Source organism: Elephas maximus, chromosome 6 (assembly GCF_024166365.1).
Source record: "Elephas maximus indicus isolate mEleMax1 chromosome 6, mEleMax1 primary haplotype, whole genome shotgun sequence".
In the NCBI taxonomy this organism is placed as follows: domain Eukaryota; kingdom Metazoa; phylum Chordata; class Mammalia; order Proboscidea; family Elephantidae; genus Elephas; species Elephas maximus.
In genome coordinates, this window is record NC_064824.1 from 126,371,480 (window position 1) to 126,443,568 (window position 72,089).

At 37.7% G+C, this 72,089-nt stretch overlaps 1 protein-coding gene across 1 annotated transcript; it reads right to left on the bottom strand.

Moving 5' to 3' along the window:
• Window positions 1-4,258: 4,258 nt before the first annotated feature.
• LOC126078360 (putative serine protease K12H4.7) lies at window positions 4,259-60,537 on the bottom strand. Its single transcript, XM_049888847.1, has 9 exons — window positions 60,361-60,537; window positions 54,677-54,861; window positions 49,471-49,703; window positions 38,726-38,861; window positions 24,263-24,377; window positions 16,416-16,614; window positions 15,136-15,226; window positions 12,945-13,153; window positions 4,259-4,368 (listed from the first exon to the last, which is right to left on the bottom strand). The coding sequence occupies exons 1-9, from the start codon at window positions 60,535-60,537 to the stop codon at window positions 4,259-4,261; spliced, it is 1,455 nt and encodes a 484-aa protein (XP_049744804.1).
• Window positions 60,538-72,089: the final 11,552 nt, after the last annotated feature.

The window sequence follows — 72,089 nt, forward strand, 5'->3', positions numbered from 1 at the left end:
GACCTTTGTTTTCCTTATGTAGAGGTGCATTCCATACTGAAGGCTGTGGTCTTTGATCTTCATTAGTAAGTGCTTGATGGCTTCTTCCCTTTCAGCAAGCAAGCTTGCGTTATCTGAATAACTTCAGTTTTTAATGAGTTTTCCTCCTATCCTGATGTCCCATTTTTCTTCGTATAGTCCAGCTTCTTGGGTTATTTGCTGAGCATGCAGATTGAATAGGTATTGTGAAAGAATACAACCCTGACGCATACCTTTTCTGACTTTAAACCACTCACTATCCCCTTGCAATACTCGAAAAACTCCCTCTTGATCTATGTAGAGTTTTCTCATGAGCATTATTAAGTGTTCTGGAATTCCGATTCTTTGCAATGTTATCCATAATTTGTTATCATCCACAAAGTGGAACGTCTTTGCATAGCGAATAAAACACAGGTAAACATCCTTCTGGTATTCTCTGCTTTCAGCCAGGATCCATCTGACATCAGCAATGATATCCTTGGTTCCACGTTCTCTTCTGAATATGGCCTGAACTTTTGGGATTTTCCTCAAGATATGTTGCTACAGCCACTTTTGAATGATATTCAGCAAAATTTTACTTTCGTGTGAGATTAATGGTGTTTGATAATTTCCACATTTAGTTGGATCACCTTTCTTGGGAATAGGTATAAAAACAGATCTCTTCTTGTTGGTTGGTCAGGTAGCTGTCCTCCAAATTTCTTTTCATGGTGCAGCTTGGACTTCTTTATTCAGTACCATTGATTCCCAATCATATGGTGCCCGTTGAAATGGCTGACCATTGATTAATTCTTTTTGACATAATGACTCTGTCTATTTCTTCCATTTTCTTTTAATTCTTCCTGTGTTGTTTGCTATTTTCCCCATAGAATCCTTCACTATTGCAACTCCAGGGTTGATTTTTTTCCACAGTTCTTTCAGATTGAGAAATTACCCATGTGTTCTTCCCTTTTGGTTTTCTATCTCCAGCTCTTTGCACCTGTTATTGTGATACTGTATTTTTTCTTCTCGACCCAACTTTTGAAATCTTCTGTTCAGTTATTTTATTTCATCATTTCTTCCTTTTGCTTTAGCTGCTTTGAGACATTTGAGAGCAAGTTTTAGAATCTCCTCTGACATTCTTCTTGGTCTTCTCTTTCTTTCCTGCCTTTTCAATGACTTCTTGCTTTCTTCATGTATGATGCCTTTGATAACATTCCACAACTCGTCTGGTGTTTTGTCACCAGTGTTCAATGCACCAAATCTATTCTTGAGGTGGTCTCTAAATTCAGGTTGGATATACTCAAGGTCATGTTTTGGCTCTTGTATACTTATTCAGATTTTCTTCAGTTTCAACTTGAACATGCATGTGAGCAATTGATGCTCTCTTCCATACTCGGCCCCTAGCCTTGTTTTGACTGACGCTATTGAGCTTTTCCATTGTCTATTTCCATAGATGTAGCTGATTTGACTTTTGTGTATGCCATCTGGTGAGTTCCATGTATATAGTCACCGTTTATGTTGATTAAAAAAGGTATTTGCAATGAAGAAGTCATTGGTCTTAAAAAATTCTGTCATTCAATTGCTGGCATTGTTTCCATGACAAAGACCATATTCTCCAACTACCAATCCTCCCTCTTTGTTTCAAACTTTTGCATTCCAATCACCAGTAAATATCAATGCATTCTGGTTGCATGTTCGATCAATTTCAGACTGCAGAAGTTGGTAGAAATCTTCAGTTTCTTCATATTTGTCCTTAGTGGTTAGTACATAAATTTGAACTATAGTCCCATTAACTGGCCTTCCTGGTATGCATATGGATATTATCCTATCACTGACATCATTGTCCTTCAGGATAGATGTTGAAATGTTCTTTTTGATGATGAATGCAACACCGTCTTCAAGTTATCTTTCCCGACGTAGTAGACTCTATAATAGTCCGATTCAAATTGGCCAATACCAGTCCATTTCAGTTCACTAATGCCTAGAATATTGATGTTTATGCGTTCCAATTTATTTTGACAATTTCCAACCTTCCTAGATTCATACATTTTTACATTCCATGTTCTGATTTTTAATGGATGTTTGCAGCTTTTTCTTCTCATTTTTAGTCTTGCCACATCAGCAAACGAAGGTCTCTAAAGCTTTACTCCATCCACATCATTACGGTCGACTCTACTTTGAGGAGGCAGCTCTTCCCCAGTGGTCTTTTGAGTGCCTTCCAACCTGGGGAGGGGGTTCATCCTTCAGTATTGTATTAGACAATGTTCAACTGATATTCATATGGCTTTCCCTGGCTAATTCTTTTCAGAAGTAAACTGCTGGGTCCTTCGTCCTAGCCTGTCTTAGCTGAAATCTGTCCTCCATTGGTCACCCTGCTGGTATCCAAATACCAGTGGCATAGCTTACAGCATCACAGAAACATGCAAGCCTCCACAGAAGGAGAAACTGATAGACATGCGGGACACTCCTCACATAGTTTGCCCTAATATTAATAACTGATGATACATTCACCAAACTAGGAAACCAACATTAGCACATTAATATTACTAATAACTAAACTTCAATTGTACAGAGTAACTAAAGTGTTACCCAAATAATGAGATCAATAACATCTCACTAAATAGACAATAGAAAAGTGGTAACTTTGGTGAAGTGTAAGACAATACACAATACTGGGGAAGCCAGAACAACTTGAGGAACACAAGGTCTTGGAATCTTCATAAACACATCCAAACTTCCTGAGGGACTGAATTACTGGGCTGAGGGTTGGGGATTATGGTCTTAGGGAACATCTAGCTCAATTGGCATAACATAGTTTATAAAGAAATTATTCTACATTCTACATTGCTGAGTAGCATGTGGGGTCTTAAAAGCCTGTGAGCGGCCATCTAAGATACTCCACAGGTCTCACCCCATTTGGAGCAAAGGAGAATGAAGAAAATCAATGGAATAAGGCAAAGATTAGTCCAAAGGATTAGTGGACCACAGGTACCACAGCCTCCACCAGGCTGGGTCCAGCAGAACTAGGTGGAGCCCGGCTACCACCTGGGATCACAACAGAGGATCTTGAATGGAGCTGGAGATAAATGTAGAATAAACTTCTAACTCACACACACACACACACACACATACAAACGGACTTACTAGTGTGTTAGAGACTGGAGAAAACTCAAGACTATGGCCCCTGGACACCCTTTTAACTGGGTTGAAGTCATTCCTGAGGTTCATCATTCAGTCAAAGATTAGACAGACCCATAAAACAAAATGAGACTACATGGGCACACCACCCCAGCGGCAAAGACTTGAAGGCAGGAGGGGACAAGAAAACTGGTAATGGGGAACCCAAGTCTAAGAAGGAGAGTGTGTTGACCATTCAAAGAGTTCACAACTAATGTTACAAAACAATACGTATATAATTTGTTTAATGAGAAACTAATTTGCTCTGTAAACCTCCATCTAAAGCACAATAAAAAATAGTATTAAAAAAAAGAACATCTCATGTTCTTTTTCAAGGAAAATAAAAGATACCATCTTGACTAAATAGTAATACATTTGACATAAGTTTTAGACACATATCGCTATATTGAGTTCTCTTCAGATAAATTGAAAAGAAGCTAATTTGGACAGAAGTTATAATAAAATCTCAGATGACAGTTATAGTAATTTCCATGTTGAGATTAACTTTAATTTATATTAGGCAGAGCAGAACCATTTTTTAAGTGCTAGGGGACTTCAGGAAAGTTTGGTTGGTGAAGCCAGTTTTTCCGAAGAGATTTTCTTCTGCCACAGGAATTTTTTTTTTTCCCAAATTCACTCAAGTTGTGCCTATCCCTAAATTTTCTTAACATAGAATTCTTTATTTGGCAAAGTATTTTGTCTTATTTATGTATTCATAGTATCTAAAATTAGTCAAAACATTTATATTTGCATGTTATAAATAGCCTTTTTTAAAAAGAATAAGAGTTGATGAAACAGAGACTGTTCTGGAAAACACAGATTGTATAGCTTCCATCCTCATGGCAACCAACTGAATGTTTGCACCTGGTACTGCAGGGTAATTATTTCTTGTGTGCTGGATAATCTGCTCCTTCTCAAGGTCATCAAGAAAGGAGGAACAAGATGACCTTCCATGAAATCAAAATCAACTTAAATCCTGCAGAGAGGAACTGCTCTAATTTCACCCTTGCAGGACATTTTACATTTGAGCAATAAAATGGGAGTCCAGAGTTCAGGTTCTGTTGCATTTATTTTTCAGAGAGATCTATTGCTTTAGCCATTTTTGTAGAATCCGGAAGATTTTTTCTCGTGCTTGAATTAGTTCAGCTGAATCAGTATTCTTTTGTTCGTACATATCTGCACAATGTACTGCACCTAAAAAGAGAAAGATAAATGTCAGAATACTTACATACCAAGAATCCAAAGACCAAATGTCCCTAACCCCCAGCTACACGTTAGAACCACTTTGAAATCAAACCAATACCTGACCCCCATCCTTCAGAGGTTCTAACTTAATTAGTCTGGGGTGGGGATGGGTATAAGTAACTCTTAAAAGCTGGTTACAAGGTGATAAAAATGTGCAGCCATAATTAAAAAAAAATTAGTTTATTCATATAATGGGCTTTGAATCAAAGAAATAAGCTTCCTTGTCGATTGGTTAATATATGATGTTTACCCTACTTTGCAGTTCTACTCTGTCCTATAGGGTCGCTATGAGTCAGAATCGACTCGACAGCATTGGTTTTTTTTATTCAAGTGAGTTACTGTTGAAGCCTATGTAATCCTCTTGTGCTACAAATTAATGAAAGTGTCTGGGAATGATTAAGGTAGTAGATTTAAAGAATAATGTTTTTACTTTCCTTTTTGTTCAATCCAAGTGTGATATAACTTAAGTTCCATCTGAGGAAGTTACACTGTGTGAATCTCAGTGAGTTTCATTTTAGAAAGTTTTCCCAGCAGTCTACTGGAATTGCAGTGTACCAGGTCCAAGAGCCTATTGTTGAATTTTCAGATATTCTGAAGCTGGCTGTTACACAGTGAGCTTGAAATTGGTCTTGATGGGGGTATTTACACCATGAAAATCAGCAGTGCTAAAAAATCAGTGCTTTTTTTTTTTTTTTTTGTCCTTAAGAAGAATGGATTGATAAACATATAACACGTAAGTATAAGATCAGACAAAATTTGATGGGGGCTTAAATATTTGTCAAACCCTTCCTTTTGCAGATGTGGAACCTAGGCCTCAGAGAGTTTGTGACTTGTCAGTAAAATTGCTAAGGGTTGAACTCAGATCACAGAAGGTCTGTCTCACCCTGGATTATGTAGCAAATGCTGTCAAATACGAGCTCAGGGTTTTACAAATAAGCATCCAACCAAAGCAAAAACATAACAGAATGGAACAAAACATTTGGCTTAGAGTACAACTTATTGTGACACCATATGTTTTAGAGTAGAACTGTGTTACATAAGATTTTCAATGGCATGATGTTCAGAAAGCAGATAACCAGGTCTTTCTTCTGAGGCACCACCAACCTGTCAGTTAGTAGCCAAACACTTAACCATGTGCACTGCTCAGGGATTCCAAGCATCCATCCATTCGGAATTATCTATTTTAGGAGCAAGATGTATTTACTACTACCCACAAATTTCCTTGCTGTTAAGTCAATTCCGATAATTGTAATCCTTTTGGAAAGGGTAGAGCTGCCCCATGGGATTTCCATGGCTATAATTTTTAAGGAAATAGAAAACCACGTCTTCCCCTGCAGAACAACTGGTAGGTTTGAATGCCAGCCTTTTGGTTAGCAGCTGAGTGTTTAACAATTGCACCGCTGGAACTCCTTATTTTCCTTTAAGAAGCTGAAATTATGTCATAACCATGGCACATCTGGACAGTTTAGTACTATTCTCCTATTGAAAAAACAATAAGAAAGACTTCTATGTACTTAGATGGAAAGATCTCCAGTGTATATTGGTAAGAGAAACAAGGAAGGTGTCGGACAGTGTATATATTAAAAAAAAATATGCTGCCTTTTTTCACAAATGGATGAGAATATATATGATAGTATTTGCCAAAAGCAGAAACCCTGGTGGCACCTTGGTTAAAGCACTTGGCTGCTAACCAAATGTGGGAAGATCGAAACCACCAGCCATTCTGCTGGAAAATGATGTGGCAGTCAGCTTCCATAAAGATTTATAGACTTGAAAACATTTCAAGGAAATCCTACTCTGTCCTAAAGGTCATTACGAATTGGATTCAAATTGCTGGCAGTGAGTTTTTATTTTTTAATTTTGATTTGCAAAAAAAGAAATACCAGAAAGATGAACAAGAAACTAATAAAGATGGCTCCCTAACAGGTTAGGAGGGGAACAGAATAGGGAAGGTAAGACTTCTGTCTGTAGAGAAATAAGCAAAGCCCCTCACAACTGTCAGATCATTACAAACTACAGAGTTTCCCATAAACATAAATAATTTCACAGAATTTCAAGTTCAGATGAGGTGACACCATGACTATGATGAGATCAGGTAGAAATAAGACACACTGTAATCATGTGTGAGCATAGACAAAAGCAATGACACCCTGCAACCATAAGGAGTCCTAGGTGATGCAAACCTTTAAGTACTGGGCTATTAACTGAAAGACTGGCAGTTCAAATCCACCCAGAAATGCCTTGGAGGGAAGAAATGGCAATCTACTTCCAGATGATCACAGCCATTGAAAACCCTAAGGAGCACAGTAGTGCTCTGAAAAACATGGGGTCAACCTGATTGGAAGACAGAACTGGTTATTATTATACAAAGAAAGTAATGACCTATCCTTTTCTCCTGGCTGACATGCGTAGCTACTATTTTCTACCATGACATCTCTAGCCCCACTTTGTTCTTCCTGCCTCCTGAATAAAAATTATAAAGACTATTGATCATTGAATTCCTCAACTGACTTACAGCATTTAATTTTGACCAATGGCCAAATTTGAACATGACAAGATATGAAATGGTAGTTCTGATGCATACAGAAATTATGAATATCCAAGAATACATAATGAAATTTTTTTAAAAAGTACGTTATTATACCAACTTGATTTTATTATCTAATATAAGGAATCATAAAACTGTATTTTCAATGAGCACAAAACACTGTGAATACAAGACCAATTAGAAGTGGGATAATAAGAGATGTAGAAATGGAAGTGAAGTGGAAAAGGCATATTTATAAAATTTGACTCAGTACTTCAAATTCTTCTCTAATTATACATAAGTGGTCTTTTTTTTTTTTTTTTTTTGGTTGATGTGAAGAACCTGAAGATAAGACATTGACCTTCTTGCTGAGTTCTCTTAACTTCATTTTCATAATTTTATAATTCTTCAATCAGTACGTAATCTCTGAACATCAGCCATATAGTAGGCACCATGGATTCAAAAATGAGTAAGATCCGGTCACAGCAATCAGGGCGATTGCTTCCTAGAAGGTGAATCCTAAACTTCCTCTTCCGTTTCTCAATTCTGTCTAGACATCTGTGACCCAGGAAAGTTTCCTGTGTAATTTGATCAATGTCCGTCTTCATGTATGATGAGTTGCTCGAGCAGTGACTATGTGCACCCTTATCCCCCTAGGGTCCAGCACAGCATCTGACACAAGTAGACCCCCCATAAATACTTTTAAATGAATAAATTTGAGCACTCCATCTTACTAAGTTCCATGAAAAATAAGGATTTGCAATGGTTTTTCAGGTTTTCGAGGTCTTTTTGAAATCATAAGAACTTATACCTGTAAAAAACCTGGAAGGCAGGTGGCACAATGGTTAAAGAACAAGACTTCTAGTGAGACTTCTTTGCTTTGAATACTGGACCTACTACTTATTACACTGAGAGTCTTAGTTTGGTTTTCTCAACCTGTGTATGAGTCCTTGGGTGGTAACAACAGAAAAGTTTGAGGTTCAAATTTACCCAGAGGTTCCTCAGAAGATAGGCTTGACTATCCCTTTGAAATAAATCAGTGATTTAAAACTCTGTGGAGCATAGTTCTACTCTGACACACAAGAGGTGATAAGGAGTTGGGGCCAACTAGACGGAAACAGCTTTATTAGTTTGTGGTCCATTTTCTCATCTACAAAATTTTGAAATTTGTTAACAATTACCCTTGATTGTTAGGAAGATTTGCCCAATGCAACGCACCTTTTGATTTCTTGACTTCTGCTACCATGGGTGCTGATAGTGGATCCAAGCATAATGAAATTCTTCACAACTTCAATCTTTACTCCACTTCTCAGGATGTTGCTTACTGATCCAATTGTGAGTTTTCTTGTTTTCTTTATGTTGAGGTATAGTGCATATGGAAGGCTGTGGTCTTTGATCTTCATCAGTAAGTGCTTCAAGTTCTCTTCATTTTCAGCAAGCAAGGTTGTATTATCTGCATATCGCATTTTGTTAAGGAGCCTTTCTCCAATTCTTATGCACCATTCTTCATATAGTCCATGTGTGGGTATAGATCACTTGAAATATAGCTCATCGAAATTGACATGTGCCTTAAGTAAAATACACTCGATTTTGAGTGCTTAGTGCAAAACTGTAAAAACCGTGTTAACTATCTTCTTATATTAATTATATGCTGAAATGAAAATATTTTGTATCTATTGTGTTAAATAAAATATATACTCAAAGTTAACTCCATTTGTGTGTGTGTTTGTATTTACTTGAAAATTTTGTATGTTCTTCAAATGTATAGCTCAAATTATACTTTTATTAATTACCACCACCCACTGCCGTCCAGTCGTAATTAGCACTGGAAAATATGGTGGCTAGCCCTGGTGGTGCATTGATTAAATCACTTGGCTTTTAAGCAAATGGTCAGAGGTTTGAACTACAAGTGACACCATGGATGAAAGGTGGGAGTCTGGTTCCATAAGGATTTACAACCTTGAAAACTCTCTAGGCCAGTTTTACTCTGACCTGTATGGTTGCTATGAGTCAGAATCGACTTGATAGCAATGGGTTTGTTTTGGTTTTTGGTAGGTATAAACAAAATTAGATGCATTTAAAAATAAGTAGAATCATTGTAAAAGTGTTAGGCATTAATTCAGAAGTAGAATACAAAAGATTTGTGTCCATATGGTAAAATAATTCTATGCATAAGATAGGTTGTCTAATGCCCTTGGTACACTATGGTTGCCTATTCCAAGTTATTTAAATATTCTTCCTCAGAGTTACCAATCAGTGAGGAATTTTTACATGTCAGGCTCTATAATAAATATTTTATTGTTGTTGTTAGCTGCTGTCCAGTCGGTTACAACTCACAGCGACCCTATGCACAACAGAATGAAACACTGCCCGGTCCTGCGCCATCCTTACAATCGTTGTTATGCTTGAGCTCATTGTTGCAGCCACTGTGTCAATCCACTTCGTTGAGGGTCTTCCTCTTTTCCGCTGACCCTGTACTCTGTCAAGGATGATGTCCTTCTCCAGGGACTCATCCCTCCTGACAACATGTCCAAATTATGTAAGTCGCAATCTCACCATCCTTGCTTCTAAGGAGCATTCTGGTTGTACTTCTTCCAAGACAGATTTGTTTGTTCTTTTGGCAGTCCATGGTATATTCAATATTCTTCACCAACACCACAATTCAAAGGCATCAACTCTTCTTTGGTCTTCCTTATTCATTGTCCAGTTTTCACACGTATATGATGTGACTGAAAATACCATAGCTTGGGTCAGGTGCACCTTAGTCTTCAAGGTGACATCTTTGCTCTTCAACGCTTTAAAGAGGTTCTTTGCAGCAGATTTGCCCAACGCAACGCGTCTTTTGATTTCTTGACTGCTGTTTCCATGGCTGTTGATTGTGGATCCAAGTAAAATGAAATCCTTGACAACTTCAATCTTTTCTCCGTTTATCGTGATGTTGCTTATTGGTCCAGTTGTGAGGATTTTTGTTTTCTTTATGTTGAGATGCAATCCATACTGAAGGATGTGGTCTTTGATCTTCATTAGTAAGTGCTTCAAGTCCTCTTCACTTTCAGCAAGCAAGGTTGTGTCATCTGCATAACGCAGGTTGTTAATGAGTCTTCTTCCAATCCTGATGCCCTGTTCTTCTTCATATAGTCCAGCTTCTCATATTACTTGTTCAGCATACAGATTAAATAGGTACGGTGAATGAATACAACCCTGACGCACACCTTTCCTGACTTTAAACCAATCAGTATCCCCTTACCATCTTATTGAATAATATAGCCCTCTAATTTGTGAATCCAGCACCCATCAGTCAGTTTGTCATAGAGTGGTGGCTTACATGTTATTAAGTTATGCTGGAAGTTATGCTACAGATATTTAAAATACTAACAGGGTCACCCACGCAGGACAGGTTTCAATGGAGCTTCCAGCATATGACTAGAAAGAAAGGCCTGATGATCTAGTTCTAAAATGTAGCCATGAAATCTCTACGGATCACAATAGTTATTGTCTGATATAGTACTGGGAGATGAGCCCCTAGATTGAAGGCAACACTAGAATCAAGCGTGCCAGGATCATAATGATTCTTTTGCACATGGCATTGGTATCAATTGAAGCCTACTCAATGGAACTAGCCATAAAATTTGTGATTAACATATACAATTTGTAATACATAATATATTTTATTTCAAGGCCAACTTCATGGTTTCTATTATGGCATAATGCATCACCCACTCTTGAATATGAGAGAAATGGCAGTCAAAACAAGTATGCAAGAATTGTATGTTCCCATGTCACAGCTACCTATAGTGAGGACCTCCTGTCTAGTTGTATCCATGGGATTGTAACTCAGATCTGAACATTATCTGATATGTCTTGGTGTGGAAAGGGAAAGGATCCCTTCAGGGAGAAATCAGAAAACTAGAAAACGTTCTAAAGTCTAATGTTCATAGAAGCAACACTGACTCTTTAAACCTTAAAACTCCCTGATGAAATAGGAACTTGCTTTAATCATGTTTCTTCTCATTTGTCTTCATTAAGGTGTTGAAAATATCCTCCCAGTTATCTCCCTGAAATTTTAATTAATTTCTAAAAGAATTGTAATTTTCCACTGAGATGTGATCTCATCCTTGATATCTATGCAGAAGCAAGAAAAGGGCAAGAACAGAGTATCAGTCTTTTCCTTGTTGGAATCACATTTATGGTGTGTCCTCTTTACAATAACAAGAAGGGCTATGAGACTGTCTAGGTACTGAAATTGTAGTCACCAAGCCAAAAGAAGCAAAACTATTAGGAGCTTTGGATAAGGCATTACCCTTCCAATGAAGAAATTATGTTAGGGTCTCATCTCTGGGAGTTTCCATAGCGACAGCGCCTTCTGTTTTCATTAGAAAAACAAAATGACCTCGTCCACCTTCTTATAAGATAGACTTTTGGGCAAAAAATGATTACTACCATCATACCCACTATCACATACACTCATGCACACACACACAATGTGAATGAGAGAAATTTGGGTTAGCTGGTGTGAGAGTAGATGAAGGATAGTGCTTCGATGTCTTTTGAACTATTTCAGGAGAAGATACAGAGAAGTTTAAGAGCCAGGTAGCAGAAATTTCCCAGTGTTCTTTATTTGGGTTGGATAATTGTAAGACTGGTAACTCCAACCCAGGAACTTTCTCAAATTCCTGCCATGAAGACTATAAACCTACTGTGTTTTCCCTCATACTTATTTCCTCCATTTACAGTAGAGCCACCAGTGTATGCAGGTACTCCATGTGTTGCCGAACGCTTTCCTTTCCTGACTTCTCTTTAGTGTGACATCTTTCTCCTTAGGCCTTTCCATTCAACAGCAGCTTTTTTTCTTTTTTTTTTTTTTCTTTTCCATTCCTCACATTCAGGGTGTTTAATCTCGTTGTTTCTGTTTCTTCACCTCCTCTATTTCAATGTACTTTATCCTGACTTCTACTGCTCATCCAAAATAACACTCAATGAGAGAGATCAAGGTCAGTAAATACAATGACAGCCTTGACATTCTCATACTAAATTTTGAGGGTTTTTAAGCTGAAAATGATGCTGAAGACTTCTGTAAATGTCATATTAGCATATTAAACAGTGGATTTTATTTTGCCATGAAAATACACATTTTATCCAGTACGATATTTAGATTATTGAGATTATTTTAAAGCTAATTTCAGTAACATCAACAGGTAAAGTGGATCACATGGAAAGACAGTGTGATCTAAGTAAGGTTACTACTCTAAGAACCATGCTCTTGTGTTGGCGGACACTGATTAATCTAGTGTTCAGAGCCATTAGACAAAACAACTTCATTTAATGAGCAACTATGTCCACAAAAGAAAATAGACTTATATCACTTGATTACATGAAACCGCATATACTTCTTATTAAAAAAAAAAAAAAGGATAATAGTACTCAAATGCTCAAACGGTTAATTTTATAGGCACATTTGATGTCTATGCTAATTAGTACTTAAGTAATTGTTATATTTTAGATGCCAGCCAGAATTTGAAATACTATTGAAGACTAAATAACCCACTTATCACCTGCTTAGAAGTATTTTGAGCTTTTTGTCAATAACAACATCAAGAACAATTTATTAAAGTTATTGATATCTGTAGTCAAGTCTATCCCAAACTCTTGGAGACCCCATACACAACAGAACTAAATGCTTCCTGGTCCTGTGCCATTCCTGTGACAGGTTGCAGATCAAACCATTGTGATTCCTAGGGCATTCATTGGCTGATTTCTATAAATATGTATTTTTAATCTGGAAGCTCCATCGAAGCGTGTACATCATAATACACACAAGCTTCTAATGACAGACTGGTAGTGGCTGTACATAATGTGTATTGTCAGGGAATCCAAACCTGTTTCCCCACAATGAAGGCAAGAATTCAACCAATGAACCACATTAGCCTCCTTCATTTATTATGATATGCTGACATATTTCATCCTATTTAGAGGTCTTTGGCTATTCACAATGTGTTACCTTTAATGAAGACAGCAGGCAAATCTTTACTGATACCCTTTGTGATTCCCAGAGGGTGCCAAGGATCAAAGGAACCATTGGGAAAGATGATTTTGCTTCCTGTCACGTTGAGGCCACCATAGTACGCATTGGTGGATATAACACCCGTGTTCAGGGAATCATGATTGAACTTAGGGCCAAAGAAATCAGAACATTGTTGAACAAAATAACTGCAAAGAAAATGAGACACAATTTTAGGTGCTGGAGATCAGGGTTGAGGAATGTAGGAAAGACATCTATGGCAAGAGTGTGGTGTTAATTATTTAGATGTTTTGTTTTTCCCTGAGAATCTGAGTTACTAAAAATAGCTAAAGAGGGATTTCTTAAGAAAGAATTGTATCTATTTATGTAGCTAGCTAGCTAGCTATCTGTCCGAGTCCAGACTTTCCTCCTATGAGGTCCTCTATTCAGTAAACACAGAGGAATGTAGCCAACAAAGTGCTTGTCTACCAGACCCTTGGTCAACTCAATGTACCACCTTAGCGAGGAGGCTATAGATACCACAGGCTGCCTTTTTCTGGACGCCACCAAGGGCTTCAAAACAAAAAGGCAGAAAACACTGTTCTTTGCCTTCTCAAGTCCATACTTCGACTTGAATTAGCAACCACTGTGGAAGGAAGAAGACTGAATGCATAGCCTGCCAGCCTGATAAAGAAGAAGAGAATACAGATGTAGTGAAAGTGAGAGACTACCTCCAGTGCAGAGAGGCAGGCCCCAGAGCTACCTGAACCCACCCTGTTCTAGTTGTTCTAGCCTGAGGGTTTACAACATCAAAGAGAGACTGAAGAAGGGAACCAATCAAAAGGGAGATTTCTCCTCCTGTGTCCTAGGAGCAAAAGTGATATGCAAAGGAACAAAGGGTTGAAACTGTAGGTGACCCTCTCTCCACAATGGTGTAATAGGCACCGAAAGAAGTGAGGCTACAGTAAGCCTTTGCCCCAGTACATGTACCTTCACCATAGACATCGCTTTTAAAAACTGTGGTGCAATTAATACACTTGACATAGACTAAGTCTTAGCTCCTTTCCTCATTAGGGAATTTCAGCCTTCGTACTTTGATAGGAGAAAATATAGGCTCCATGTCAAGAATCATGCCTTGCTCTACAAACCCAGTAAATATAAACAAAGGATCACAAAACAATGAGAATAAATTTTACTAAGGGTTCTCTGTCTTGCTTCATACAACTAGCAAAACTTCACTAACTAAAATTCAAAAGAGATGGAGAACTTGCTTTCTTTAGTTGCAAATTTGCTGTCACCCATGATCCTTAATTGGATTTTTCAATGAATGCACAAAGTACATTCTTGGTTAGAGTATTAGATAAAATGACCTTGTAATGCCAGCGAGTAAGACTGAGGCTACTAGTTTGTTTATTTTTATTCATACTCCAATGTTTATAGAGTATTTCCTGGCAGCTACAAGTTAAGTTAGATTTGGAAATTTGAGATTTGGTTCTACATATCTTATTGGAATTAATTTGGATTTCTCAAACTTCCATCCAAAATATTTCTGCCTTAGATTTTATCAATCTGAAATTGGCCAATTTGATCAATTTACATGTGGGAAAAAAAAAAGACAGAAAGAAAGGAAGGAAGGAAGGAACAAGGAAGGAAGGAAGAAAGAAAAGAAGAAAGGGAGGAAGGAAGGAAGAGAGAGAGAAAGAAAGAAAAAGAGAAAGAGAGAAAGAAAGAGAGAGAGAAAGAAAAAGAGAGAGAGGAAGGAAGGAAGGAAGGAAGGAAGGAAGGAAGGAAGGAAGGAAGGAAGGAAGGAAGGAAGGAAGGAAGGAAGGAAGGAAGGAAGGAAGGAAGGAAGGAAGGAAGGAAGGAAGGAAGGAAGGAAGGAAGGAGAGAGAGGGAAAGAAAGAAAGAAGAGAAAGAGAGAGAGAAAGAGAGAGAAAGAGAGAGAGAAAGAGAGAAAGAGAGAAAGAGAGAAGAAAGAGAGAAAGAGAGAAAGAGAGAAAGAGAGAAAGAGAGAAAGAGAGAAAGAGAGAAAGAGAGAAAGAAAGAAAGAGAGAAGAGAGAGAGAAAGAAAGAAAGAGAGAAAGAGAGAAAGAGAGAAAGAGAGAGAGAAAGAGAGAAAGAAACAAAGAAAGAAAAAACATCTCCATTCATGGTTTCTAGTGACAAACAGAACTCAAAACAGAACCTTTACCTGAGAGGCAACCCAGTGAAGGTCTGTTTCTTTGAATCCGTGGTCTGAAAGAACCCAAATTCAGTGCAAGACTGGTAGAAGAGTTGCCTGTCTAGAAAGCAAAACATCAATTCATTTAACCAGAAATGATATTTTTGTCAATTACCAAATAAAAAGCTTAAAAGATTTCAGTACACAGTTTTACATGATGCTTGTGACATTGTAAAGCACATTTGATCTCATCATTATCAATATTTTTAGTCATGTCCAACATTACCAGAGCAAGAAACTACATCCAATGAGAAGGAGATTTTGGCAAGGTCCCCTCATGCTCCTAAAGGAATCCTATCTTTTTTCCTCAGGACTAGCTCTTTGAGCACCTCGATTCTGCCCTTCTTTCCACCCTCTATTTCTAGCTTCTACTGGAATACGCTCCATTCTATCTGCATCTGCCTCTAGTTAACTCCTGTTCAGGATGTCACAGGCTCTTCTCCACAAAGTTTCTTGATGGAGGGATGCACACTCATTGCCCTTGTGCCTCACCATTTCCACGTCTTCAGTCATGCTATGACTGCAACTTCTCCCCCAGAAAGGTCACCAATATTGGTGGGATGATATAGATCAACTCATCATTCTGTGGATAATAACTGAGATGTTCAGTTCATTTAAAGTCTAGCAGATATGTAAAGAATTCACAGATCTCTGATCAATTTACTTCAACATATTAAGAACTATTCATACTACAAATAGCTTGCAGTTGCAGTTACATTAGATGTCAGACAGGCTAATGATAGAAAGAGGGACCCTGGGTGGTGCAAATGATTTTTACTCGACTACTAACTAACTTAAAGGTTGGCAATTTGAACACCCCCGGGAATTCCACGCAAGAAAGGCCTGGTGATATTGCCCTATAAAGATTATAGCCAAGAAAACCTATGGTATGTTTCTGTCCTGTAACAATTAGGGTTGCCATGAATCAAAATCAACTGGACAGCAACAGATTAGGTCTTTTCAGAGTGCAAACACATTTGGAGAACTATTCTATATAGAATTTGAAGTGGAGTGAAGTATTTCATTGGCACCGGTGATGCTAGATTAGTGTTGAAAAGTACTAAGGGTCACCTTTCTGTGTTCTGCTTCTTGCAATCCTAAGCATTTGGTATTTCTGAATCTTTTACTAACGTGGTTTAATCTGTTTATGTCCAGCTCCTTGACTCATTCACTCTCTGTTCCCATCTTTCAGAAAACCCCTTAGCTGTGGCTATTTTGTTACTTCTCATTTTCACCAGATAATACTTTACCAGTTGTAGGATTGTGGTGGTCGATGGAAGAGTCCAATAAGACTTCCAGTTTCTCTCTGTAATGGGCAGGGAAGCAACGCGAATATTCATGCTTGAACAGTAAATGTGTAATTCTAATGTATCTATAGTATGGTGAACCCAGTGAGATGTCAGCCATCATGACACAAAGTTCATCCATGCTGAATGAAAGCTGTTCTCCCTGCAAAAATCAAGATTCCAATTATCCTTAAGACAATATACATGGCATGACTTTCAGCTCCAAACAGAATTGAGCTCCAAAATTATTTTCAATGCTTTAAGTGATTCCTTTCAGTTCAAATAAGTTACAAATAATCTTTGGTGACCTGGCCTGAGGATCAATTTCTGAAAACTGTCAGCTCACTTGTATGGGTTGCAGAGTCTATTAAAAGTGAGTCAACCTCCCTTGTGCAAGACACATAGCTCATAAAAGCACTTGATTTAACGAAGACTTTTGGTCTTCAGGTCAGTATTTGGTTTGGAAGAGTTAACCAATAAGTAAGCTTTGATTAGCATGCAGTATCTTGCCAGATCAGTGCTAGAACTTATGGGAGGTGTAAAAGGTGAGTGCCAAGGATCTAGTCTAAGAAGACAAGGTACATAAAATACGAAAAAGTAGTGAGCGACTCTGGGAATTCTAAGTGAGTTTTGTGAGGACTAGAATCGTGAGAAAAGCTTCCTGATGAGGTAGGAATTCAGGTGGACCTGGAAGATGGTGTAAGGTTTAAATAGAAATAGAGTGCATTTGTATGATTTTATTAATATGAAGTATCTAGAATAGACAAAGGTATAGAGATTAGTGTTTAAAAGCAAAGAGGGAAAGAAAAAGGGGAGAATCACTTTTTAGGTAATGTAGAGTTCTTGTTTATGGGGCTGGAAAATTTGGCAAAATGGATATTGGTGATGGTTGCACAACATGGCTAATGTTTTCTATTGAATTGTACATGTGAGAAATGCTGAGAGGCAAATGTTAGGTTTTTTAAATTTTTACAATAATAAAAATTAAAAAACTAGAGTGCATTTTAAGCAAGGGGAACAAACGACTGAAGAAGTGGTGGCAAGGACATGCAATGTCTATGAGGATGATCAGTAAGGCTGGATGTGTGGCACTGAATTAGCTACTTAACTCTCTGAGTCTTAGTTTGCTCATATGTTCTGTGTGGACAATAAGAATAAGCTACTCAGAATAACTGAAAAGGTTGCTGTGAGGATTAAATGAAAAGAGTCCTTAGGATAATGCATAGAACAAAAGTCTTTCAATAGGAAGTAGCATTGTTTTCATTATAATTATTATATTTCTTCTTCCATTTTTTTTTTTTAATCATTGTAACGGTATAGGAATTAGAGTATTTGACATTTCTATCATCTACACGTACATATAATTAATAGTTGTTAATTATAATTATGTTGTTCAATAAACACTTTTTTAAATTTTAGTCAAGAATACTAAAAAAATAAAACTGGAAATATCTATTAATTGTAGAATGCGGTCAGATATGGAATTCTTACATTTTTGTTGATTTTCACTTTCAGAGCGTTAAAGGCCTGTGTAGAAAAGTTTTTAAAGGAACAATAATATTTTTCTATTTCAAATATGCCACCTATTAAGAAACACAACAGTTTTAATGTGGATGAAGGGCAAATCTGTTGGCAGAATTATACTTCCTGATTTACACTTAGTGAATTCTCTATGGATATAGGAATCTCTAATGCCGCACTTGGAGTTCCTGGGTAGTGCAAATGGTTAATGAGCTCAACTGCTAGTTAAAAGGCTAGAGATTCAAGTCCACCCGAAGGTGTCTCAGAAAAAGTGTTTGGCAATGTACTTCCAAACAATCATCTAATGGAAATTCTGTGGGTAGAAGCTTACTGTGACACACAAGAAGACACTATGAGTTGGATTGACATGACAGCAGCTAGTTGATTAAACCCTACATTTGAACAGGAAATCTGAAGCTGAATACCAACACAGAAGGGGTTGCTAAAGAAAATGAGTGTGGGAAAGGAAACACACTTACCCTTTATTAACTCCTTTTTTCTCACATTTCATAGGACTTTCCTATCGTGGGATTATGGAGAGAGGTAAGGAGAGCCCTGGTGGTGCAGTGGTTAAGAGCTCTGCAGCCAACCAAAAGGTTCGCATTTCAAATTCACCAGCCATTCTTTGGAAACGCTTTTGGGCATTCTACTCTGTCCTATAGGATCGCCATGAGTTGGAGCTGATTCAGTGTCAGCGGGTTTGACTTTTTGTCTTTTTTTTAAAAGGATGGACATGTGCAGTTAGAATAGAAGACAGAGACTTAAATTCCATAAGAATCACCTGAGGACCTGATGCCTGGTTCCCACTCTAGAGGCTTGGCAGTGAGAACAAGGAATCTGCATTTTTATCGTGCCTTTCAGGCAATGTGCTGCAAATTGGTCATCATCACAATTTCAGAAATTCTGGTCTAGCTGAAATCTCTTAGAAGCTGATATTGAAAGAAGAAACTACCCTCACCATGTGGTCTATATAGTGGCATTTCAGGGGATTTGGTTTCATTTGGCATAGCTAAGGCCCTGTTAAAAGAAGGAACAGATTTAGAGTGTTTGCTTGAGTGAGGGAGAAATCCTTGAAAAATCCATAATTTGCTGAGCATCATCTGCGTTCACGGCCTCACATTGGATAGCAAGGGATTAACACATATCTCTCTTTTCTACTACATATCTCTCTTTTCAAGTGGCAAACATAAATATCAATTTTCTTACTAGAGTTGTATGTTATTTCAGCAGAACAAAAAAAAAATGAATTTCAATCCACTCACCTTCCCTTATAGCACATAAAATTTTTCCAAATCTAAGTTTAGTGTATTATCAGAAAGAAAAAGCTAGATTTTTGCATAAGAAAGTTCTATGCTGTAAGGTTTTAAATGTGTAGTTGCCAATCCACATATTCCTAAGTATATTCTGATATTTCAGTCATAAAGCAAAAGGTACAATAAAGTCTCTTATAACAATAATAATCTTGGAAATGTAAAAAGAAAAAAAAAAGAGTAAAATCTATCCTCGACCAAGCCCTTTCAAGTCACTTCCTAACTCCAAAGCACACCTCAAGAAATTACTGGGTGTTATTCATTAAAATCACCAAGGCAACAGGTACTGAGGGAAAAACCTGCCTTGTGAAGATTAAAGTTTCATTTTAATGAGCATGTGAGCTTCCTTTAAAGGTTCTTTCAGGAAAACACTATCCTGCCATCACCTGCAGAACAGTCCTGCATCTTGGCTCTGCCTCATTTTGGCTGTGTTACTGTAGACCAGTCATTTGGCCTCTCTGAGGATCAGGGTCCATATCTTTAAATGTGGATGTAAAAAATGCCTACCTGTGAGAGTATCTTAGAGTAAATGAGATAAAATACACGCATCTGTGGTATAGAGTCCAGCCTCTTAGTTGTGATCATTAAATCTGATATTTTCCATGATAGAATGACCATTTAATTTAGAAAAAAAAAAAGAAGAAAGGGAAAAGGGAGAGAAGAAGGAAAAAAAAAAAAAAAGAAAAGCAAGAGAGTCTAAATTTGTTAACTTAATTTGTAATCTTTTTTAAAAAGAAGTTAGGAAAACGAAATGTATATATTATTAAAAAAAAAAAAAAAACACGTAGTCAAAATAGAGGGTTTTTTTCAGAGAAACTCACAATGAAATTCTGATACAGCCTGTTAGTAGACTTCTGTTTTGGGGCAAGTGATTTCAAGGCTGGGCTCCTCATTTGTAATATAGGACTAACATAGAGATAGTGTAAGAATTTCTAGCAGAAAAAATATAAACTACTTAGTATATGGTCTGGGGCAGGATAACCCCTTGGCCTGTGGAAGTTGTTATTAATATCATTATCTCACTATTATTGTTATTATTCATTAACAATATGGAATAGGTCATGGCCCTTGGATGCTCATTTCTAGGCAAGCTTATTTTGGTACAAGTCCCTTACATTTGCAAATGATCAAATTGCATGATCTTGGCCTGACAAAACAACTATTAGCCTCAAAAATAACCTCTAAACGGTTTTCCAGACCATTGGAGGCTAGCCATATAATATTTGGCTTCTGAGTCCTGGAATGTTTGTTATCTTTGCTGAGAGTTCCTGACAACCAAATTGGAGACCAAGCACACCAGCTACAAAGTCAGAAAATTCTCCAGTGTGTTGAGTAGAAAGGTGGGCAGGAAAGTAACACTTACACATTAAATCACAGAGAATTATCTGTATGTGACATACTATTTTAATTCTGCTGAAAAGTGGGCAAAGCACACCCTTAAAAAGATTAAAAAAATGTATATAGAGCCAATTATTAAATAAGTGTTATTTATTAAGTAATAAGAAAAACTCATGTATGAAATCCAAATTAGAAAACAGATATACAAATCGCTAATCACGAGCCCAGTCTCCCCTTAAATGATCCTTTAGAAATAATCAAGAATTTTCTCCACAAATTACTTCCAAATAGAATAGGGAGGAAAGCATCGCCCTCATCTCTTCTGTGTAACTAAAATATCCAGGTGTGGATGGTTCTGCTTTTTTAGGCCCTTAGTAATCTTGGTGGGGAAAGAGAAGTCAGTGGAGGTTTCTGCTCCCCAGCCTGACCTTGTTATTCCCAACCTGTTTTGCCAAGAGTTAGGGGCAACTCCTTTCCAACAATGACTTCAGCTTTCAGTGGATTTTGAACTCAAACGGCCTTAGGTTTCTTAATCACTAAACCAAAAAAAAAAAACCCTCTAATTCAAAGTCAGCAATTATTACAATTTCTATTTTTCCCTTCATAGAAAGATGATTTTCTACCAAGACTTTAAGGTTTAAATTTACAAATATTTCCTTTGCTAGACATTCCACATATACTATTATTGAATGTCTATTGTGGTTTGAATTGTGTCCCTCCAAATGTCAGGTTGCAGTCCTAACCCGTGATTTCTGTGAATGTGAGCTCATTTGGAAATAGAGTCTTAGAAGATGTTAGCAGATAAGTTAACATGATGTCTTACCTAAGTAGGTGAGTCCTAATCCAATAAGACTGGTCTCTTATAAAAAGAGGGGAATAGCCACAGACAGATTGACATGCAATAATTAAGGGAAAAGAGGTATGTAATGATGGCCTTATGATGAGGTTGTAATCCAAGGAATGCCTAAGGTTACCAGAAGCTGAGAGAGACTAGAAAAGATCTCCTCTAGGGCCTTCAGAGAGTACATGGCACAGGTGACACCTTGAATTAGGGCTTCTAGCCTACAGAGCAGTGAGACACTAAGCTTATATGGCTTATAGACACCCACTTTGTGATACTTTGTTAAGGTAGTACAATGAAACTACTTCAATACCCCATGATGTAGATTCATTAAGCCCAAGAGCTTTGGGGCTAGTAGTACCCACTTCATGTGATATTCTGCTATGAGTCACATAGATAACAAGAAAAAGAAACTGTGGAGGAGGGGCATGCAGACAAATCTTGACCCAAAACAATGATCCTTCTGCGGATAAAAAAGAAAAACTGAATGGGAGCCAGCCACAGTCTCTGTTCTAAAGAAAAGTATGATCTAGTAGCAGGAATGTATCCATAGAGCACCAAGTGAGGTAGAAAAAAAAAAAAAAACATATACAACAAGATCATACATAAAATGCTGGGAGTGGGGAGCAGGGGTTAAAAAAAAAAGATTGCATCAGCTTGATGTAATCAGGAGAGATTTCATGGGGGTGGCTTTTGAAATTCACTTAATGATTTTTGAGGGGAACAGGATGGGGGTGCATTCCAGAAGACTAGAGTAACATGAGGGGAAATGTTCATGTTAATACAAGAACAGCAAACTGCAGAATTTGACTAGAATGTGGAAACTCTGGTGGCGTAGTGGTTAAGTGCTACAGCTACTAACCAAGAAGTGGACAGTTCAAATTCACCAGGTGCTCTTTGGAAACTCTATGGGACAGTTCTACTCTGTCCTATAGAGTCTCTATGAGTCAGAATCGACTTGACGGCAGTGGGTTTGTTTTTTTTTTTGATTGGCTAGAAATAAGTGGTAACCCTGGTGGCATAGTGGTTAAGTGCTATGGCTGCTAACCAAAAGGTCAGCAGTTCAAATCCACCAGACACTCCTTGGAAACTCTATGGAGCAGTTCTACTCTGTCCTGTCTGGTCTCTATGAGTCAGAATTGACTCTATGGCAATGGGTTAGAATATAAGTCATGAACTTTGGAAGAACAGGACTTGCTACAATAGCAGACTAAACACTTTTTGTAGGAGTTCATTCTGTTCATGAAACAGAGTTTCCTAAGTGTTCTTTAGAAAGAGAGGTAGCAAGAAAAGAGGTGTGTTTTAGGAAGATTAACCTAGAGTTTGGTATGCAAAGAACTTGATTGGAGGGCTGACAGAAGGCCTAAAGACAGATCAGAAACCATTAAGAATCTGATTGTGAGTAAGGGAGGGATAATAGCCAAGGAGGGTATGGCCACAGTTGTCTATCTTTACCATTCTTTCCAGCCACATAGCATAGTGCTGGCACTAAATTGGTACTCAGTGTAGGAGGATGGAAGCAAGGGAGGAAGAAAGAAAGAGAGTGTTAGAAGGAGGTAAGGGGGTAAGGAGACAGTGCGGGAAGGAGGAAAAATATGAGAGACTTTTGCATTCCGACTTTGGAAGCATGTATGCAGTATCCTCAACTCTTAATTATCAAGCCCCGCCCCCCAAAAAAACACACACACACAAAAAAGTGTACGCAAATCTGGTGAGATCCAAGTAAGATCTGTAGTCTAGCTAACTGTATTGCACCAGTATTAATTGGTTTTTATAATGGACTATATTTACGTAAGATGCTAAACCCATTGCCACCAGTCGATTCTGACTCATAGAGGCCCTATGTAAAATGCAAATATTGGATAAAGGTGGATGAAAGGAACATAAGACTTCTCAGTATACTTTTTGTAATTCCTTGTGAGTCCATAATTAGTTCAAAATAAAAAGTTATTAAAAAATCAGTGCAACTCATGAACCAATTTATCCCCTTGTTCTTCTGGATGTCTGTTCTTACTCTTTTTCTCAGTTAAACTGGCTGGGTTAGAAGAGGGTGACCTGGGGGGTGAGGCTGCCTTGGTTAGGTACCCAAGTCTCTGGACATGTTCCTTAATCTCTGGCATTCCTAAAAAAAACTTTCCCTGAACAAATAAGTTGTAATTTTTTCTAGATATATCAAAGTTCACAAGTTTTCATTCAAAATCTGTCTTACTCCATGACCCAGTGGATCAAAAGAGTTAGAAATGTTATCATCTTCATATTGAAATTTTCTTTTAAATTTCCTGCTTCTGAGGGTTATTCAAAATATTGAAATTCACCATGTGTTTTTCTTTAGTACACACAAGACATAATTTCATTTTTTCTATTTGCTTATAATTGTTACTAACAAATAGGTCAGGCTCAGAGTACTCCTACGTAATGGGACAGCTTTCTAAACTTTTGGAAATGAAAAAAGTTTATTGAAATAGTTGTATTCTGCCCTACAATGTATCCATTATTCCATTTTTTAAAGAGTTTCCAAGTATATTTAGAATGAAAGACGAGGAAGTTGTAGCATATTAATAAGTCGATAGCTGACATGTTTCATCATTTAGTTTGATTCTCAGAATGGAAGGTTTTATGTATTATTTGAATTTTTAAAAATTCGCCCACACTATGGGTGCTTTTCTCTACAATTAATTTATGACACCTAGAAAAAAAAAAAAAAAATTTTTTTTTTTTTAGACAACTAGTAAATGCCTACATGAGTTTTTCTTTCTTTCTCCATATGTTCTCCCTCCGCTTTCTTTCTTCATTTTTTTTACCTTATAGTTCTTTTCATTCCTATTGTTCTGAACTGCAGACTTCAAAGGAAACACCAAAAGTTCTAGAAAAAAGGCTTTGTCCATTGCTGAGTAAAATTTCATAGGTTTACATAACCTAGGGGAAAGAAAACACACAAACAGTTCCATTTCACTTCAACATGAAAACCCAAATGTAGAAAATAATCCAAAATGAATTAATATTAGATTTCTTCAGAACAGGTATACTGTGGAAGGAGAAATAAATTATGGCCCCTACTTTAAGTTATCAAAATATGTCTATGAAAATAATTTCATCCAACATTTATGTAACACTACTCATCAAAATGCTTTCATTTAAATCAATGCATTGATTTAATGCACAAAAATCCTGAGAGCATTCTGGGACAGTATTTATCTTTGAAAATCTAAGATAGCAGAAGACTCATTTTTTAAGGAATATGTCTCTATAATATATAATAATTGAGATTAAAATGATATTTGATGCTCTTCCCAATCACACTGACTAAAAATATACATATATTGATCCCATTTCTACACCACTACACACACACACATGCACACATACACCATATATAGCAGGTAACTAACTTTGAAATAGAGATGCAGAGGAATTGTAAGATTATAGGGAAGAATCACAAGGATTATCCATTTTGCCCCTGCACTTTGTTCTGTCTAACCCAGTCATACAACTCAAGCCTGATAGCCCACTACATCCTGGCCCTAGTCCTTTGAACTCTTCTTTGCCTGTCTGAGAACCATTGGCTTCACACCACTGACCACCATCACATCTCTAATCCAAAGACTTGCTGTTTACAAGTAGTCTCTTGTGTTTGAACCTTGGCCTTTCCCTGCGGTTATTACCATGGCACAGAGATCTGACAGAATTCCTTCCCGGCTGCAGCTATATGGAAAAGACCCATATATCTGAGCCCATCTCTTTTGTTAGTTATAACTGAAGAAATAGTGCACACCAGTGTGGGTTAAATTGTGAAGGAAGAAGAAAGGTCTAAGTGTCAGAAACCTAGTAAACATGCCGTGAGGACTGGAAACTCCTCCTTGTGGACAGAAGATGAGCCAAAGCTCAATGACATTATTTATGTCAAAGCATTTATGCCAAAGAAGAATGAACAGGAGGATGTGGCTGCCTGATGTGGGTTTTGTACATCCAGATTCAAAACAAAAGAATTTCAATCTAAGAATCAAAGAGAGATTTATAGTTTTCCATGAGCAAAAGGAAAAGGGAAGACAACATTCATAACGTGTCGCTCATCTCCCAAAAGCAGGCCTGTTTGTGGCACAGTGTGTAAGCTCAGGACTCCTAAATGAAAAATTCAAGGGTTCAAACTCACCAGCTGCTCTTCAGGAGAAAAGCCCCAGCAATTTGCTCTCTTAAAGATTGCATCTTAGCAAAGGAGAACGAAGAACACCAAAGACACAAGGAAAATATTAGCCCAAAAGACAGAAAGGGCCAAATAAACCAGACTCCATCAGTCTGAGACCAGAAGAACTTAGATGGTGTATGGCTACCACCAATGACTGACCTGACAGGGAATACAACAGACAGTCCCTGAGGGAGCAGGAGAAAACTGGGGTGCAGAACTCAAATTCTATTAGAAAGACCAGACTTAATGGTCTGACTGGGACTGGAGGAACCCCAGAAGATATGGCCCCCAGACTCTCTGTTATCCCAGAACTAAAACCATTCCCTAAGCCAACTCTACAGACAAAAGTTAGACTTGACTATAACGCATAAAATGCTACTCGTGAAGAGTGTGCTTCTTAGCTTAAGTAGATACATGAGACTAAATGGGCAGCTCCTGTCCAGAGGCGAGATAAGAAGGCAAAAAGTTATAGGAGCTGGTTGAATGAACATGCAAAAGGAGGAGTGTGCTGTCACATTATAGGGAGAGCAACTACAGTCATGTAACAATGTGTGTATAAATATTTGTATAAGAAACTCACTTGAGCTGTAAACTTTCACTTAAAATGCAAAATTAATTAAAAAAAAATCACACCCCAGAAAACCCTATAGGACAGTGCTTTCTGTCCTACAGGATTACCATGAGGATGAATTGATTTGATAGCACACAACAACAATAACAATCTCCCAAATAGTTGACAACTGAAAAAGGAGTGGGTGCTGCCTTTGTAAATAAAGCATCAGGAGGAGGGATGAAAGATCATGCATCCTAAGATGATAACCTTCCCATGTAGCAGAAATCCTTAGAAATTATCTCTCTGGTGATGAGAATTCTATCATTTTGAGACCACTGACTGATCCAGGACAGATGTTTAGTTTGTCCACAGTCTGGTCCCCCATCTTCTGAAACCCTCCCCAGTGTATATATAGAATTGTGCCAAAAATCAAGACACATTAATGGAAAAAAAAAAACAGAACTTCCCTTCCACCTTCTTTTGGAGAAGCCAAACACCAATTTCCAAACCATCAGCAAGTATTGTAGTAAGGAGATCACAACTGTGAAACATTCATGGGTTATAAACCTGAACTCTGATGAGAACTATCACATTTTCTGTGGAAAATGAGCCTGTTCACTCACATAGAAGTTTATATAGTTTCAGGATTTAAGGAAAGTGGTTTGAGAATTTTTGTATAACTAAATTGCCTTGAAAAAGGTTAAAATTCAGTAGAATAACAGGAAATCCTTATGGTGAAATTTAGAATACTTAAAAAAATGGGTTAATTGAAAGTGAAAATAGGAAAAATTAATAACAAAATGAAAGCCAAGTGTAATAGTTTTAGTAAAATAGCAAAATCACATTGGACCCCACTTGAAATGGAAAAGTAATCTTGGAAAGTTAAATGGTGCCCAAAGATGCAATAGGAAGATTCCAAAATGTGGGGTGGAGGTGGTGGTGGAAAGCTACCTTTTGTGCAATAAAGACAGAACGAATATGAAGAAGCTGATAGACTGTACAAACAATCAAAACACAAAATAAAATTGCAAGAAAAAACTTGGTCATTTTACCCAAGAGAGCACATGGAGGTAGCAGATAATTGTGACAAAATCAGACAAATAAAACCAGAAACGAGATGTAAATTGCAGGACAAACAGAGCCATGTACTAAGTTATTTAAATACACAAAGAATGACAGACAAACTATTGGGATGGTGGACTTCTATATTTCTCCTTAATAAATGGCAAGGAAACTCCTGTAAAAACTTACAACTGAATGAGGATAGAGATTTAAAATTTCCAGCAGTCAGTTTTAATAATAATGTTCAGTGGCATGATCATGAAATTTTGTATTCATTCCTTCATTCATTGCTTCAACAGTACTTGTCTAATATTTTAGTGGGTGTCTTAAATTGTCAATCACATAAAGTACTCCATAAATATAGTCTGTTAATATTTTGATTGTTATCCAAGATAGCCACTTATACAGCATCCATCCCCCCAATTCTGGTAAGAGAACCCCTTTTTATCTTTGGAAATCATTCCCATTCTTTTAACTCATGTTTGTCAGGAGGGATTTACATCTACTCTTAGTTTCTGGAATGTCTCCTGATCCTGACTAAGGCAGTCAGGATACCACATTACTAAGCTAAAGCGGTGGATTCATGGGTTAGCCCATGTTCCACAAAGACCAGTGAAAGCTCTGGTTAGAATATTTGCTAAAACAATCTCTTTCTAAGACTAGAGGTACCAAGCATCAGATAAGTCTGGAGCAATCGGTACCATCTTGGCCCCCACATGAGCAGAATACATCTAAAAGTAAAAGCAAGAAAAGGTGAAATCTTCCAAAGGACATAAATGGAGTCCAGGGGCCCATCTATGATGAAAATAACCACTCATCTTTATCTCTCGACTTTTTGGTTATCTGAGTCTCTGATCCCTTTTTCATAAATAAGGTGAGGTGTGTTGTATTTCTGATGGTTGCAACACAGTGTCCTGGCCATGTGTATACTATGCACTAAAGAGGTTCTGGTGTCTAATACATAAGCAATTCATGCCCTCATGAAGCAGACAGTCTACTGAAGATGATTGGCCTTAACAATCCATTACAGTTGTGTTGGATATACTATAAGTATATCCCACCTGGTGTGTGATGTACCAACAGGTACATCTCACCTGGTCTGAGAGATCTGGGAGACTTCCCCAAGGGAATTACACTCTGAGACATGAAGGATGAAAAGGAGTTAATCTAGGCTAAACAGATGAAATTGAAAAAACAAAATCTTTACTCCCATACAAAATTCTGTACAAGATCCTTACTCCATATCGTATTTAAACAGCAGCTTTGACTTGTGTTTTACAAGGGGTAATACCAGAAATGGAAAGTCAAGGATACACATAACAGAAAAACAAATGATCCTGTAGATTAAATAGACCTGTGAGATATTTTAGTTTCAGTAAACAGGTATGAGGAGAGGGCTAATGTAACTGTAGAAATGTTCATGAATGCACAATAGCAAACATTTTCTAGTGATGGGTGTTCTGGGGGAACAGATAGTATTGTGGCAGTTTAGATGGGAGGGCTGTTCTGCTGAAGGTTTGAGATGTAATTCCAATGACTGCAAAATACATTTTGATATTAGAAAAGTCAGGTAAGCTTCTAGATATCAACTTTTTCAGTTTATAAAATAACAGATTTATAACTAGATGGTTTCTAAAAACCCACAAATTAAATTCTAGAGAAGTGCCTTTACCCTAGTTTGTCAAAGTTTAATGTTCAAATGTGAAAGTACCATTCGGCTACTTACCAAGTACTACCATATACCACGTTCGTATTGCACTGCGGTCTTGGTGCTGATTATTCCCATTTGTGAGATTATGAACCATTCTAGAGAACTTGATATTTAAAGAAAAATAGAACTAAAGTCCATGTTTAACAAAAAAGAACATAGAGTATTGGCAGAGTGTTGTGCCTTTAAAAATGAGGCATCACTCCCAAGCTATTCACTGAAATGTTTCTAGATTGGGACATCATGTGAAATTAAATTAAATGTATGAGGTATGACTATAAAATAACGTGTCTGCTTTCAAAATAGACACAAAATGGGCATGATGTCCTAGAAGAAATGCCCTTGGTGGATGATCCTCTTATCCCAGACATGCTTCCTCAGCCACATGCAAAGTATTATCGGAAATTGTTTTTGTAAAATTGCATTTAGAATGATTGGTTCTTTCTTTTGACTGCCCTTAACGGTGATAAAATTGGTCCTTTGGATGAGTTTGGAAACAGTGAAAAATCACTTATTGAAATTTTTGCTATCAAAAAATTTTTTTAATATTTTTTAGGACAATTAACAAATATAACTTAGCTCTAATGCTTCAAGTCAGGTGAATAAAGTGAGTACATAAGCTGTAGAATCCTACTTTAACAAGAAATATGATGCAGTGCTTTTGGTTCTCATGTGCTCAGACCTACTCTAGGGAAATTCCAAGTAAGATCTAAAAAATCAGTTTCAAATAATGACAGTATAATGAGTGTAAAAGAGTCATCTGCTTAGTGGACTGCTCAAATACACACACTCAATTCTGACTGATACACAGATAATTCTTAGTTATCTAATATACTGAATTGAATATATCTAAGGATTAAAATTGACAACTCTTCTAGTAATTCTCTGTGAGTTCAGCATTCCAAAATATCTTGAAGCCTCTCTCAAGAGCCTTGCACTTTGCTCTATACGTAACGGGCACTCAGAGACAAAATAAAATTGCTAATAATAAAGTAGGGCAGAAGCAAATAAGGAATAGAGCCAATATTTGAGATTACATTTTTATTATGGAGCCCTATATAGAGACCTTGTTTCATCTTGAACTTGCAAATGAGCAATCAATGGTCTGTTCTGCAATTAGCCTCTGGCCTTGTTCTGACCAATGAAATTGAGCTTTTCCATTGTCTCTTTCCACAGATGTAGTCAATTTGATTCCTACGTATTCCATCTGGTAAGGTCCATGCATAGAGTCGCTGTTTATCTTGGTGAAAAAAGATATTTGCAATGAAGAAGTCCTTGGCCTTACAAAATTCTATCATGCAACCTCCAGCATCATTTCTATCTCCATGGCCCTATTTTCCAACTACTGATCCTTCTTTGTTTCCGGCTTTCGCATTCCAATCACCAGTAATTATCAATGCATTCTGAATGCATGTTCCATCAATTTCAGACTTTAGAAGTAGGTAAAAAACTTGATTTTCTTCATCTTTAGCCTCACTGGTTGGTGTGTAAGTTTGAATAATAGTCATATTAACTTCTCTTCCTTGTAGGCATATGGATATTATCGTATCACTGATAAGGTAGTACTTCAGGACACGTCTTGAAATGTTCTTTTTGATGATGAATGCAAAGCCATTCCTCCTCAAGTTTTCATTCCCAGCATAGTAGACCACATGATTGTATGATCCAAAATGGCAGTCCATTTCAGCTCACTAATGTCTAGAATACTGATGTTTATATGTTCCATTTCAGTTTTGGCAATTTCCAATTTTCATAGTTTCATAATTAATACATTTCATATTCTGATTATTAATGCACATTTATGGCTGTTTATTTCTATTTTGCTCATACTCAAGTTCAAGTTGAAGCTGAAGAAACTTAGAACCAGTCAACGAGAGCCAAAGTATGACCCTGAGTTTATCCCGCCTGAATTTATAGATCATCTCAAGAACAGGTTTGACATGCTGAAAGCTAATGACAGAAGAATAGAAGTGTTATGGAATGACATCAAGCATATCATACATGAAGAAGACAAGAGGTCATTAAAAAGGCAAGAAAGAAAGACCAAAAGGGATGTCAGAAGAGACTCTGAAACTTGCTCTTGAATGTTGGGTAGCTAAAGCAAGAAATGATGATGAAACTATTAAACAGAAGTTTTCAAAAGACAGCTTGAGAAGACAAAGTAAAGTATTATAATGACAAGTGCAAAGAGCCAGACATACAAAACAAAAGGGAAGAAAATGCTCAGTATTTTCAAGCTGAAAGAATGGAAGAAAAAATTGAAACCTCTAGTTGCAATAGTGAAGGATCCTATGGATAAAATATTAAATGACTCAGGAAGCATCAAAAGAAGATGGAAGGAATACACAGAGTCATTATACCAAAAAGAATTGGTAGACATTTAATCATTTCAAGAGGTAGCATATAATCAGGCACTGATGATACTGAAGAAAGAAGTCCAAGCTGTTCTGAAGGCATTGTGGAAAAACAAGTCTCCAGGAATTGACGCAATATCAACTGAGATGTTTCAAAAAACAGGCAGCACTGGAAGTGCTCACTCACCTGTGCCAAAAAATTTGGAAGACAGCTGCCTGGCCAGTTAAATGGAAGAGATTCATATTTATTCTTATCCCCAAGAAAGGTGATCCAACAAAAGGCTGAAATTATCAAACAATATCATTAATATCACACGCAAGTTAAATTTTGCTGACATTCATTCAAAATTGGCTGCAGCAGTATATAGACAGAGAACTGCCAGAAATTCAGGCCCAATTCACAAGAGGATGTAGAAGCAAGGATATCATTGCTGATGTCAGATGGATCTTAGCTGAAAGCAGAGAATAACAGAAAGATGTTTATGTGTTTTATTGATTACACACAAGTATGGGACCGTGTGGATCAAAACAAATTATGGATAACATTGCAAAGAATGGGGATTCCAGAACATTTAATTGTGCTCAGGAGGAACCTCTACATAGATCAAGAGATAGTTGTTTGGACATAACAAAGGGATACTATGAAGTCTAAAGTCAGAAAAACTTTGCGTCCAGGTTCTATCCTTTCACCATACCTATTCAGTCTGTATGCTCAGCAAATAATCTGAGAAGCTGGACTCTGTGAAGAAGAAGAGAGCATCAGATTGGTGGAAGAGTCATTAACTACCTGAATTATGCAGATGACACAACAATGTTTGCTGAAAGTGAAGAGGACATGAAGCACTTACTAATGAAGATCAAAGACCACAGCCTTCAGTAAGGACTACACTTCTGCATAAAAACAAAACAAAACAAAAACTTCACAACTGGACCAATGAGCAACATCATGGTAAATGGAGAAAAGGTTGAATATGTCAAGGATTTCATTTTACTTGGATCCACAATCAACACCGATGGAAGCAGCAGTCAAGAAGTCAAAAGACTCATTGCATCGGGCAAATCTGCTGCAAAAGACCTTTTTAGAGTGTTGAAAAGCAAAGAGGGCACCCTGAAGACTAAGGTACAACCAACCCAAGCCATAGTATTTTCAATCACAACATAGGCATGTGACAGCTGGACAATGAATAAGGAAGATGGAAGAAAAATTGATGGTTTTGAATTGTGGCATTGATGAAGAACATTGAATATACCACGGACTGCCAAAAAAGGAACAAATCTGTCTTGGAAGAAGTACAACCAGAATGCTCCTTAGATACAAGGATGGCAAGACCAAGTCTTACAAACTTTGGACATATTGCCAGGACACATCTTTCACCCGAGAAGGACATCATTCTTGATAAAGTACAGAGTCAACAAAAAAGAGGAGGCCCATCAAAAAGTTGGATTGACGCAGTGGTTGCAACAATAGGCTCAAGCACAGCAATGATTTTAGGCATGGTCCATACTGGGCAGTGTTTCTTCTTTTGTGCGTAGTTTCACTATGAGTCATAGCCAACTCGATGGCACCTGACAACAACAACAAGAACATATACTGACCATTTGGCAATATATACTGACAACAGTTTACAAAGACAAGACTAGCGTGATTGGTCTTTCTGGAAATAAAACTGAATTCATGAACAAAATTTTGTAAAAATAACGGGATCTAACTAAATATATTTCATGTATAAAAAGTCAAAACAAAACCCATTGCGATCGAATATATTCCAACTCATAATGACCCTACAGGAAAGAGTAGAACTTCCCATATGATTTCCACGGAGCTCCTGGTGGATTCGAACTGCTGACGTTTTGATTAGCAGCCAAACTATTAACCACTACAAGGGTTTCCATTCCATGTATAAGGGATCAGAAAAGTTCCCTAAATTGTTATTTAGAGTTACCACTTTTAACAATCCACAAATTCTTATTACCTCTCAACCCCAAACAAAAGATCTATAAGAATTTTAGAAATCTATTTGTGTCTCTTCTCTGCTTGTTTGCTGCCGTTATTCTACAATTAAATTAATACTATTCAATTCCCACTTTCGTTAACAATATATTTTTGCACTTGGGAGAAAAGACACTTAGTTGATTTAACTCATTGTAATAGCATCCCAAGAAACTCACAAGCTTTCAATTTTTAAAAATATAATAAAAATTAGATATTTAAGTATCCTAGATTTCCTGACTTATTCAGGAAATACTAAAAGGGCAATGTGAAACAAAAAAGTTTCTGAACTATTTTAAATGCACAAGATGTTTGGAGCATAAGACTGGTAATATACTTTACAGTTAACTTTTTTCTGAATCTATGTGTGGGCTAAAGTCAATTAGAACCCATATAAAAATCACTTAAATGGAAGGAGAGAAAAGGGAACAGTTCAAATGACCACATCTTACCATTAGCAGAAATCTCTCGAGAATGCTTGACAATTCACACATTTCCTCTGGCCAAGGCATTTAAATCCCACTGCAGCAGTGCCTCTTAACCACTGCACAATCAGGGCTCCAACTTCCACTTGGGAGAATTTAAATGCTCTCAGATAGAATTCACACCAGATCAGAAGCCATCTACAAATATTTCCCTAAATTTAACTGTTTCAATCAGACAATCATATGGTCTACTATGCCAGATATGTCAACTTGAAGAGGAATGGCTTTGCACTCATTGTCAAAAAGAATATTTCAATATCTATTCTGAAATACAACACTGTCAGTGATAGGATACTATCCATATGCCTATAAGGAAGAAAAGTTAATGCCAATTACACACCAACAACTAAGGCCAATTAAATTGAAGGTTTTTAACATATTATGCAGTCTGGAATTTATGGAATGTGCAATCAAGGTGCACTGATAGATACTGGGGGTTTTAATCCGAGAGTTGGAAACAAAAAAGAAGGCTCTGTAGTTAGAAAACGTGGCCTTTGTGATAGAAATGATGCCAGAGATCACACGATAGAACTTTGCAAGAGCAATGACTTCTTTGCAAATACTTTTTTTTTTTTTTTTTTTCAACAACATAAATGGCAGCTATACATGTGGAGCTCACCAGGTAGAGTATACAGGAATCAGGTCGACTATATCTGTGGAAAGAAACAATGGAAAAGCTCAATATCATCAGTCAAAACAATGTCAGAGGCTAACTGCAGAACAGACCATGAACTGCTCATTTGCAAGTTCAAATTGAAGCTGAATAAAACTAGAATAACCTTTTTTTTTTAACCCCAAAAGAGCTAAAGTATGACCTTGAACACACCTCACCTGAATTTAGAGACCATGTCAAGAATAGATTTGATGAATTTAACACTAATGACTGAATACCAAACAAGTTGTGGAATGCATAGGGATATCATACATGACAAAAGCAAGAGGTCATTAAAAAGATAGAAAAGAAAGGAGAGGTTAAAATGGTTGTCAAAAGAGACTGGAACTTGCTTTTGAAAGTTAAGTAGGTAAAGCAAATGGGAAAAATGATAAAGTAAAAGAGCTGAACAGAAAATTTCAAAGAGCAGATCTAGAAGACAAAGCATTATATTGACAGGTGGAATGAGAAATCAAAAAGGTAGAAGATGCTAGGCATTTCTGACGCTGAAGGAATTGAAGAAAAAAAATCACGTCTTGAGTTGAAATACTGAAAGATTCTATGAGGAAAATATTCAATGATGCAGGAAGCATCAAAAGAAGATGGAAGGAATACAGAGTCAATATACCAAAAATAATTGGTGGATGCTCAAACATTTCAGGAGGTAGCATATGATCAGAAACTAGTGGTACTGAAGGAAGAGATCCAAGCTGCATTGAAGGAATTGGTGAAAAACCAGGGTCCAGGAATTGACAGAATACCAATTTAGACGTTTCAACAAAGGAAGGCAATGTTGAAAGTGTCCACTCATGTATGCCAAGAAATTTGGAAGACAGCTATTTGGTCAATCAATTGAAAGAGATCCATATTTACACCTATCCCCAAAGAAGGGGCTCGAACCAAATGCAGAAATTATTGAACAATATCAATAATATCACACATAAGTAAAATTTTACTGAAGATCATTCAAAAGCAGCTGCAGCAGTGCAATGACAGAGAACTGTTTGAAATTCAAGTTGGATTCAGAAGGGGACTAGGAATCAGGGATATCATTGTTGAAGCCAGCCGGATCTTGGCTGAGAGCACACGATACTATAAGGATGTTTAACTGTGTTTTATATGTTATGCAAAGGATTTCCACCCTGTGGATCATAACAAATTACGGGTAACATTGCAAAGAATGGGAATTTCAGAACACGCAGTTAAGCTCATGTGGAACCTGTACATTGACCAAAAGGCAGCCATTTGAACAGAAAAATTGGATCCTTCACAGTTGAAAATCAGGAAAGGTGTTCCTTAAGTTCATATTCTTTCACTATATGTCAAACTGTATGCTGAGCAAATAATCTGAGAAACTGGACTATACGAAGAAGAACATGGCATCAGGATTGGAGGAAGACTCGTTAGCAACCTGCATTATGCAGATGACAAAACGGAGCTTGCTGAAAGTGAAGAGGACTCGAAGCACTTGTAAATATCAAAGACTACAACATCAATATGGACTACACCTTAACATAAAGAAAACAGAAATTCTCACAACTGGAACAATAAGCAACATCTTGATAAATGGAGAAAAGTTTGGAGTTGTCAAAAATTTCATTTTACTTGGATCCACAGTCAACAACCATAGAAGCAACAGTCAAGAAATCAAAGGACACATTGAATTGGGAAAATCTGATGCAAAAGACCTCTTTAAAGTTTTGAAAAATAAAGATGTCACCTTGAAGACTAAGGTCCACCTGACCCAAGCCATGGTGTTTTCAATTGCCTCATATGCATGTGAAATCGAGGCAATGAATAAGGAAAACCAAGGAAGATTTGACACCTTTAAATTATGGTGTTGATGAAGAATATTGAATATACCATGAATGCCAATTAAAAAAGGAACATATTTGTCTTTAAAAATATATAGCCAAATTGCTCATTAGAAGCAAGAATGGTGAGACTCTGTCTCACATATTTTCGAACTGTTACCAGGAGGAGTTAATCCCTGGAGAAGTACATCGCCCTTGTAAAAGTAGGGGGTTAGTGAAAAAGAGGAAAACCCTCAAGGAGATGGATTGTTCAAGTACTGCAACAAGTACTGCAACAACAGAGCTAATGCATAACAAGGAGCAGGCATATTTGCATTCCTTCGTGCAAAGGAATTCCAGGAATTAGGGACATAATAACAACAGCTAACAAGAAAAACAACAGCCTCATTTCTCCAAGCTTCTCTGACCTTGGCTTTATAACAGGGAGGAGAATAAGAGCTCTCTCACAAGATTATCATGAGGATGGCATATTAGCACAATGTCTGCTATACTTTAGAAAAGAGGAAGAATTTAATCAAGGGTTTATGATGGATAGAATCTGGGTAGGGTGAAAACAAAGAAAATTCCAGAATAGGGAGCAACTTTTGAACAAAAACAGATGTAGAAATGAGAGGCAGTATGGAGAATGTCTCTACCAAAATTTTCAATCTTTTTACCACTTGTACTAAGAATATACAAATCTGTATAATGAATATTTTGTGTACTGAACCAGAGGAAGAATACAGATCCCCAATTCTGTTTCCTTGGAGATTCTTATTCAGTAGGTCTAGAGAGAGACCTGTAGGGTGGATGAGTCTGAATCGACTTTACGGCAATGGGTTTAGGGAAATATAGCCAGAAAGTTCCTTAAATTCAACAGTGATGAGGCTTCATCTTGCTTAGTGTAGACATGTCATTAGAAGGGACCAATCTCTAGAGAAGAACAGTATGTTTGGTAAAGAAGAGGATCAATGATAAAAAGGAAGACTCTCAAGAAGATGGATTGATACAGCGATTGCAACAATAATTGTGAAGATGGCACAGGACCGGGCAATGTTTCCATCTGTTATAGACAGGGTCATTATGGGTCGGAACTGATTCTAAAATAATAACAACAAGAAGAGATTCAAAACCTGTATATGAAAAAACACTACACATTTGTGGGTCATGTAGGTTACTCAAAGCCTAATATTCACATTACACCCTAACTATTCTATGAGCCTATGAAAATATATTTTAACATATCTTTTTGACTCTAACTTTTTTAAGTTTAAGTAACTCAAAAAGTACTTCCACCACTACCATGGAAATCTCTACTCCAGATCTTAAACTACAATGGCTTCCTTATTGCCTGTTTTTATTGTTGTTGCTGTTAGGATCAGTTGGCTCCACACAATTTTTATCCTTACAACAGAACAAAACACTGCCCAATCCTGAGCCATCCTCATAATTGTTGTTATGCTCGAGCCCACTGTTGCAGTCCTGTGTCATCCTATCTCATTGAGGGTCTTCCTCTTTTTCACTGACCTCTACTTACCCAAGCACGATGTCATTTTCCAGGGACTGCTCCCTCCAGATGGCATGTACAAAGTATGTGAGAAGAGCATTCTGGCTGTACTTCTTACAAGACAGATTGTTTCATTCTTCAGGCAGTACATGGTATAATCAATATTCTTCACCAACATCAACATTCAATGACATCGTTTTCGATCTGCCTTCTTCATTGTCCAACTCTTGCACGCATATCAAGCTTTTGAAAACACCATGGCTTGGGTCAGGCGCACCTTAGTCTTTAATGTGATATTTTTGCTTTTTAACATTCTAAAGCAATCATTTGCCTATAATTTGCCCAATGCAATGCAACACAACACAATGCAATGCATGTGTCCTGGTCATCTAGTGCTCCCATAACAGAATACCACAAGTGGATGGCTTCAACAAAGAGATTTTTATTTCCTCATAGTACAGTAGGCTACAAGTCTAAATTCAAGGTGCCAGCTCTAAGGGAAGGGTTTCTTTCTCTATCAGCTCTGGAAGAAGGTCCTTGTCCTCAGCGTTCCCATGGTCGAGGAGCTTCTCATGCACAGGGACCCCAGGTCCAGAGGATATGCTCTGCTCTGTTTTCTCGGTGGTATGAGGTCCTCAACTCTCTGCTTCCCTTTCCTTTTATTTCTTGAGAGATAAAAGTTGGTGCAGGACACGCTCCAGGGAAATTCCCTTTACCTTGGATCAGGGAGGTGACCTGGGTAAGGGTGGTGTTATAATCCCACCCTAATTCTTTAACATAAAATTATAATCACAAAATGGAAGACAACAAGAGAATACTGGGAATCATGGCCTAACCAAGTTGATAGACACATATTTGTGGGGGCAAAATTCAATCCATGACAGCGTGTAAGAAAATGACATAAATGATGTATCTTCAAGTAAATACCAGGCTATATTCAGACACAGACTCCCTCACAAGCAAATCATTCTACTTACCTGAAATCATATTCAAGCTTACTGTGGTATTTTCGAGATCTCAGCATCTTCCTCACTTCACCAAAAGCCTCTTTCACTGCTTGAAAACATTTTCTGTTATGAGTGGCCAGAGATCTTTGAACAACTTCAAGGTACTCTAAGAATAAGGAAAAAAAAAAAAAAGATGAATTCAGTAATATTTAACTGTAACCATTTATAAAATACAGTTCTTTCAAATTTGTAATTACCTCCATTTTATGACAAAGTTAAGAAACTACAAAATTAACAGATTTGTCAGAATGCCAAGAAAAGTCACTAGCAAAGAGAGACTTACAACCATTCTCTGTGAATCCTGATCTATCAATGAACTGGGGCCTGGTTTTACTCTTTAAACTAGGTAGGTAGAAGGATGCCTGAAATTTACACATTTCAGATTTGTTGGACCAGATGATATTCTATCAGGGATACAGAAACCCAAACTGTTTATTTGAAAAGTTCAAATATTTAAGGAAAATTATCTGGAATGTGTCTCTTTTTTTGAGAGGTGGGTTGTTTTCTTTTTGATAGAGAAACTTAAGTAGAAATTTTACACTTTATTCATTTTAGTGAGAACATGCATGCAGAAGCCAAAATTGCCACTTAAAAGTTTTTTATCCAGCTTGAAAAATCTTAATGTCATTAACTATAAACTTTTTGCCATAAAGTCAGGTAAAACAGAAACTAAACCTGTTGTTGTCGAGTCAATTCCAACTTATAGCAGCCCTACAGACAGTAGAACTGCCCCATAGAGTTTCCAAGGAGCACCTGGTTTAATCATACTGACGACCTTTGGCTGTCAGCCATAGCTCTTAACCACTATGCCACCAGGGGCAGGTTCAAAAATCAAACCAAACCCACTGTCGTTGAGTTGATTCTGACTCTACAGGACCGAGTAGAACTGCCCCATAGAGTTTCCAAGGAGCACCTGGCTGGTTCAAATGGCTGAACTCTTGGTTAGCAGCCATAGCACTTAACCACTACACCACCAGGGTTTCCGAAGCAGGAAAATAATTGAAAGACAACTTCAAAATAGGTAAGTTCTGCCAGGAGCCAACATAGGGCTATAGATGGAAGCATCACACTGTCCAGGTACAGCAAAGACCTGAAAAACTTAGTAAAAAACAGACAAATGTCAATCCTATAACCCTAAGCATCAAATGAAGAGATAAAGAACTCAGCCAAGCACCAAATGGAATAAGAAACTGACAGAGAATAGAGAGCTAGGAATGATATGTACAGAGTTCCCCTACCAGCTAATACACCAAGGATCTTCCATCTCGGACTCCTGTCAGAGACTGAAAGACAGAGAGCATTGGAAAGCAGCTTCACATTGCTCCCACAAGGAGACGGAATACCTGGTAACCAGGGATATGTGCATTTCCACCCCCCATCTTTTTCCCCTGCTTGACCTCCCCAGCTTCATAGCTTTCTGAAGTAGATTGATCAACCGGGAAGTGCAGGGTCTCTACCACCTGGATTCAACCAACCGACATCAGAGATTGGAAGACATGGAGTATGGGAAAGCAGCTTCAAGGAGCTCCCAGCAGGAGACAGAACACCCAGTAACCAGCAATATACACATACTCACCCCCACCCTTCTTCCCCCTTGCTCAGCCTCCTCTGCTTCCCACAGCTGCAGTCTCCTGGCTGGAAGGTACTGCCTTCGACCCCATGCCACTTGGATTCACCCCTCCCACGCTGGTCAGCTCTCTGAGAACCATTTGTTTGTTGACGGTGTTGCTTTTATTTGCTTCTTTTGGTTTCTTCCATACCTCTCACCACGTTCCCCTCCTTTCTCTCGAACACCTGTCTCCATGTGCAATCTTTGCTTCTTCTTGAAACCTGTGAAGGGCTTCTTGGCCATGGAATTTCTTCCCCAGGCAGCACTGCATGCTGGTGGGATCCCTGGTTTTTGTTTGTTTTATTTTGTTTGCTTGTTTTCTTTTTCTTTTTGTGGCTTGGGAGCCCCTTCTAGCCAGACTGTTCTGTGCAGCTTGGGAGCCACTTCCCTGGTCAGCTAAGCCACATCAGTGGAATCCCAGGGGGAATTTCTTTTCTGTTTTTCCTATGTATCTTCATTTCTCAGTTCCTCATCTCTCTATACTTACATTCATGTCATGTCTCCTGAATACCTGGCACTGTGTAACATCTCTACACCTTCTAATAAAGGTGTACTGCATTTCCTGGAAGTCACTTCCCTGGTCTCCTAGACACACCTGTAGAGGCCCTGGGGGCTTTGCTTTTTTATTTCTAATTATTAATTTGTTTATTATTATGTTTTTCTTTTTCCTTTTGTTTTTCTCCATTTATTCAGTTTCTCAACTCTCCACTCCTGTGGCAATCTCCCTTAGCACTTTTTTTTTTTTTTTTTGGATTCTATTTTTCTCTTCTCTCTCTCCTCTTTCCCATATCCATCTTAGCTCCATACGTAACAACCCACCCCCTCCTCCCTGGCTACCTGCACCATGCACTGAACAGCACACACCTGAGCAGCTCAGGCACTGCCTACTGGAAACTGCCCTGGACTGGTTCACATCATGCCCTGTCAGCCCTAGTATGTGCCACAAAAAAACAAAACAAAACAAAACATTCCAACCCTTCCCCTTTAGCTGAACCTGTCTTGTTGCATCATTTCTGAGCTAATGGCCATGCCCATTGGACAAGAAGGTGAAAAGAATCATGCCCACAGAGGAGGAAACAAGGAAAGCACAGCCTGCCTGCTCAGACATGGCTGAATAAAACAAAAATGCAGGATGAAATAAACAAATCTACAGTAAATAAATTTTAAAAAAAGTACTGAATGACCCAAAGACAGCAGACAATATCAAAACATACTTAAAAAAGCACAGGATTGTTCCAGTAGGTATCCAAAATAAAACACCAGGTGACTTCCCAGTGAAAGAAAAGGCACTAGAAATACCTGACAGGGAATTCAAATCTTTAATGCTCAGAGCTATCCAGGAGTTAAAGTAAAAAGTAGACAAAAATGAGGGAAAAAAATCAATAAATTATGTGAAAGGCAGACAAATTCATGGAAAATACAGGCCAAAAAATAGAAGAATTCAGTAAAATAATAAGGGAACAAAATGACAAAGTAAATTCACAACTAGAAATCATACAAAAACAACAATTAAAAATCCAAAACATAAACTACTAAGTTTCGGAAATGGACAGTGTAATAGAAGGACTGAGGAGAGGGTTTGAAATGATGGAAGGCAGGATCAGTGAAATTGAAGAGAAACACTTGGCTACAACTCTGTTTGAGGAAAAATCAGAAGAAAGAATGAATGAAAATGAAGAAACTCTGAGAATTATGTAGGATACAATCAAAAGCAAAAATTTGCAAGTGATCAAAGTTCCAGGACAGGGGATGAAAATGGAAGAAACAGAGAGGATCATTGAATAATTGCTGACAGAAAACTTCTCTAATATCATGAAAGATGAAAAGCTGACTCTCCAAAAAACTCAATGAACCCCATCTAGGATAGACCCCAAATAGAAATTACCAAGTCATATAGCAATCACACTAGCTAAAACCAAAGACAAAGATTGTACTAGCCAGATACCAGCCTAGGAAATATACTCTCAAGGACTATCCAAAACTGAAAGAATTACAACAGGAACCAGAGAGGTTAATCTGTAATGACCACAATGTCAGAGCAATAAAGAGAGGGAATAAACAGTGTAAGTATAGAACCTTGTAATGGAGATGAAAGCAACGTACAGACTGGTTCGAACCTGAGAATGTAAGGGTAATTTTCCAGGTAACAACAAAGAAAGTTAACAAACCTAGTCACCAATATAAAGACGAAAAACATAAACTCTCTAGTAAAACCAAATCTACAAAAACAGAAGAAATGAAAAAAAAAAATCCACAAACAAAAGGCTTTCAGCACAGGAAAGGAAGAGGAACAAAGAAAACATCAGCACCAGGAAAAAAGTGCTACAAAATGACAGCAATAAACTCACACCTACCAATATGTATGCTGAATGTAAATGAACTTAACACACCCATAAAGAGGCAGAGAGTGCAGAAAGGATTAAAAAAAAAAGGGGGAAACATCAATACACTATCTACGAGAGGCACACTTTAGAAAGAAAAATGTAAATTTATTAAAAACCAAAGAATGGAAAAAAATATATATCAAGCAAACAATTACCAAAAAAGAGCAGGAGTGGCAATACTAATCTCACATAAAATACCATTTAAAACAAAATCCACCATAAAAGACAAAGAAGGGCAATATATAAATTATTAAAAGGACAATTCTTCAGGATCACAATGCCATCAAGGTAGAAATTAACACCAAGAAGAGCAAGTAAAAAAGGTCAATTACATGGAAACTTAAAATTTGCTGAAAAACCACTCAGTAATAGAAGAAATCAGAGATGGATCCAAAAATTCCTAGTATCAATTGAGAATGAAAACACATCATACCAAACCTTTAGGACACAGCAGAGTTAGTAATCTGAGGTCAATTTATAACAATAAATGCACACAACAAAAAAGAAAGGGATAAAATCAAAACATTAGCTATACAACTCAAACAAACAGAAAGAGAACAGAAAAGAAGCCCACAGCTGCCAGAAGAAAGGAAATAATAAAGATTAGAGCAGAAATAAATGAAACACAGAATAGAAAAACAGTAGAGGACAAAAACCAAAACCAAAAATTGGTTCTTCGAATGGATCAACAAAATCGGCAAACCACTTGCCAAACTGAAAAAAGAAAAGCAAGAGAGAAAGCAAATAACCCAAATAAGAAATGAAATTGGGGATATTACAACAGATCCAAATGAAATAAAAAGGATCATGACAGAATATTATGAAAAACTATACTCCAGGAGATTTGAAAACCTACAGGAAATGGACAAATTCCTAGAAAAACACTGTCTACTCAACATAACACAGAATCAGAACAGACCCATAACAGAGAAGAGATTGAAAAAGCAACAAAAAAAGTCCAAAAAACAAAAAGCCCTGGCCCAGATGGTTTCACTGGAGAATTCTAGCAAACATTCAGAGAAGAGCTTACACCAGGACTACTCAAAACTATTTCAGAACATAGAAAGGGAAGTGTCACTTCCCAAATTTATTCTATGAATCTGGATAACCCAGATACCAAAACCTGCAAAAGACACCACATACACACAAAAAAGAATATTACACACCAATATTTCTCATAAATATAGATGCAAAAATTCTCAACACAATTCTAGCCAATAGAATTCAGCATCATATTTAAAAAAAATAGTCACAACCAAGTAGGATTCATACCAGCTATACAAGGATGATTCAGCATTAGAAAATCAATCAGTGCTATCCTCCATATAAATAAAAGGAAAGAAAAGAATCACATGATCATCTCAATGGACAACACAAAAGGCATCTGACAAAGTCCAACACCCATTCCTGATAAACACTCCCAATAATATAGGTATAGTTAAGCAATGTCATACAACAATGTGTGTACTACCTGTTTGATAAGAATACTACTTTGTTCTGTAAACCTCCATTTAAAGTACAATTAAAAAAGAAAAAAATGGGTGTAGAAGGGAGATTTCTCAACATAATAAAGAGCATATATGCAAAACAAACAGACAACATCATTCTTAATGGAGCGACGGTGAAAACATTCACCTTGAGCACATGAACATGACAAGGACAGCCTTTATCACTTCTCCAATTCAGCATTGTGTTGGAAGACCTAGCTAGAGCAATAAGGCAAGAAAAAGAAATAAAATGTGTCCAAATTGGTAATGAAGAAGTTAAACTGTTCCTGTTTGTGAATGATATGATTCTATACATAGAAAACCCAAAAGACTCCATGAGACAACTACTGGATCTAATAGAAAGATTAAGCAGAGTAACAGGATACAAGATAAACATACAAAAGTCAGTTGGATTCCTATACCACAATAAAGAGAATGATGCAAAGGAAACCAGGAAAACAATACTGTTTATAATGGCCCCTAAGAAATAAAATACTTAGGGATAAATCTAACCAGAGATGGAAAAGTCCTATACAAAGAAAACTACAAAACACTACAGCAAGAAACCAAAAGAGATATACATAAATGGAAAAACATACCATGCTTATGGATAGGTAAATTTAACATTGTGAAAAGGACAATTTTACACAAAGTGATTTTCAAATACAAGGCAATCCTAACACAAATACTGGCAACATTATTTAAAGCGACAAAAAAACGAATCATTATGAACACACATTTCACTAAAGAAGATATTCAGGCAGCTAACAGATACATGAGGAAATGCTCTCGATCATTAGCCATTACAGAAATGCAAATTAAAACTACGATGAGATTCCATCTCACACCACCAAGGCTGGCATTAATCCAAAAAACACAAACTAATAAATGTTGGAGAGGCTGCGGAGAGATTGGAACTCTTATACACTGCTGGTGGGAATGTCAAATGGTACAACCACTTTGGAAATCTATCTGGCGTGATCTTAAACAGTTAGAAATAGAACTACCATACAACCCAGAAATCCCACTCCTCGGAATATACCCTAGAGATACAAGAGCCTTCATACAAACAGATATATGCACACTCATGTTTATTGCAGCTCTGTTTACAATAGCAAAAAGCTGGAAGCAACCAAGGTGTCCATCAATGGATGAATGGGAAAAAAAATTGTGGTATATTCACACAATGGAATACTACGCATGGATAAAGAACAGTGACGAAATCTGTGAAACATTTCATAACATGGAGGAACCTGGAAGGCATTATGCTGAGCGAAATGAGTCAGAGGCAAAAGGACAAATATTGTATAAGACCACTATTATAAGATCTTGAGAAATAGTATAAACTGAGAAGAACACATACTTTTGTGGTTATGACGGGGGGAGGGAGGGAGGGTGGGAGAGGGTTTTTTATTGATTAATCAGTAGATAAGTACTGCTTTACGTGAAGGGAAAGACAACACTCAATACATGGAAGGTCAGCTCAGTTGGACTGGACCAAAAGCAGTTTCTGGGATAAAATGAATGCTTCAAAGGTCAGCGGAGCAGGGGCGGGGGTCTGGGGAACATGGTTTGAGGGGACTTCTAAGTCAATTGGCAAAATAATTCTATTATGAAAACATTCTGCATCCCACTTTGAAATGTGGCGTCTGGGGTCTTAAATGCTAACAAGCGGCCATCTAAGACGCATCAATTGGTCTCAACCCACCTGGAGCAAAGGAAAATGAAGAACACCAAGGTCACACGACAACTAAGAGCCCAAGAGACAGAAAGGGCCACATGAACCAGAGACCTACATCATCCTGAGACCAGAAGAACTAGTTGGTGCCTGGCCACAATCAATGACTGCCCTGACAGGGAGCACAACAGAGAACTCCTGAGGGAACAGGAGATCAGTGGGATGCAGACCCCAAATTCTCATAAAAAGAACAGACTTAATGGTCTGACTGAGACTAGAGGAATCCCGGCGGCCATGCTCTCCAGACCTTCTGTTGGCACAGGACAGGAACCATCCCCGAAGACAACTCATCAGACATGAAAGGGACTGGTCAGCAGGTGGGAGAGAGATGCTGATGAAGAGTGAGCTAATTATATCAGGTGGACACTTGAGATTGTGTTGGCATCTCTTGTCTGGAGGGGGGATGGGAGGATAGAGAGAGAGGGAAGGTGGCAAAATTGTCACGAAAGGAGAGACTGAAAGGGCTGACTCAATAGGGGGAGAGCAAGTGGGAGTAAGGAGTAAGATGTATATAAACTTATATGTGACAGACTGATTGGATTTGTAAACGTTCACTTGAAGCTTAATAAAAGTTAATAAAAAGAGAAAAAAAAAACGAATCATTAACTTTTTATTGAAAGAGAAGGAGACCTGGATAAGCAAGAATCATTAACTTTTTATTGAAAGGGAAGGAGACCTGGATAAGCAAAGTACTACTGAAGATGAGGAATGAAGTAGGAAGACTTGCACTACCCGACCTCGGAAACTACTATATAGCTATAGTATTCAGAACAGATTGGTACTGGTATGAACACAGATATATTGGCCATTTGGAACAGGATTGAGAACCCAGATGTAAATCCATCCACCTATGGTCAACTGATCTTCGACAAGAGCCCAAAGTCCATCAAATGGGGAAAAGACAGTCTTTTTAACAAATGGTGCTGGCAAAACTGGATGTCCATCTGCAAAAAAATGAAACAGGATCTTTACCTCACACAATACGCACACACAAAAAAAATTCAGAATGGATCACTGACATATATAAAGCCAAAAACTACAAAGTTCAGAGAAGAAAAAATAAAATCAACACTAGACGACCTAATACATGGCATTAATAGGATACAAACCATAACCAACAACACATAAATTCCAGAATACAAGCTAGATTACTGGGGTCTTCTAAAAACTAAAAACTTAATGCTCATCAAAAGACTTCACCAAAAGAGTAAAAAAGAACCTATAGATTGGGAAACAGTTTTTGGCTGTTACAAATCGAAGGTCTAATCTCTAAAATATACAAGAAAATCCAACAACTCTACAAAAAATAAAAAAGACAATCCAATTCAAAAATAGGCAAAGAAATTGAACAGACATTTCACAAAAAAAGACATTTAAGGTGCCAACAGACATATGAGGAAATGCTCGTGATCACTAGCCAGTAGAGAAATGCAAATCAAAACACATTGAGAAACCATCTCATCCCAACATTACTGGCACAAACCAAAAGAACCAGGAAATAACAAATGTTGGAAAGGCTGCAGGGAGATCAAAACTCTTATGCACTGATGGTGGGAAAGCAAAATGATACAACCATTTTGCAAAACTATATGGCGCTTCCTTAGACAGGTACAAACAGAAATACCATATGATCCAGCAATCTCACTCCTAGCATAAAAAAATCCTAGAAAAATAAGAGTCATCACACAAGTAGGCAGATGCACACCCATGTTCATTGCAGTATTGTGATCACAATAGTAAAAACATGGAAACAACTTAGACACCGATCAACAGAGGAATGGATAAATAAACTATGGTACATACACACAATGGAGTCTTATGCAATGACAAAGAACAATGATGAATTTGTGAATCATCTTATAACATGGATGAATCTGTAGGGCTCTATGCTGAGTGAAATAAATTAATCACAAATATTGTAGAAGACCACTGCTGTAAAAACTCATGAAAATTTTACACACAAAAAGAAACAATCATTGATGGTTATGAGGGAGTGGAGGGGTGGGAATGGAAAAACATTAAATAGACAATAGATGAGTGGTAATTTTGGTGAAGGGTAAGACAGTACAAGATAATGGGGAAGCCAGAAAAACTTGTACAAGACAAGGTCATGGAATCTCCATAGACATATCAAAACTCCCTGAGGGATCTAATTGCCCAACTGAGGGCTGTGGGGACCAGGGTCTCAGGAAACATCCAGCTTAATTGTCATAACAGAGTTTATAAAGAAAATGTTCCACATTCTACTTTGTGAGTAGCATCTGGGGCCTTAAATCCTGTAAGCAGCCATCCAAGATACTTCACTGGTATTACCCCTTCATGAATAAGGGGGAATGAAGAAAAGTAAAGATATAAGGGAAATATTAGTCCAAAGGACTAATGGACCACATCTGCCATGGTCTCCACCAGACTAAGTCCAGTACAAATATCTGGTGCCCAGCTACCACCACTGAGTACTCTGACTGGGATCACAATAAAGGGTCTGGGACAGAGCTGGCAAAAAATGTAAAACAAAATTCTAGCTCACAAAAAAGACCAAACTTACTGTCCTATAGAGACTGGAGAAACTTCAAGAGTATGGCCCCTGGACATCTTTTTAGCTCAGAAATGAAATCACTCCTGAGGTTCACCCTTCAGCCAAAGATTAGACAGGTCCATAAAATGAAATGAGGCTAAAGGGGCACAACAGCCCAGGGGTAAGGATGAGAAGGCAGGAAGGGATAGGAAAGCCCATAAAAGGGAACCCAAGGTGGAGAAGGGAGAGTGTTGACATGTTATGGAGCTGGTAACCAATGTCTCATAAAACAATACATGTACTAACTGTTTAATGAGAAAACAGTTTGTTCTGTAAACCTTCATCTAAAGTACAAAAAAAAAGAAAGTATAGGTAAGTTTTGTCATTTAAAAATGTTTTCATTAACTTTTTTGGAAAAAGCTAAATCATGAATTCTTTCAGTTAAATCAAAAGCTATGACTTATCACATCATTTGTACCAATTAAGAAGCTTTCACCTATCATATAGCTGCAAATATGGATACCAACTACCAACGGTATGTAGCATAGGAATCTCTCATGGACCCTATCATATGGCGAGGAAGATATACTCAAGTTTAGTTGCATGATGCTATGTTATTGGACCATGCTTGGTTAAGTAATCACTAACTTACAGATGTTTGTGCTATTTTATACACACACACACACACACACACATATATACACATAATATACATAATACATACGGAAGTATTTATACATATATGTGCCATGAAAACCAAACCCGTTACCACCATGTTGATTCCAACTCATGGTGACCTCATATGCGTCAAAGTAGAACTGTGCTCCATAGGGTTCTCAATGACTGATTTTTCAGTAGTAGATTGCCAGACTTTGCTTCCAAGGTGCCTCTGCATGGACTTGAATATCTGACCTTTTGATTATCAGTCCAGACTGTTAGCCATTTTTGCCACCCAGTGTCTCCCATATATAAATGGACTTACCATAAAAATTAGCTTTTGCTTTGATCGGTGCACTGCTGCCCACTGCTGCAGCAAACAATTCAGGGTGTTTTATTCTTGACCACGCTGCAAGGGAGCCAGCATAAGAGCACCCAAATGCAACCCACTTATTTTCAGTGAGTCCCATTTTTTCTGCTATTTGAGTTCGGAAGTTCGCAATGTCAGCCAAGGCTTGCCTGCTGCTGAGGTAATGGAGGCTGGGAGTACTCAGATCTCTACAATTAAAGCATAAAAACACTCTGTGACTACAAAGCAGAGACCGTGTGGCTTAACATCAGCTTTAGTATAAAGTAAAAATGAATATTATAAAAAGATGTTGAATATTTATATCAGGTCCAACTTGAAATTTCAGTTAGCATAATTTGGTTGACAGTGACAAAGAAATGCAGGAACTAGCAGTAATTGCTATCATTTGTGTCATTTTAGTTATTTCATTTCTTCTTGTTGCCACTCTGAAGGAGCTTCAAATGCTTGTCACTACCCGTATCATTTTTAACTTTTGCATTCCAATCACCAGTAATTATCAATGCTGCCTGATTGCACGTTTGATCACTTTTGGAATGTGAAAGTTGGAAGCAAAGCTGAAGGATCTGTAGTTGGAAAATGTGACCTTGGTAATAGAAACAAAGCTTGAGATTGCATAATGGGATTTTACTAGACCAATTACAAACACCTGTTTCCACCAACATATATGGTCACTATACACATGGACCATGCCAAATGGAATACACAGGAATCAAATCAACTACATCTGTGGAAAGAGACAATGGGAAAACTCAATATCATCAGTCAGAACAAGGCCAGGAGCTGACGGCCAATCAAACCATGAATTGCTCATATACAAGTTCAATTTGAAACTGAGGGAAATGAGAACAAGTCCTTCAAAGCCAAAGTGCAACCATGAGTATATCTCACCTGAATTGAGAGACCATCTCAGGGATAGAGTTCACAGGCTGAACACTAATGACCAAAGACCAGACAAGTTAAGGAATGAAACTAGAGACATCATACATAAAGAAAGCAAGAGGTAATTAGAAAGAAAACAAAGAAAAGACCAAAATTGATGTCAGAAGAGATTCTGAAATCTGTTCTTGAATGTCGAGTAGCTAAGGCAAAGGGAAGAAATCATGAAATAAAAGAGCTGAAGAGAACATTTCAAAATGCTTGAGAAGACAAAGTAATATAATGACATGTGGAAAAACCTGGAGGTAGAAAATAAAAAGAAAGAACACAGCATTTCTCAAGCTGAAAGAAGTGGTGAAAAAATTCAAACCTCAGAGTTACAATACTTAAGAATTCTACAGGTAAAATATTGAATGACGCAGGAAACATCAAAAGAAGATGGAAGGAATACACAGAGTCAGTATATCAAAAAGAATTGGTCAACATTCAACCATAGACACATACAAACTCCCTGAGGGACCGAATTGCTGGGCTGAATGCTGTGGGGATCACAGTCTCCAGTAACATCTAGCTCGATTGACATAACATAGTTTATAAAGAAAATATACTACAGTCTACTTTGGTGTGCAGCCTTACAGGTCTTAAAAGCTTGTGAGTGCCCATCTAGGATGCTCCACCGGTCCCCCCTCCCCCTTCAGGAGCAAGGAATAATGAAGAAAACTAAAGACACAAGGGAAATATTAATCCAAAGAACTAATGGACCACATCTACCATGGCTTCCACCAGAATGAGTCCAGTAAAACTGGATGTTTATTGGATACCACCACTGACTGCTCTGACAAAGATCAAAATAGAGGGTCCCAGACAGAGTTGGAAAAAAATGTAGAACAAAATTCTAACTCAAAAAGAAAGACCAGACTTGCTGGCCTGACACAGAATGGAGAAACCCTGAGAGTATGACCACCAGATACCTTCTCAGCTCAGTAATGAAGTCATTCATGAGGTTCACCATTCCACCAAAGATTGGACAGGATCATAAAACAAAATGAGACTAAAGGAGCACAGCAGCCCAGGAGAAAGGACTAGAAGGCATAAGGGAACAGGAAAGCTGGTAATAGTGGAAAAAAAAAAAAAAGAATTCAAAGGACTCAAGAAAACGAAGTAAAGTGTTATAATGATATTCGCACAGCCCTGGATATAGAAAACCAAAAGGAAAGAACAAACTCAGCATTTCTCAAGACGACAGAAATGAAAAAAAATTGAAGCCTTGAGTTGGTGTATTGAAGGTTTCTAAGAGGAAAATATTAAACAACACAGGAAGCATCAAAAAATGTAAGGAAAACATGGAGTCAGTATACCAAATAGAACTGGTCAACTTTCTACCATTTCAGAATGTAGCATATGATCAGGAGCTGATGGTACTGAGGAAGAGGATCATGCTGCACTAAAGATATTTGTGTAAAATAAGTCTCCAGGAATTGAAAGAACACCAATTGGGATATTTCAACAAACGGATGCAGTGCTGGGGAGCTCAATTGTCTATCCCAAGAAATTTGGAAGATAGCTGCCTGGTCAACGGACTGGAAGTGATCCATATTTACACCTATTTCCAAGAAAGGTAATCCAACTGAATGCGGAAATTGTCAAACAATATCACTGGTATCACAAGCAAGTAAAACTTTGCTGAAGATCATTCAAAAGTGGCTGCAGCAGTATTTCAATAGAGAACTGCTGGAAAGTCAAGCCAGGTATAGAAGAGGTCTTGGAACCAGTGATAAAGTATGCCTGACCCAAGTCATGGTGCTTTAAATCTCCTCATACAAGTGTGAAAGCTGGAAAATGAACAAGGAACACTGAAGAATTCACACCTTTGAATTGTGGTGTTGGTGAAGAATATTGAATATATCAAGGACTACCAAAAGAACGAACAAATCTGTCCTGGAAGAAGTACAACTAGAATGCTTCTTAGAAGAAATGATGGCGAGACTATGTCTCACATACTTGGACATGTTGTCAGGAGGGAACAATTCCTAGAGAAGGACATCATGCTTTGTAAAATACACGGTCAGCAGAAAAGAGAAGACCCTCAATGAGATGGATTCACACGATGGCTGAAACAATGGGCTCAAGCACAGTAATATTTGTGAGGAAGGTATAGGACTGTGTGGTGTTACGTTCTGTTGCATGCAGGGTCAATATGAGTTGGAACCAACTCACTGGCACCTAATAACAGCAAATACCCATATGATGTCATTTTTTCATCCACCAAATTGCATCAAAACTATCACATTATTACCCAGACTCCGAGAACAGTCTGGTTTTGAAAGGGCTAAAATGTCAGTGATTTGTTTGGAAAGCTTTATAAAAACACATATTAAAGTGTATTGATGCTGTTTTCCATCCTTTCTCTTTTTTTGCTACATGTAGACAAAGCGCTATTTAAACCTAAGGTTCTCAGTCATAAGAAAATTAGGTAAAATTTTTGAAATTTATTTTTCTATGATGTATCTTTCATATTATGGTTTCCTATAAACCTGGGATGCTTTTAATCCTTATTGCTAAAGAAAAAATTCTCCCTCCCCACCCCCCGCATGATGCTATAGCTAGCTGATTATGAATTTTACACTTGACAAAGGACAGAGAATATTCACAAAAAGAAACCCAGTCATCAAATTTTTAAAAATGATTAGCCCTTTCTAATATCAAAGTAACACAAATATGAGTATTTTTCCCCTCCTTTCAAACTGGCAAGATTTATTTTAGTACTCAGTGTTGGCATGGATGTGATGAGGTAGGTTCTGTCCTGTACCACTTGTGGAAGTATGGACTGGTAGAATTATTCAGAAAGCATTTTGTCCTTATGTAGTAAGTACGTCAAGAGGCAAAAATTTTACCTTGGCTCGGCATTTCTACTAAGAAGCTACAGCAGAACCTGTTAGTTTTCCCTTTATATTTACTTGCCCTTTTATCTTTACATAACCAGAGCCCTGGATTTCAGCTGGGCGCGTGGCTGCCCAGAATAAACACTGTGCCACCCCTCCAGCAAGATGTGGACTTACTGTGTAAGATCAAGGCAATGTAATATAACTGGAAAAATACAGATCAGATTTATAGGAATACTTTATTATAGATTTCACCCTACTTTCTAAAAGCAAGTTCTCAGATCCTTAGGTCCTCCCCCAATTTGCTCACTCAATGTCCAAATTCTATTGTAGTTTCTTTCTAACCCCCATCTTACTAAAATATACCACATGAAGTTAATTTGGATAACAAACATGTTATTTGCTAAAACACAAGTTATTCCATTCTTGAACAGAATTTTACTTCCTTTGACAAATTAGTAAAGAAATCTCGGATTTAAAACTATCTGTAGACTATCAAAGGGTCATTAATACACACATACAAATCAAAATTTCTACTGAAGAAATGTAAAACTGATGGAATTATTGGAGTCTCACATCACTACCAAAAGTTAAGTTGACATGCAATTCAAAAATCACATTTGTGGAGTCACTGTTAGACAGAAGCCTATGAAACCTTCAATAATTATTAGTCTGTCATGACAAAAGTTACCACTTTGACTTATAAAAAAGGTATCACTTTTCTGACACTAATTTCATCCTCAGGCTTATACGAGGCAATTCTTACTTTAACAACAATAAAAGATTCTGACATTAAATTGGATTTTTCAGAACCTTTCAAGAATTTTTAAACTTCATTCTATTTGCTTGACTTCATATAAAGAATTATTTATCATTTAAATCAAGTAAGTTAAAAATATATCTTTCTTCTGGGGAAAAAAATAGTAGTTAGCAAGAATAAGCTATTGAGGCAAAAACAGTTCTCATTCTTGTTCCTTGCTCTGCCACTGCAGGCTGAAATTTAATATAATATCCAGTTATGTTTGATGAGTGGTTTTAACAAAATGGCCACTATTTTTCCATGAGGAGGATAATTTTGATGGTATAAAATCCTCTTGGAGTAGAAAAACAAGGAAGTATGCCATTTTGTTTAAACATGTTCAGGAAAATAAAAGTTTTAAAATGAAATTATAGTACATGAGGAATACATTTTTTTAAAGGAAATTTCACATGAATCTTTTTATCAAGAATGTTGTCCCTAACCCCAACTGCTACGTAAAGTTTTTCTTTCATATCATTTGAATTTTCCAATATTCAGCTTCTTCAAAGAAGAGCATATTTAGAGTTAACATTGCCTAAAAGAAAAAGATAGAGAAAAGCAATCAGGATGAGAACAACCACAAAAAAGACAAGCTTAGACTTACCCTGTTGGTTGGCTGTGTCCATAAAACCTGTGTTCCAGAAGTAATAAGAGGGCACCCACTCTCTCAGCATATGTAACCCAGGTATTATTTATTGATATCCAGGATTCATAGACAGTCCTCGACCCTCCAATCCTCAGAAATACTGGTCCTCCAGGTTTGTAGAAGGCATCATTAATGAAATATCTCTGTGAAAGTAAAAATATTCTTGTAAGTCACTAACTCACTAGGCCTTGCAGTTTGTTTGTGGATGGCAGCATGATTTGATTTGTCAGATTTGAATTGATTCTGAGAACAACAAAAGCAACAAGTTGCTGCTGAATCAATCCCAACTCAAAGAGAGCCTATAGCGCAGAGAAGAACCTACCTATAGGATTCCAAAGAGTCCCTGGTGAATTCAAACTGCTGACCTTTTGGTTAGCTGTCATGGCTCTTAATCACTGCGCCACCAGGGTTTCCATGATTCTGAAATCCCATTTAAATCACTGTCATTGCTCAAGTCACTGTGCCTACATGCTGGACAAATTTATTTTTTGCTTTTGGTGGTAAAATAGACCCCCCCAAAAACTGGCCATTTCAACCATTATTCAAGTGTGCAATCCAGTGGTGTAAATTACATCCACAAACTGCAACCATCACTACTATTTGTTTACATTTCAAGCTCATATCTCAAATTCAAATTAAGAATGTGAGATTCCTGTTTGATTTTATACTTGTAGCTATTTTCTTCTACTCTGAAAGTTCGGGTTTCTAATATTAATATATTTATTTATTTGCTTTATGCAAATAAAATATAGTAATACACATTAGCATAACGAGAGCAATATTTAAAGGAACGCTAGTGTTGCAGTGGTTAAGTGCAAGGCTGATAACTGGAGGATTGGTGGTTCAAACCCACCAACTCCCCCTGGGGATAAATGGAAGCCAACTGGCACATCTTTCTCCTAAGGAGTGCCTGCTGGATTTGAACCACTGACCTGTCAGTTAGCAGCCTTTCCCTTAACCACTGCACCACCAGGGCACCTTTCCATAAATATTACAGTTTAGGAAACACTGAGGGGCAGTTCTTCCCTGTCCTATATGGTTGCTATGAGTTGGAATCAACATGATGGTATGCAGAAAGAACAATATTGAGAGAGCGTGGGTGACTGCAGTGCCGAGTTAGAAAGGGAGCCCACAGTAGAAAGCAGGAAAGTGCTCACACATTGCGGCAATTGAATCCAATGTCACAAAACAATTTGTGCATAAATTTTGGAATGAGAAACTAATTTTCTCTCTAAACTTTCTGCTAAAATACAATTAATAAGAGGAGTGACAGCATCATTACTGAAAACTGGTTTCTTTACCAATGTTTCTTTGTGTATGTATACCTAGAATTTACAAGAGATATAAAGTGAAAGTACTGACCTATCTAGTCACTTAAGATAATTCTCTCTAGTTAAGCCACAGATATAATAGATGATTAGCTCCTTTTTTTTTTCCATTTTATGTTCAACTTTTAATTGTTTTATTGGGAATATTTACATGGTTCCAAAGCTAAATTTGCAAATCAAAGTATATTCAGAAAAACTCTGGTCATTTTATTTCCAAAAGCTTTTATTTCTGTTTCATGTATGTAACTGTTTTTACTTTTTATTTATTCTTCCATTATTATGTAAACATCTCTCTCTCTCTGTATATATATATATATATATAATATTTCTGCTATTTCTTAGGGTGCCATTCTACAATTCTTACTCAATATAATATCATGGAGATCATTACATAACAATATATTAAGATTTTGAAATATTCCTTATTCTCTTTTACATTTTATTTTCAAGTGTACACATATATTAATAATTAAACTAGTATTCTATTGATGAATAATGGATTTATTTCCCATCTGCTCTTATTCTAAATGTTGCTGAATTCCATAATTTGTGCATATATTTTTTCATAGTTTTGCTAGTGTAACCTTGAGACAGATTCCTGAAAAAAAAAACAAAACATTGTGGTCAAGTTGATTCCTACTCATAAGCAACCCTACAGGACAGAGTAGAACTGCCCCATAGAGTTTCCAAAGAGCGTCTGGTGGATTTGAACTGCTGACATTTTGGTTAGCAGCTGTAGCTCTTAACCACTATACAACCAGGGTTCCTGAAAGAGGGTATAATTTTATTAAATACTGCTAAGTTCTCTCTATAATGGTTGCACCATTTAGCTATTCCTAACTACTATGTGTGAGAGTGCCTGTTAACCAATAGCCTAGCCAACAGAGTATATTCTCAGGCTAGAGAAAAGGTATTGAAAAGCAGTTCATAACTGTGACCAAAGCTTTTCCTAAGAATTTACAAGAACTTAAAGAAAAATCAACTCTCTGTAAAAAAAAAAAAAAAAAATCAGAACACTTAATGAAAAAAAAATAGCATAAAGAGATGAAAACTATAGTGGTCATGCTCAAAATATAAGAAGAAGGAAAAATAAGCTTGTTATAGAAATGACAATTATTTGCAGAAATAAAAAATCTAGAGGTCAAGTTAGAGAAGAATTAGAAATAAATGAAAAAGTGTTTAAATTGAATTATGAAACTAGCTGAGTGTAATTGACTACGGATACTCAACACATGTGTAACTGGTGACTTTAAAGAAGAAAAATATAGACTACGAAAATTTATATTATTAAAAAAAGGTTACGGAATAAATAGACTGCGTCTCAGGAAAAACTGGTATCAATTTGTCAGTACCAACATGTGTGTCAAAACCCAAAAACACAAACCCAATCCCGGCGAGTTCATTCCAACCCACAGTGACCCTGCAGGACAGAGTAGAACTGCCTCATAACATTTCTAAGGAGTCGATGGTGGATTCAAGCTGCAAGCTCTTAGCCGTGTGCCACCAGATCTCCAGATAAGTCCCAGGAAATTTTATTTACAGCAAAGAAAAAGAAAGGATCCTTCAGGAACTGAGGTAAAAAGTCCAAAGTAAGGAGGTATATATTTAGCTGGACTCTACATGCTACACAGCAACATGCAATGCTAGATGAGAGTTTAACTCAGGGAAGAAAACTGACATGCAAGAATTGTATATTTAACCATTGAGATATCACATAAGTGGTAAAATTCCCAGAGTGTAATTATTGTACGACCTTCTTTAATAATCCATTTTAACAAAGGAGTTGGGCGTGAAAAATTTATCTATTTATGTACAACACTAAGCCTAAAACAACTAAGAAGTTATGGTTATTAATTAGAATGAAATGTTACAAAATGTGAAAATTCGAAACATATGCTGACGAAAAGCAGGAAAATGCAGAATAGAATTTCAAACTCATGTGGAATGTAGAATTACTGGATTCATGGAGGCTGGATGAACACTTGAAATATTTCCCTTGATATGATCCTTAAACCTCAAACCAAAAATATCCCCTGAAGTCTTCTTAAAACCAAATAATAATTCAGCTTTACTACTAAAATATGTGTGCCTTGAACGCTGTGCTCTTTAAGGTCTATGTACATGGAAGAAAATTTACATAAGAAACCCTAAAGATTAGATAGGAATCTTAGGGGGCAGTGAAATTATGTTAATGGAGGAGGAATAAACCAGAAAAGGAGGGTGGGAATGCTTGCATAACTCAAAGAATGGAATCAGTGTTACTAAATGAGACCTGTAGAAACTGTTGAACTGGCTTATGTTTGACAGTTTATACTCTGAACTACAAAAAAACCCACATAAAATAAATTACAAACAAAACAAGAAACATATGGCTATAATATTGCTTACAAAATAGAAAAGCTAAGGAGCAATTTTTTTTTTTTTTTTTTAAGGAGCAAAGGTGGGAAGTTACATGCAAAAGGGAGGACCTCATCTTTTATAAAATCATAAAGAGAAGCACTAAGAATAATAATGTTTTGTCGCTGTTCCTAGGTGATGTAGAGTTAGTTCTGACTCCTAGTGACCCCATGTACTACAGAACAAAACACAGCCCTTTCCTGTGTTATCCTCACTATCATTGCTATCATTGAACACAATCATTGAACCCATTGTTGCAGTCCCTGTGTCAATCCATTCTGTTGACGACTTTGATTCTTTCACTAACCCTCTAACAAGCATGATGTCCTTCTCCAGGGACTTCTCCCTACCCATAACGTATCCAAAACAACTGTGCTGAAGCATTCCCATCCTTGCTTCTAAGGAGTGTTCTGGCTCTACTTTACTGAGACAGATTTGTTCCTTCTTCTTTGCTTTTTAACATTTTAAAGAGGCCTTTTGCAGCCAATTTGCCCCATGCAATACACACTTTGATGTCTTGACTGCTGCTTCCATGGCTGTTTACTGTGGATCCTTGTAAAATGAAATTCTTCACAACTTCAGTCTTTTCTCCGTTTGTAATGATGCTGCTTGTTGGTCTAGTTATAAGATTTTTGTTTTCTTTATATCAAAGTGTAATCCATACTGAAGGCTGTAGTCTTTGCTCTGGTCAGTATTTGCTTCAAGTCCTCTTTGCTTTTTGTAAGCAAGCTTGCGTCATCTGCAGATTATTAATGAGTCTTCCTCCATACAACCAGTCGAAATCCAGTTTATTGGAATATCTTTCTTTGTCAATTCAACTTTGGACCGTGTGAATATATAATTATGAAACAATATCAAATTTTAAAAATAATAAAGTAAAATAAGTGCACATAAATGGTATATGATTAGCACATAGCCACACTGAAAGAACCAGTTTTGAGTGATAGAGAGGTCAGTAATTAAACTGTATAGCTTAGATAGAACCAATCTCATGGACAAATAGACTGCAAATAAAATTTTTAAATTTTTTTTAGTAATTATATTGTTGGTGGCAGTGTTCGTATTATTATTCTGAGACTGCTGTGTAATATAAGGTAAAGAAAATAAGTGATTGTGTAATTATCTAAATCCATTATTCTTAATGTCCTTTTAAAATCTGGTAAATAAAGAAAATGGGTCAACCATTTATACTGTCTTTCCAATACAAATTGTGTCACCATGTAGCCAAATAATACATAATGGAAATCTCTTTTATACTCATACTCCAGCTAATAAATGAAGAATGAAGGAAATTAATATTATTATTTTGCAACCCACCCCCGTATGAATAATTAGATCTAAGCATTGGATTTCATCAATTTCTACCATTACAAGAATTAAAAAAAGAAAATTCAGGCATTTCATATGTCTACATGAAAGAACTTGCCATTATAAGGTAAACTTGCTCCTATAGATTTTTATCAATTCTATAGATCCAGCAATAGATTTGTAGAAAATTTTTGAGACCTCGAAAGCAAATAAAAAAAATCACAGAAAATTTCTCTTCATAACTTCACTGATGGCATATTACCCCAGTGAAATGTTCCGAAACTGAAAATTCAAACCTCTTGTGATAAAATCAATTCTGGTTCGTGGTGAGTGTGTGAGTGTCAGAGAAGTACTGTGCTCCATAGAGTGTTCAAGGCTGTGACCTTTCAGAATGAGATCACTAGGTCTTTCTTCCAAGGTGCTTCTAGCTGGGTTTGAACCTCCAACTTTCATGTTCGCAGTTCAGTACTTAACCATTTGCACCACCCAGGGATTGAAAACCTTCCCCATCTCTTCTATACCTCTCACACTTCTGCAGCACCCACCTCAAGACTTCAAGCTCACACCATCCCCTACCTGTCATCACGTGCCCTCATCATTATTTTTTACCTGTGGCCATAACCGTGAAGATATTTTGCTAAAATGGTCCAACTTTTGCCGGAAGGAACCAGCACGAGAAGGGTGCATCCTGTTGCTTGAATAGGAACCATGAGGCTGCCTCCAGAGAAAACTCGGAGCAGAGGAACAGAAGAGCAGCAGCAGCAGCCACCCAAGAGCTTGGGCCATGGTCGTGCTGTGGGAAGAAGTTTCCACAGTTTGGACTATTTCTACTGCAATAGCTCTCCACCCTAGTGCAAGAATGACAGGCATCAGTAGTGGATCTAGGTCCCTGGGGCTACCTGATGATCTCTCTCTCTAGAAATGTAGGTACTGCAATCTTCCCCACCTCCAGAGACTATAGGGACATTCAAGAAGAAAAAGTCAAATGGGGGAAGGGAAATGATGCCTACTAGTGACTTCTCCCCCCTCTTACTTGAGTGAAGGCCCTGGACAAGTGGTGCTGAGGTCTGGAGGAACCACTAAAGGTGAGAGCCCAGGGTAATAGTAAGAGATGTTGAGAAACTCATGCTGTATTGAATGATTTTCTTGTTTTTGCTTCCTTGTTGCTTGTTGGATCTTCTGGTAGGACTCCAAGACCACGCACATAGAATTATCAAATGAAAGTACAAATTCCAAATGGTAGGATATTGTTGTGTAGAAGTCTAAGCATTTGAAGCTCTGGTTGCAGTGTCACTCTCCTGCTAATTCTACTTCTTTGTAGAACTGGTGTTGCTATTGCTGTCTCATCCTAATCTTCATCAACACCACCATCATCACCCCTTTTTCAATGTCACCACTGCCATGAACATGTTCTGAGATGACAAAACCCTTAAGACACCCTGGACAGAAGAAGAGTTACCATGGCTTTTCTGCCTTGGAATATCTTGTAGTAGAGTTAAAAATGGGCATCAGCACAGGAAAGTGATAGAAGAGAGAAAGGCATAGGAGTAAAAGTCTGGGAGGGCTTTAAGTCAACATATGTCTATGCCAGTATAGAACTGGGGTGTTTTAAATGGTACAAGGATTTGCGTACAGGCAAGGTCCTAGAATGATGCCTTTAGTTCTTAATGACATTCTTATGTGCCCAGAGCCCAAAGAATAATTAACACCACTGGCTTGGATGGGTTTGAAGCTTTAACTCAGGTTGACCTTAGGTATAACAGAAGAAAAGTTGCTTGGTCTTGCACCATTCATGTAATTGTTGGTATCTTTAAGTTCATTGTTGCTGTCACATGTCACTCTATCTCATGGAGGGTTTCAACTTAATTTAGCTGACCCTCTACTTTACCAAACATGATGAGTTTTCTAGAAATTGTTCTTTCTTGATTATGTGTCCACAGTTAGCATGATAAAACCTGTTCATCGTCGGTGGCTTCTGAGGAGCATGCTACCTGTGCCTTATATTTTATGAGTTCACTATTATTTTAATTATATGGAAGAGTAGTGCTTACATTATAAGCTTTTGCCACTTAATCAAGACATCTGAGAAGTATAACTGCACATAAAGACCCCCTGCAATTGTTGTTGTTATTAGGTGCCATCAGATCAGCTCTGACTCATAACCACCTAGGCATTACAGAGGGAAACACTACCCAATTCTGAGTCATCCTCACGATCTTTTCTATGTCTTAGCCCATTGTTGCAACCACTGTGTCAATTTATCTTGTCTGGGCTAGTCCTCACTTTCACTGACCCCTCTACATTACCAATCATGATGTCCTTCTCCAGGAACTGGTCCTTCCTGATAAAATGTTCAAAGTACCTGAGATGAAATTTCACCATTCTCACTTCCAGGGAGCACTGTGGATGTGTTTATTCTAAGACAAACTGGTTAGATCTTCTGGAAATCCATAATATATTTAGTATTCTTGTCCAACACAATAATCGAAAGGCATCAATTCTTTATCAGTCTTCCTTATTCATTGTCCATTTTTTGTATATATGTGAGGTGACTGGAAATACCATGGTTTAGGTCAGGCACACCTTAGTCCTGAAAATGACAGCTGAGATTCTCAACACTTTAAAGAGTCCTTTTGCAGCATAACTGTCCAATGCAATACATTGCTGGGATTTCCTGACTGCTGGTTCAGTGTGTGTTGATCGTGGATGCCTGCAGAGAGATATGTAAATTAAGAGCATCAATAAATTCTTTCTCCTTCAGGAACCCTGACCCTTCTAGTATTTGATTGTATCATGGGGCAGTAAACGCTTTGCATCTTTTTGGTCCTTTTTCCATTCAAGCTCATAGACTCAAAGAAGCATTTGAGAACAGGTCACACAAAACCTTGTCCAAGTCTTTTAATTCTTTCCACTGAAATATCAAGTTTATATATTGTGCTTTAAGTGAAAGTTTAAAATTTAAGTCAGTTTCTCATACCGAAGCTTATATAAATATTGTTATGTGACCCTAGTTGCTCTCCCTACTATGTAACAGCACACTTCACCTCTCCACCCTGTATTTTGCTTTTCCATTCAACCAGCTTCTGTCTCCTTCTGCTGTCTCATTTCACCTCTAGACAGCATCTTCCAATTTTGTTTCACGTATCTACTTGAGCCAAGATGCACACTCTTCAACAGTGTCATTTGATGTCTTATAGTCCACTCTAATCTTTGAAGAGTTGGCTTCAAACCTGAGTATATCCCACCTGAATTTAGAGGCCACCTCCAAAAGCATTTCACCCGTTGAACACTAATGACCTAAGACCAGATGAATTGTGGACTGACATCAAGTATGCCATACATGATGAAAGCTAGAAGTCATTGACAGGACAGGAAAGAAAGAACAGACCAAGATGGATGCCAGAGGAGACTCTGAAACTTGCTCTGGAACATCAAGTAGTTAAAGCAAATGGAAGAAATGAGGAAGAAAAAGAGCTGAACAGATTTCAAAGGGAGGATTTGAAATAAAAAATATTATGATATGTGCAAAGAGCTGAAGTTAGAAAACCAAAAGGGAGGAATACTCTCAGCATTTCTCTAGCTGAAAGAATTGAATAAAAAATTCAAGCCCGAGTTGCAATATTGAAGAATTCTACAGAAAAAAATATTAAATGACACAGGAGCCATCAGAAGAAGATGGGAGGAGTACACAGACTCACTATGCCAAAAAGAATTAGTATATCCATGCCTAACCATGTCAGCAGATGGCATATCATCAGGCAACAATGGTACTGATGGAAGAAGTCCAAGCCGCACTGAAGACATTGGTGAAAAACAAGGCTTCAAAAATTGATGGAAAACCAATTGAGATGTTTCAACAAACAGATGCAGCAATGGAAGTGCTCTTTTGTATGCCAAGAAATTTGGAAGACAGCTACCTGGCCAATCAACTGAAAAAAATCCATACTTATGTGTATTCCCCAGAAAGGTGATCCAACCAAATGTAGAAATCATCAAACAATATCGTTAATATTGCACGGAGTAAAATTTTGCTGAAGATCGTTCAAAAGCCATTGCAGTAGTGCATTGACATTTAACTGCCAGGAATTCAAGCTGGATTCAGAAGGGGACATGGATCCAGGGCCATCATTGCTGATGTCAAATGGATCCTGGCTGAAAACAGAGAATACTAGAAAGATGCTTACCTGTGTTTTATTGAGTATGCAAAGGTATTAGACTATGTGGATCGTAATATATTACAGATAATATTGCTAAGAAAGGGAATTACAGAACACTTAATTCTGCCTATGAGGAACCTATACATAGATCAAGAGGCAGTAATTTAAATAGAACAAGCAGGTACTGCGTAGTTCAATGTCAGGAAGTGTGTGTCAGGGTTATATGTTTCGCCATACTTATTCAAACTGCATGCTGTGTAAAAACCAGAGAAATTAGACTATATGAAGAAGGGGCCTAAGAATTGGAGGATGTCTCAATAACAACCTGAGTTATGTAAAAGATATAATTTTGCTTCCTGAATGTGAAGAGAACTTGAAATGTTTAAAAAGATGAAGATCAAAGACTAAAGCCTTCAGTAGGGATTATACCTCAACATAGAATAAACAAAAATCCTACTAACTGGACCAATAAACAACATCATGATAAACAGAGAAAATGGTGAAGTTGTAAAGTATTTCATTTTACTAGGATCAACTATCAACAGTACACCTGGAAGCAGCAGTCAATAAATCAAATATATAAATAAAATGTTCTACATTTTACTTTGAGGAGTAGTGTCTAAGGTGTTGAAAGTCTGTGAGTCCCCATCTAAGATACTCCACTGGTCTACTCCTTCAGGAGCAAGAGAAAACGAAGCAAACTAAAGACACAAAGGATAGATTAGTCCAAAGGACTAATAGACTACAGCTACCATGGCATTCACCAGACTGAGTCCAATACAATGAGATGGTGCCTGGCTACAACCACTGACTGATCTGACAGGGATCACAGTAGAGGGTCCTGAGCTGGAGAAAAATGTAGAACAAAATTCTAATTCAAAAAATAAAAGGATCAGACTTACTGGCCTGACAGAAACTGGAGAATCCCTGACAATATGGCCCCCGGACACCCTTTTAGCTCAGTAATGAAGCCAGTCTAGAGGTTCACCTTTTAGGCAGATTAAACAGACCCATCGGACAAAATGAGACAGAAGGGGTATACTAGCCCAGGGGCAAGGACTAGAAGGTAGAAGGAGTCGGGAAAGCTAGTAATAGGGAACTCAATCTGGAGAAGGGAGATGACTGCAGCCATGGTGTATTCATTTGCCTCATATGCACGTAAAAGCAGGACAATGAATAAGCAAGACCAAAGAAGAATTGATGTCTTTGAATTATGGTGTTGGTGAAGAATATTGAATACACCACGGACTGACAAATGAACAACCAAATCTGTCTTGGAAGATGTACTGCCAGAACGTTCCTTAAAAGCAAGAAAGGTGAGGCTATCTTTCCAATACTTTGAACATGTTATCAGGATGGATTAGACCCTGAAACAAACATCATACTTGGTAAAATAGAAGAACAGTGAAAAAGAAGACCCTCAAGGAGATGAATTGATAGAGTGGCTGCCACAATGGGCTCAAGCATAACTAGGATTGTGAGGATGGCTCAGGACCAGACAGTGTTTCGTTCAGTTTTAAATGGTGTTGCTATGAGCCAGAACCTACTAGATGGCAACTAACAACAACAACACCACATTAATATTAATTCCCAGTTAGTGTTCTAGATTGATGAGGCATCTGTACTGGTGGCAAATGCCTAGCTGTGTGTTAATTGTTCCTTTTTTTAATTTTTTTTTAGTTATTGTATTTAAAGCAATTTTCAAAAACAAGAGTTAGCCTCCTGTTTTCCTGTTTAATTAGTATTGTTTTAGTGCTTATCTAGAACTTCGTTTTTTTTTTAATTTTTATTGTGCTTTAAGTGAAAGTTTACAAATCAAATCAGTCTCTCACACAAAAATTTATTTACTCCTTGCTATACACTCCTAATTGCTCTCACCCTAATTAGACGGTCTGTTCTTTCCCTCCACTCTCTTTTTTCATGTCCGTCCCTCCAGCTCTGACCCCCTCTGCCCTCTCATCTCCCCTCCAGATAGGACATGCCAACACAGTCTCAAGTGTCTATTTGATCCAAGAAGCTCATTCTTCACCAATGCCTTTTTCTATACCATTGTCCAGTCCAATCCCTGTCCGAAGATTTGGCTTTGTGAATGGTTCCTATCTTGGGCTAACAGAAGGTCTCGGGGCCAGGACTACCAGGGTCCTTCTAGTCTTAGTCAGACCATTCTTTTTACAAGAATTTGGGGTCTGCATCCCACTGATCCCCTGCTCCCTCAGGGCTTCTGTGTAGTGTTTCCTGTCAGGGCAGTCAGCGGTTCCAACTGGACACCATTTAGTTCTTCTGATCTCAGGCCAATGTAGTCTCTTGTTTATTTGGCCCCTTCTGCCTCTTGGGCTCATAATCACCTTGTGTCCTTGGTGTTCTTCATTCTCTTTTGATCCAGGTGTGTCCAAATCAGCTGATGCGTCTCAGATGGCTGCTTGCTAGCGATTAAGACTCTGGATGCCACTCTCCAAAGTGGGATGCAGAATGTTTCCTTAATAGATTTTATTATGCCAATTGACTTAGATGTCCCCTGAAACCATGGTCCCCGAAACCCCACCCCTGCCACGCTGGCAGTCAAAACATTCAGTTTATTCAGGAAACTTCTTTCCTTTTGGTTTAGTTCAGGAGTGCTGACCTCTCCTGCACTGTGTATTGTCTTTCCCTTCACCTAAAGTAGATCTTATCTACTATCCAGCTAGTAAATACCCCTCACACTCCTCCCTCTCTCCCCCGTCTCGTAACCATCATAGAATATTTTGTTCTCTTTTCAAACTATTTCTCAAGTTCTTATAATAGTGGTCTTATACAATATTTGTCCTTTTGCAACTAATTTTGCTCAGCATAATGTCTTCCAGATTCCTCTGTGTTATGAAATGTTTCACAGATTCACCACTGTTCTTTAACGACGCATAGTATTCCATTGTGTGAATATACCATAATTCATCCATTCATCTGTTGATGGGCACCTTGGTTGCTTCCAACATTTTGCTATTGTATACAGGGCTGCAACAAACATGGATGTGCATGTATCTGTTCATGTTAACATTCTTATTTCTCTAGGACATATTCCAAGGATTAGGATTGCTGGATCATATGGTAGTTCTCACAGAGTCATTATACCAAAAAGAATTAGTTGATATTCAACTATTTCAAGAGGTGGCATATGATCAGGAACTGATAGTACTGAAGGAAGAACTCCAAGCTGCTCTGAAGGCATTGGCAAAAAACAAGGCTCCAGGAATTGATGGAATATCAATTGAGATGTTTCAACAAACAGATGCAGTGCTGGAGGTGCTCACTCGTCTATACCAAGAAATATGGAAGACAGCTTCCTGGCCAACTGACTGGAAGAGATCCATATTTATGCCTATGTCCAAGAAAGGCGATCCAACCGAATGTGGAAATTATAGAACAATATCACTAATATCACACCCAAGCAAAATTTTGCTGAAGATCATTCAAAAACAGCTGCAGCAGTATATTGACAGGGAACTGCCAGAAATTCAGGCCAGTTTCAGCAGAAGACGTGGAACCAGGGATATCATTGCTGATGTCAGCTAGGTCCTGGCTGAAAGCCGAGAATGCCAGAAGGATGCTTACCTGTGTTTTATTGACTATGCAAAGGCATTGGACTGTGTAGATCATAACAAACTATGGGTAACATTGGAAGAATGAGAATTCCAGAACACTTAATTGTGCTCATAAAGAAACTTTACATAGATCAAGAGGCAGTTGTTCAGGCAGAACAGGGGGATACTGATTGGTTTAAAGTCAGGAAAGGTGTGCATCAGGGTTGCATTCTTTCATCATACCGATTTAATCTGTATGCCGAACAAATAATCCAAGAAGCTGGACTATATGAAGAAAATGGGGCATCAGGATTGGAGGAAGACTCATTAACAACCTGTGTTATCCAGATGACACAACCTTGCTTGCTGAAAGTGAAGAGGACTTGAAACACTTACTAATGAAGATCAAAGACCACAGCCTTCAGTATGGATTGCACCTCAACATAAAGAAAACGAAAATCCTCACAACTGGACCAGTGAGGAACATCATGATAAATGGAGAAAAGATTGAAGTTGTCAAGGATTTTATTTTACTTGGATCCACAATCAACACCCGTGGAAGCAGCAGTCAAGGTATCAAGACACATTGCATTGGGTAAATCTACTGCAAAGGACCTCTTCAAAGTGTTGAAGAGCAAAGACATCACCCTGAAGACTAAGGTGCACCTGACCCAAGCCATGGTATTTTCAGTCGCATCATATGCATGTGAAAACTGGACAATGAATAAGGAAGACCAAAGAAGAGTTGATGGTTTCTAATTGTGGTGTTGGCGAAGAATATTGAATATACCATGGACTGCCAAAAGAACGAATAAGTCTGTCTTGAAAGAAGTGTGGCCAGAATGAAGGAAGGATGCTGAGAAATGCATCTTACATACTTTGGACATGTTGTCGGGAGGGATCAGTCCCTGGAGAAGGACATCATGCTTGGCAGAGTGCAGGGTCAGCAGAAAAGAGGAAGACCCTCAATGAGGTGGATTGACACACTGGCTGCAATAATGAGCTCAAGCATAACAATGTTTTTGAGGATGGCGCAGGACCGGACAGTGTTTTCTTCTGTTGTGCATTAGGTCGCTATTAGTCAAATCCGACTTGACGGCACCTAACAACAACAACATGGTAGTTCTATTGCTAGCTTTTTAGAGAAGTGCCAAAACGATTTCCAAAGTGTTTGTACTGTTTTAGATTCCCACCAGCAGTTTATAAGTGTTCCAGTCTCTCTGCAACCTCTCCAACATTTATCATTTTGTGTGTTTTGGATTAATGCCAGCCTTGTTGGAGTGAAAAGGAATGTCATTGTGGTTTTGATTTGCATTTTTCTAGTGCCTAATGATCATCAGCATTTCCTCATGTTATCTTTTGGCTACCTGAATCTTTTCTTAAGCGAAGTGTCTGTTCATATCTTTTGCCCATTTTTTATTTGGTTTGTCTTTTTGTAGTTGAGTTTTTGCAGTATCATGTAGATTTTTGAGACCCGGTGCTGATCAGAAATGTCATGGCTAAAAACTTTTCCCCAATCAGAAGGAAATCTTTTTAATCTTTTGGTGAAGTCTTTGGATGAGCATAGGTGTTTGATTTTTAGGAGTTCCCAGTTATCTATTTTTCCTTCTGCATTGTTAGTAATGTTTTGTATACTGCTTATGTCATGTATTAGGGCTCCTAACATTGTCCCTATTTTTTCTTCCATGATCTTTATTGTTTCAGGCTTTACATTTAGGTCTTTGATCCATTTTGAATTAGTTTTAGTGCCTGGTGTGAGACATTGGTCTTGTTTCATTTTTTTTTTTTGCATATGGATATCCAAGTATGCCAGCACCTTTTGTTAAACAGACTGCTCTGTCCCCATTTAACTGTTTTGGGGCCTCTGGCAAATATCAACTGCTCGTAATGTGGATGGGTTTATGACTGGATTCTCAGTTCTGTTCCATTGGTCTATGTATCTGTTGTTGTACCAGTACCAGGCTGTTTTAACTACTGTGGCAGTATAATAGGTTCTAAAATCAGGTGGGGTAAGGCCTCCCACTTTGTTCTTATCCAGGATGTCTTTCCCTTCCACCTGAAGTTGGTGATTTGTTTCTCCATCTCATTACAAAATGACATTGGAATTTGGAACACATTAATTCTTTTGGTAGAATAGACATTTTTACAATGTTAAGTCTTCCTATCCATGAGCACGTTATGTTTTTCCACTTATGTAGGTCTCTTTTGGTTTCTTGCAGAAGTGTTTTACAGTTTTCTTTGTATAAGTCTTTTACATGTCTGGTAAGATTTATTCCTAAGTATTTTATCTTCTTGGGGACTACTGTAAATGGTATTGTTTTAGTGATTTCCTCTTTGATGCTCTTTTTTGTTCTAGAGGAATAAAAATGATTTTTGTATGTTTATCTTGTATCGCGATACTCTGCTGAACTCTTCTATTAGTTTCAGTAGTTTTCTTGAAGATTCCTTAGGGTTTTCTGTGTATAAGATCATGTCATCAGCAAATAGAGATACTTTTACTTCTTCCTTGTCAATCTGGACGCCCTTTATTTCTTTACCTAAAGTAATTGCTCTGGCTAGGACCTCCAGTACAATATTGAATAATAGTGTTGGTAAAGGGGATCCTTGTCTGGTTCTGATCTCAAGGGGAATGCTTTCAAGTTCTCTCCATTTTAGGATGATGTTGACTAATGACTTTGTATACATACCCTTTATTATGTTGAGGAATTTCCATTCCTTTCCAAATTTGCTGAGAGTTTTCATCAAGACTGAGTTTTGAACTTTGTCAAATACCTTTTCTGCATGAATTGATAAAATCAGGTGATTCTTCTCTTTTGTTTTATTTATGTGATGGATTACATTAGCTGTTTTTCTAGTGTTGAACCATCCCTGCATACCTGGTATGAATCCCACTTGGTCATGGCGAGTTATTTTTTCGATATGTTGTTGAATTCTACTGGCTAGAATTTTGTTGACGATTTTTGCACCTAAGGTCATAAGGGATATAGGTCTGTAATTTTCTTTTTTAGTGGTGTTTTTAGCAGGTTTTGGTATCAGGGATATGCTAGTTTCATAGAACGAGTTTAGGAGTATTCTGTCCTTTTCTATGCTCCGAAATACCATTAGTAATGGTATTAAATTTTCTCTGAATGTTTGGTAGAACTCTGCAGTGAAGCTGCCTGGGCCAGAACTTTTCTTTGTTGGGAGTTTTTTTTTTTTTTTTTAATTGTGCTTTAAGTGAAAGTTTACAAATCAGGTCAGTCTCTCTTACAAAAATTTACATACGCCTTGCTATACACTCCTAATTGCTGTCCCTCTGATGAGATAGCACAGTAGTTCCCTCTCTCCTCTCTCCTTGTGTACATTTGGGTAGCTCCTGGACACCTCTGCCCTCTCATCTCCCTTCCCAGCAGGAGATGCCAACATTGTCTCACGTGTTGACCTGATCCAAGAAGCTTGTTCTTCACCAGCCTCATTTTCCTTCCTCTATTCCAGTCCAATCCCTGTCTGAAGAGTTGGCTTTGGGAAAGGTTCCTGTCCTCAGGTAACAGAGGGTCTGGGGTCCATGGGCTCCGGGGTTCCTCCAGTCCTAGTCTGACCATTAAGCCTGGTCTTTTTTTGAGGATTTGGGGTCTGCATCCCACTGCTCTCCTGCTCCCTCGGGATTTCTCTGTTGAGTTCCCTGTCAGGGCAGTCATCGGTTGTGGCCAGGTACCATCTAGCTCTTCTGGTCTCAGGCTAATGTAGTCTCTGGTTTATGTGATCCTTTTTGTGCCTTAGGCTCATAATTATTTTGTGCCTTTGGTGTTCTTCATTCTTCTTTGTTCCAGGTGGGTTGAGACCCATTGATGCATCTTTGACGGTCGCTTTCTTGCATTTAAGACTGCAAACACCACACCCCAAAGTGGGATGCAGAATGTTTTCTTAATAGATTTTATTATGCCAATTGACTTAGATGTCCCCTGAAACCATGGTCCTGAAACCCCACCCCTGCTATGCTGGCCTTTGAAGTGTTCAGTTTTTTAAAGGAACTTCTTTGCTTCTGGTTTATAAGTGTTCCAATCTCTCCACAACCTCTTCGACATTTATTATTTTGTGTTTTTTGTATTAATGCCAGCATTATTGGAGTGAGATGGAATCTCATTGCAGTTTTGTTTAGCATTTCTCTAATGGGTAAGGATCGAGAGCATTTCCTCATGTGTCTGTTAGCCACCTGAATGTCTTCTTTAGTAAAATGGCTGTTCATAACCTTTGCCCATTTTTTAGTTAGGTTATTTGTCTTTTTGTGGTTGAGTTTTAGCAGAATCATGTAGATTTTAGAGATCAGGCACTGGTCGGAGATGTCATAGCTGAAAACTTTTTCCCAGTCTGTAGGTAGTGTTTTTACTCTTTTGCTGAAGTCTTTGGATGGGCATAGGTGTTTGATTTTTAGGAGTTCCCAATTATCTGTTTCTCTTCAGCATTTTTAGTAATGATTTATATTCTGTTTATGCCATACATTAGGGCTACTAACGTTGTCTCCATTTTTTCTTCCATAATCTTAATAATTTTAGATTTTATGTTTAGGTCTTTGATCCATTTTGAGATAGTTTTTGTGCATGGTGTGAGGTATGGGTCTTGTTTCTTTTTTTGCAGATGGATACCCAGT

What these genes read in the sequence shown, in the direction of transcription:
- LOC126078360 (XM_049888847.1), bottom strand. Translation starts at nt 60,537, where the DNA reads ATGGCCCAAGCTCTTGGGTGGCTGCTGCTGCTGCTCTTCTGTTCCTCT. An exon ending in CTTCACGGTTATGGCCACAG is followed by an intron (nt 54,862 to 60,360) that starts GTAAAAAATAAT and finishes TTACTTTCACAG; the next exon opens with AGATATTTCATTAATGATGC. An exon ending in AAGCTTGAATATGATTTCAG is followed by an intron (nt 24,378 to 38,725) that starts GTAAGTAGAATG and finishes TCTTTCCCCTAG; the next exon opens with GTTATGTAAACCTATGAAAT.